This window comes from Lepidochelys kempii, chromosome 6 (assembly GCF_965140265.1).
Source record: "Lepidochelys kempii isolate rLepKem1 chromosome 6, rLepKem1.hap2, whole genome shotgun sequence".
In the NCBI taxonomy this organism is placed as follows: domain Eukaryota; kingdom Metazoa; phylum Chordata; order Testudines; family Cheloniidae; genus Lepidochelys; species Lepidochelys kempii.
The window spans coordinates 14,922,304-14,991,251 of record NC_133261.1 but is presented as its reverse complement, the minus strand read 5'-3'; the positions used below and the strand labels follow the sequence as shown (position 1 = coordinate 14,991,251).

The 68,948-nt window shown below is 54.8% G+C and overlaps 3 protein-coding genes across 7 annotated transcripts; 2 read left to right on the top strand and 1 right to left on the bottom strand.

Annotated features, from left to right (window-relative positions):
• Positions 1–14,781: 14,781 nt before the first annotated feature.
• Positions 14,782–22,310, top strand: GPR152 (G protein-coupled receptor 152). Its single transcript, XM_073350588.1, has 2 exons — positions 14,782–14,864; positions 18,828–22,310. The coding sequence occupies exon 2, from the start codon at positions 18,875–18,877 to the stop codon at positions 19,829–19,831; it is 957 nt and encodes a 318-aa protein (XP_073206689.1). The 5' UTR covers positions 14,782–14,864; positions 18,828–18,874; the 3' UTR covers positions 19,832–22,310.
• Positions 22,311–22,946: 636 nt separating this feature from the next.
• Positions 22,947–52,088, top strand: LOC140912448 (coronin-1B). 2 transcript variants are annotated; one of them, XM_073346859.1, is made up of 11 exons: positions 22,947–23,138; positions 25,171–25,373; positions 25,899–26,021; positions 26,272–26,401; positions 28,844–29,025; positions 29,519–29,638; positions 30,140–30,244; positions 30,475–30,620; positions 30,790–30,847; positions 31,193–31,471; positions 51,098–52,088. In XM_073346859.1, exons 2-11 carry the CDS (start codon positions 25,173–25,175, stop codon positions 51,668–51,670), a joined length of 1,917 nt encoding a protein of 638 aa, XP_073202960.1. In that variant the 5' UTR covers positions 22,947–23,138; positions 25,171–25,172; the 3' UTR covers positions 51,671–52,088. The 2 variants fall into 2 exon arrangements, with proteins under 2 accessions (XP_073202960.1, XP_073202961.1); XM_073346860.1 differs by lacking the exon at positions 51,098–52,088 and adding an exon at positions 32,187–33,169 and having other exon boundaries at positions 22,951–23,138.
• A 681-nt stretch (positions 52,089–52,769) lies between these two features.
• On the bottom strand, positions 52,770–60,398 carry RPS6KB2 (ribosomal protein S6 kinase B2). Of its 4 annotated transcripts, none has more exons than XM_073346854.1 (15): positions 59,915–60,396; positions 58,999–59,033; positions 58,615–58,735; positions 57,869–57,937; positions 57,630–57,777; positions 57,318–57,375; positions 56,289–56,389; positions 56,109–56,199; positions 55,865–55,955; positions 55,450–55,557; positions 54,995–55,057; positions 54,578–54,655; positions 53,983–54,090; positions 53,775–53,887; positions 52,770–53,339 (listed from the first exon to the last, which is right to left on the bottom strand). In XM_073346854.1, exons 1-15 carry the CDS (start codon positions 59,984–59,986, stop codon positions 53,168–53,170), a joined length of 1,428 nt encoding a protein of 475 aa, XP_073202955.1. In that variant the 5' UTR covers positions 59,987–60,396; the 3' UTR covers positions 52,770–53,167. The 4 variants fall into 4 exon arrangements, with proteins under 4 accessions (XP_073202955.1, XP_073202956.1, XP_073202957.1 ...); XM_073346855.1 differs by lacking the exon at positions 59,915–60,396 and adding an exon at positions 59,456–59,869; XM_073346858.1 differs by having other exon boundaries at positions 53,253–53,339; positions 53,748–53,887; positions 59,915–60,398.
• Positions 60,399–68,948: the final 8,550 nt, after the last annotated feature.

Here is a 68,948-nt window from a genome sequence, read left to right as displayed (position 1 = left end):
TCTCATGAGTCCTCTGTGCTCCCACATGCCCAACCGAAGGGCAGTCATGCACCTGAAACCATTAACCACCACCCCCACCAACCAGTGCCGGGCAGGCACAAGTCTGCTTGTAAGGTTTCAGAGGGCTTTTGTTGTTCCTCAGGAGCTTCCCTGTACAACCTTCCTGCCCCTTCAGAAACCCTTTCCCTGCTTCCCCTCCCTGGGGTTCGTGAGGGGTGGCCCCGGATGCTTTCTAGAGTGGGGGCCACTCTCTGCTCCAGGCTGGCAGCTGCTAGCTGGGACAGTGTCTTCAGTTCATAGGGTTTAACTCCCCTGCCCAGGCCCGAGCTCAAGCTACTTTCCTCTGCTACGTGGCAGTTATAGTTGGTGTCGGCCTCTCCCACACCTGAAAGCACACTGCTTTCTCCTGCTGAGCTGGCGCTGGCTGTGCCCTCCCCACCCCGCCCGGTGGTTTTTTGGTCTTTACCATTTCCTTCTGAGATCAGAACATTGCATTTTTGCAGCAGGTTATTGCATTAACAGCTTTCGTCAGCGTTCAGCCATCCTTTCCCACCGGCCATTCTCTTTGAACACAATCCGGCACCCCCGCTTTTAAGGTACCCACCAAACCATCTCACTCCAAACAAGAGCAGTGGAAACTACCTCAAAGTAGGGGGACCATGAGTACCCGAACTGTGGCCCCGCCCCCTCCTGCTGGGCACTATCCCTTCTCCCCAAGCCCTGTCCTTGTGCCACCCCATCTTCCCAAGCCCCCAGCCTCCACTTGCTCCTCTCCGCCCCCTTCCACTCCCCATCACCCCCCCTTATGGTTGGTAACAAGTGATGGGTCCATAGCCTCTTGACACCCATGATTCCAAATGCACTTTAGCAAAAGGCACAGGAGTTTTCTATTGTCCCAGTGCCAGGAGATCTATCTTTCCTCCCTGCAGCTTGTCACAGTCCCTGACCATCTTTTCTCTGACCAGAGAATTCTGGGCCCCACTGTCTCCACCCTCGGCGTTCTTTACCATTCACCTTTCATAAACTCCAGTGGTGGAGACCTCACAAAATTAATCAGGCATCCCTCAAGCACCTCTGTGTTAATGACAGCTGTACTAACCTGGGCTGAACAGGACATAGTGTAACACAGAGACCTGGTTGTGGTTCAAAAGCAGTGTCAGCGACTCTTGGCACACCTGATACGCTCGCTACACCTAACGCACAGTTGTCACGCTATAGAGCCAAAAGGTGGCATGTACGATATCAATGGAAAAACAAACAGCTCACTGGTCATTAATATCCTTGGGTGATATATGCCTGGGTCTGTAGAAAGAGTTATAAATATAGGCCAGAATTATGTTCTTAAAATGTGTTTAGCAAGCAATGCATAAGCCCAGTCTGCCCTGGACAAAGAAATGGGTATTTGTTTGTCTAACCAACCTCATCCTCAGGCAGAGTCAACGAAGGCACCTTTACATAAAAGGTAAACAAAGCCATCAACCTAGTGAGTGGGGGAGATAGCATCTTAGCTGTAAAGACAGAGGGTCCGGACCTCAAATGAATCAACTGATTGTTTACAATATTACTGTATTATGAAAAGGTATCAACAAAGGTCTTTTATGAAAGCTAATGACACACTAGTGATTAATATCATTGTGAGATGTTGGTATTAACACTCTATGGGGAATTATGGATGCTCACGGATATCATGCTTTAAAATCTGAGACCTGATAAAAGGAGAAACATGTTTTCTCCCAGACAGTGGGGAAGGCAGCTGGCTACCTGTCACCAAGAAAATTAAGCAATATATGACCAAAAGCAATGAAAGCCCAATTTACATATGAGCCAGCAGGGGGATGGGGAAACCATAGAAAGAGAAGAACAGCATGAGGACATCCTGAGCCTGGGGAGAAAACAATGAGTTTAGGAAGATCTAAGGAGACAGAAGAAGCCAACATTGCATCCACCACTGGACAGACACAAGGGGCCAGAGCTCTTGCAAGCTGAGAAAGATGGGCCCTTCAACCAAAGGGGTTGACATCCCTGGGAATTGAACATAGGTGAGAAACCTGCTTAGGCAAAGATCTTTCATCTAGTAAGACAAGGGACACCAGCCCCTTGTACTTCTGTGGAAGGTCCTGACAGAGAGAGAGAGAGAGAGAGAGAGAGAGTCAGCCGTGGCTGGACAGAAAAAGACTGGTAAGAATACACCATGAACCAAAGCTGTAGCTCGTTAAGTCTTAGCCACTGGAAAGTGTATTTTACTTTTATTTGCTTGTAGCCACTTTGTCTTTATCCCTTGTATCTTAACTCATGGAAACCCTCTGTCTCTTTGTTAATTAACTTGCTTTACTTGTAATTTGAACAAATCCTGAGCTGTGTTCGAATTGAAGTGATTGCTAACGCCAGTTAAAGAACTAAGCTGAGTTTTTGTCTCACTAAAGGAGCACTGGACCTTCTTACTCCTCGGAGTGTTCCAGGAGAGGGCTGGACATTTCAGGGCAGATGGTTTGGGGGAAATTCGGGACTGGGAGGTGTTGGGGTCGCCCTGCAAGTAGTAACCAAGACTGGTGGAGACCAGGGTGGGGCTGTTGTGTTGTAAACAGGCTGCCGGAGCCAGAGCGCTGAACAGGGTGGCACAGCATAGACACTCAGGGAACTGCATGCTGGCAGCCGAGCATTTAAGCAGAGCAGGGTTACAGGGCATGCAGTGACAACTTCTCGCTGGCCTGGGTTGAACCCACAAATATGACAAAGGGCTTAGTTTCTTTTCACTTAGAGCAAGTGTGTCTTATGCGTTCAGTCACCCCCATAGGTAACACATTCCCTCATACAGCGGGTCTGCGAGTGAGATTCCCAATGTGAGTGCCTGGGCTCCCAACCATGCTTCTTTTTCCCAGAGTTAAACTAGGCTCCCACCTTTCCACTGGGCTACTGCCCCTCCCTTTGCAGTTTGCACTCTCCAGATGCTCTAGCTTGCACATAATCATCAGTGAGATTGGCTGCTTTTTGGGTAGAATCCAGCAACTTATCCCAAATGGCTTGCCTGATCTCTTCAGAACAACATGCTCAGGGACTGTTCCTGGGTGAAGAGATCAAACAGTTGGTCCTAATTCTGTGCCCCTGTCCCCTTGGCCCGTTTTCTCATCAAATCACGCAATTTATACACACATTCCCTATAACTCATCTTGTCATTCATTCTGAGGCCTCAGCATTTCATCTAAATGCTTGAGGAGTAATTCACATCCTTTGCAATGCACTCTTTTTAAATTTATCATATTTCAAAGCCTGGTCAATTGGCATTTCATTAAATACATCCAATGCTTTACCCGAGAACTTAGTAATCAACGTTGTGTTGTTCTTCTGCTCTGGAACTTTATGAACCTCACAGAGTCTTTTGAAAGTGGTAAGGAATTCCTTAATAGGGTCTACTCCTCTGTATGCAGGGCACAGCTTATCCCAGCTGGGTGTCCCTTGGGGAGAGAGAATACCTGTGGGTTGGGGGATCTGTCCACGCCTTTCCTTCTCTTTCAGCTCCATGGCTTATTGGTGGGCAGCCACTTCCAGTACCAGGGCCCACCAATGTGCTTCTTTGGCTCTTCACTCCACTTCCCATTTTGGGTATTCACACTTGCTTTCTCATTGTTCAAATTCCCATTCTGGTGTCCTCATGCTGCTTCTCAGCATCTCTTGTCAGAGCTTCTTCCTCCTTCTCCAGACCAGCTAGCTCTAACTTTGCAGTTGTTTCACTGTCACTCATTTGAAACTTCCTTTGTTCTATTTCCACACCCGAAATAAACAGAAAATAATCAAACTGTAACTGTTCTTTGATTTGTACTTGGGCATCACTGTTTTACAAAAAAATGGCCAAACAGACCAATGATCCATCTAGACCAATATCCTGTCTGCCAACAGTGGCCAATGCCAGGTGCCCTGGAGGGAATGAACAGAACAGGGCAATTATCCAGTGAGCCATCTGCTGTCATCCAGTCCCAGCTTTTGGCAGTCAGAGGCTAGGGACACTCAGAGCACTGGGTTGCACTTCTGCCCATCCTGGCTTATAGCCATTGATGGACCTATTCTCCATGAACTTCTCTAGTTCTTTTTTGAACCCCATTATAGTTTTGGCTTTCACAACATCCCCTGGCAATGAGTTCCACAGGTTGACTGTGCACTGTGTGAAGAAATTCTTCCTTTTGTTTGTTTTAAACCTGCAGCCTAGTAATTTCAGAGGGGGAAATTGCTGAAATTCATTGGTATATTATGGGAAAGTATAAATAGCACATTCTTATTTACTTTCTCCACACCAGTCATAATTTTATAGACCTTTATCATCTCCCCTGTTAGTCATCTCTTTTCCAAGCTTCACAGTCCCAGTCTTTTCCATCTCTCCTCATACGGAAGCTGTTCTAGACCCCTTATCATTTTTGTTGCCCTTCTCTGTACATTTCCCAATTCTAACATCGTTTTTGGGATGGAGTGACCAGACCTGCACGCAGTATTCAAGGTGTGGGAACACCATGGATTTTACCAGTGCTTGAAGTGCAAACCCCAGTCAGATAGCAAGCTGTGTGTGTAAATCTTGTTTGACTACACAAGTGTGACACTTGGGGGTTCAATCCAGATCAGTAAGGGGTTTTGTCACCCCCTGCCCTGTAACTCTGGGTGCCTCTGTGTTGTGCAGCTTTGAATCAGTGCCCTGACACAAGCAATGGGTATAACCAGGGCCTCCTGCACATCCTCTCTAAGGGGACATCCTCTTCCCCACAGCCCCACAGCATTCTCACTACGGGGTTCAGGGGGTCCTGGAGCAAGGAGGGGGCAGGATCTCTCTCAGGCCCCACCTCCCCAGACTGTGTTTAATGAGCTGCAGGAGTGGATTTACCATGAAACAACCCATGCGGTGGCATGGGGCCCCCAACAATAGGGGGCTCCCAAAATGCAGGACAAATCTTATCTGACAACCTGCCCTAGCGGTGCAGCAGGGCTCAGGCAGGCAGGCTGCCTGCATGCCATGGCCGGTGGCCCCACGCCGCTCCTGGAAGTGGCTGGATCCTGGCATGTCTCTGCACGCCCCAGGCAGCACACGGAGACCCGCTGCCCCCCTCCCCCAAGGGGTGTGCAGAGACGTGCCAGCAGCAGGGCTAAGGCAGCTCTCTGCCTGCTCTGCCTCCCTCCCTCCATGCCGCGCTGCTTCCGGAAGCAGCTGGCACATCCCTGTGGCCCCTGGGGTTGGGGGGTGTCTTCATGTGCTGCCCCGCCCCGAGTGCCAACTCCGCAGCTCCCATTGGCTGGGAACTGTGGCCAATGGGAGATGCAGGGGTGGCGCCTGAGGGCAGCGGCATGCGGAGACCCCCCGGCACCTCCCCGCCCGCACCTAGGAGCCGCTGCCAGAGGGGAGTGAGTGCCGGTCACTTTGGGAGCCATGCCGCCCGAGGTAAGCACCGCCCACCTACACCCCTCCTGCACCCCAAACCCCTGTCCTGGCCCCGAGCCTGCACTCCGCACCCAAACTTCCTCCCAGAACTCAACTCCTCACCCCTTCTGCACCCAAACCCCCTGCCCCAGCCCAGAGCTCGCACCCCTCAGCAACAGACCTCCCTGGGTGATGGGGCCAACCCTGCAAGAACCTCTCAGCTGGGGTCTAACTGTGCCCTGGGGATTACGGCAGAAGATTGGGCTTCAGGAGGCCTGGGTTCAAGCCCAGCTCAGCCAAAAACTCCCTGTGGGACCTTGGGTAGGTCCCTGTATCTCTCTAGGCCTCAGTTCTCCAGCTGCACAGAGGGAGCCAGGGCTGCTGTGGGTATGGCAAGTAGCTCACTAGATCAGTGGTTCTCAACCTATTTACCATCATGGACCACATATACAGCTCTCTAGGTGTTATGTGGACCACTTCCACACAACATATATACTATCTGTATGGCCTGGAGGATGTCACATGGGCTGTGGCTGTGTGTGAGTTGAGAACCACTGCACTAGATACTACTATCAGCCTGGCCCTTCCAGTAGGGTAGGGCTTAGCATATTGCAGTTGGGGTCTAGCGAGCCTCCCTCACCTTGCTGTCTGCTCTGGTCTCATCATGCCCACGGTTTCCTGGCTGGAGGCCCCAGAGGGTTCTGGATCTGTGCCCATGGGGTCCCTTACTCTGCAGATGCCCGATAAGGAGCTGCTGCCTTACTATCTCGGGTGGCAGCTACCCTCTCTCCTGAGCTTAGCATATTCCCCTCCGAGCCACAGTAATAAGGGGAAACCAGTAACAGATAAAGCCAGGGTGTTGTGGGGCTCCTTCCTCTTGCACATCTGATAAACCCTGCTAGTACTTGTTCTAGGTGGCTGCTAAGCTGTTCACAGCCCCGGTTATCTGGACTTAACAGATCTTGGCTTTTTCTGTTGAGTTGAATTTTTGACTGGGGTAGGAGATGCCAGATGGTCTGGCTAGGGAGAGGGGCTATGACCAGAGTCCCAGGGGAGCCAACTGAATTAGGGTGAACTGCAAAGAATGGGGCAGACAATCCCCAAAGCTGGTGGATATTCCAATACTTAGATTTACCAAACCAGCACAAAACAGCTTCTATAATACCTCACTGGTTACCCAGAAGCCAACAACACAGTTCCCTTAAAGTAACCCAGCCTCAGGCCTCCACCTAGAGACCCAAAGTCAGGTATGATGAGGATTTCTGAAAATCTTATTCATCATATAAAAATGTTCTACCAATCCCAAAGGATCAGACACATTACTTCCCAGGTTAATGTATATTCCAGCTCTTACCCAAATACCTGCTACAGCCAATTCTTATTAACTAAACTAAAATTTATTAAAAAAGAAAAGAGAGTATGGTTAAAAGATCAGTATACATACAGACATGAGTACAGTTCTTGAGATTCCAATTCATAGCAGAGATGGTGAGCTTTGTAGTTGCAAAGAGTTCTTTCAGAATTAGTCCATAGGTTATAGTCCAGTGTTTATATTCAAGGTGGTCCAGTCAGGACTGGGATCTCAGTCCTTGGGATTGGTACAACTTTTTTATATGATGAATAAGATTTTCAGTAATCCTCATCATATTTGACTTAGTTCTGTCTCATTATCTTTCCTTTTTTAATAGTTCCTAACATTCTGTTAGCTTTTTCTATTGCTGCTAAGTGGCTTAATGGCAGGAGTATTTAAATACACCCAGAACTGAGAATCATTGTGTTACCCCTCTTCCTCAGCAACAGTGAGCTTTTCTGGCAATGAGACCATGTGTCATCTCCCAGCCTGTCTGCTCTACCAGCAAACTTGTTGAGAGGCTGCCAGTCCAAACCTTGCCTTGCTGGTAACAATCAGTGCAACAGCTATAAAACTATAGAACTATAAAATCATGGATAGGTTAGCTGGGGACTATAAAATCATGGAGCAGGTCCTCAAAGAAACCATTTTGAAGCACTTGGAGGAGAGGAAGGTGATCAGGAACAGTCAACATGGATTAACCAAGGGCAAGTCATGCCTGACCAACCTGATTGCCTTCTGTGATGAGACAACTGGCTCTGTGGATGAGGGGAAAGCGTTGGATGTGATATATCTTGACTTTAGCAAAGCTTTTGACACGGTCTCCCACAGTATTCTTGCCAGCAAGTTAAAGAGTATGGACTGGATGAATGGACTATAAGGTGGATAGAAAGCTGGCTAGATTGTCGGACTCAACAGGTAGTGATCAACCGCTCAATATCTAGTTGGCAGCCAGTATCAAACAGAGTGCCCGAAGGGTCGGTCCGGGGGCCAGTTTTGTTCAACATCTTCATTAATGATCTGGATATGGGATGAATTGCACCCTCAGTAAGTTCGCGGATGACACTAAGCTGTGGGGAGAGGTAGGTACCTAGGTGTCCACAGTGACCTAGAAAAATTGGAAGATTGGGCCAAAAGAAATCTAATTAAGTTCAACAAGGACAAGTGCAGAGTCCTGCACTTAGGAAGGAAGAATCCCATGCACCGCTACAGGCTGGGGACAAACTGGCTAAGCAGCAGTTCTGCAGAAAAGGACCTGGGGATTACAGTGGATGAGAAGCTGGATATGAGTCAGCAGTGTGTCCTTGTTGCCAAGAAGGCTAATGGCATATTGGGCTGCATTAGTATGAGCTTTGCCAGCAGATCGAGGGAAGTGATTATTCCCCCCTATTCAGCACTGATGAGGCCACATCTGGAGTACTGCATCCAGTTCTGGGCCCCCCACTAAAGAAATGATGTGGACAAATTGGAGAGAGTCCAGCGGAGGGCAACGAAAATGATTAGGAGGCTGGGGCACATGACTTATGAGGAGAGGCTGCAGGAACTGGGCTTGTTTAGTCTGCGGAAGAGAAGAGTGAGGGGGGATTTGATAGCTGCCTTCAACTACCTGAAAGGGGGTTCCAAAGAGGATGGAGCTCAGCTGTTCTCAGTGGTAGCAGATGACAGAACAAGGAGCAATGGTCTCAAGTTGCAGTGGGGGACGTCTAGGTTGGATATTAGGAAAAAACTTTTTCATTCGGAGGGTGGTGAAGCACTGGAATGCGTTACCTAGGGAGGTGGTGGAATCTCCTTCCTTAGAGGTTTTTAAGGTCAGGCTTGACCAAGCCCTGGCTGGGATGATTTAATTGGGGATCGGTCCTGCTTTGAGCAGGGTGTTGGACTAGATGACTTCCTGAGGTCTCTTCCAACCCTAATCTTCTATGATTCTGTGACTCACATCTACATTGGTACAATAGCCCTGAGATGGTTTATGGGAAAACAAAGATTAAGTTAAAGAACAGAGGGTTAAGTCAGGGGTTCCCACTCTGTGGGATGCGACACAGTCCCGGGAGGTCTGCCGGCAAGGGTGGAGATGGGGGATGGGGCATGTAGGGGCATTTCTCCCCCTCCAAACACCCTGGCCCTTCAGCACAACTCCAGGGCACACAGCTCCATCCACCTGCCCTGCCTGACAGAGGCTGCCTAAAGACCATGTGGGGGGGAGTTTGAGGGGGACTGCCTAGAAGAAAGGGATTTTTTGGGGTGGGAAGCTGGAGTCGGAGGAGCAGCAGAGGTGCAGCTGGAAGGTTTCCTCCTCCCTTCCTCAGCATCTGGCTTGCAGGTAGCAGGGATGGGGAGTGGCTATTTTGCAGTGGGGAGAATCGGGGATCCCCCTACTCATGCACCAAGCTGTCCCCTCCATCTCGGTTGCCAGCGTCAGGGTGTGGGTGTGATGTTTTGCAGTGGGTGGGGGGAGGGATCAGGTATCCCCTTCCCCAGGGCACTGACCTGTCTTCTTCCCCCCTCCCATCTCTGCTGTCCGTGCTAGGAGCCACCCACCCCCTCCATTGCAGGGTTCCCTCCCCAGCCATCCATCTCTTGCCAGGATGGGGCATCCTTAGCCTGTTCTCCTTCCTGGTGCAACAACATGTTTTAGTGAAGCTGGATTTTCAGCACCAGCAGCTATCAAAAAGGTGACCAAGCAATGCTGAAAATTGAAGAGGCAATCAGGTTGAGCCTCACTAACCCACGTCCCTGGCTGAAAAAACCTATGCGAGGAGAGACTGGCACGTCCATCCTATTAAGAAGACTCCTGGTCCGTGAGTTATTTTTTACTTTTATTGACAATATTTGATTCTTTTCTAATTAGCAGAGAGAAGGGCTGGGTCTTTACTTACACACTAAAAAAAATTGAGCACACCTTCTAGTGTGCAGAGTTGGACAACGCTTTTGTTTTAAAAATCAACAAATAATTACACAATGTGTTTTGTTAACCATGTTGTTAACATTGTTTGGTTGCTTATTGTTCAGTTTGGTACAAACTTGTGTTTGTCCTGTTTGAACACCACATTCTGCACTCAACTGTTTTTTTTAAAGTGTAGTTGACTAAACTGGTTTCAAAGATCTTGACGCATTTCTCAGAGGCATATTACTAGGGACTTCTCTCATTACAAGTGCTTGCGTTCAAATGAAGAGGAAACAGGTACATGGTTTAGTTACAGCAGGGATCAGCATCCTTTGGCATGCATCCCTTCAGGGAAATCCGCTGGCGGGCCGGGACGGTTTGTTTACCTGCAGCGTCCACAGGTTTGGCCCATCACAGCTCCCACTGGCTGCAGTTCACCGTTCCAGGCCAATGGGGGCTACGGGAAGCGGCATGGTCCGAGGGATGTGTTGTCGCTGCTTCCCGTAGCCCCCATTGGCCTGGAACGGCGAACCGAGGCCAGTGGGAGCTGCGATCAGCCAAACCTGCAGACGCAGCAGGTAAACAAATCGTCCCAGCCCACCAGCGGATTTCCCTGATGGGCTGCGTGCCAAAGGTTGCCGATCCCTGAATTACAGTGTGAAAGTAATAATTAACACTCATAATTTCACTTGAGAAGTGCTAATAAGTGAGCTGCAGGGAGAGAGGGCCCATGCCTGATAATGGTGTGGGGGGGGGGAGCATGAGAGCAGCCAGTTTCAGCAGTGTCACTGAGCATGCTCAGTCTGCATGAGCCTGCTCAGTACAAGCCAAGCAGCAAACCAAGGAGGGGAAACGTGACCCCACATGCCCCCCACACATGTCACCATGCCTATTGCAGTTGTACCGGTGGGCATCAGGGGAAAAAGTTTGGGAGCCCTGCTTTAAGTGATACTACACAAGAGGAAAAGACAGGGCATGGGTACAAAAAAACTAAACCAAACCCGCTTCCTAGGGTCCAAACCTTTGTTTTAGCCAGTCACAATCTTTGTCTAAGGAGTTTTCTTACTCACACCAGGTTGCCAGCATCTCTAGCCCCACAAGCTAGCAGCTCCAGCTTTCACAGGCTCTAAAGGCGCTTTACCCTACGTCCCCAAAGTGATGGATAACTAGGAGGTCTCTCCCCTTCTTTTTCTAGTCCAGTAGACATTTTACAAGTATTCTTTGGAGGATTTTCTCCCCTGCTGTGTGTGTCTTCCTTTGGATTTCCCATCCCCCTGCTGTCTCATATGTAATTGGGGCTTCCATTGTTTAGGGTCCAGAGTGCCCTGTGTCTATTAAGGACAGGGAGACAGCTGCCTTCCCTGCCTGCCTGGGGGGAAATCTGTTTCTCCCTTTGTTTGGTCACAGACTTTAAAGCTTAATGTCCGTGAGTATCCATGATTCAGCATGCAGGGATATTACAGACTGTGACCCAAGGTGCCCAGGGTAGCCCAAACTGAAAATGCCAGGGTCAGGGCAGACAGCCAAAACTGATGGTTAACAGTGATGTTAGATTCACCAACCAGTCACAAACTGCTCCTGATCCCCCACACTGGTTATCAAGAAGCTGAAAAAAAGAAATCACACAGCCCCCTTTATTGCATTCCAGTTCTTTGGCTCCCAACCAGCACATAGATCTGGTAAAGCGAGAAGTTACTTAAAACTTTATTCATTATACAAAATGTTCTTCTGATCCCGAAAGGGCAAGCTGCATTACCAGATCAATACTAGTTTGGATCTTACCCAAAATACCATGCTGCCAGCCAATCCTTTAGTGTCTAAAACTAAAGGTTTTATTATAAAAGAAAAGAACGAGAAGAGAGTTGTTAAATGGTCAAAGAAATCAGATACATACATATGACTTCAGAGTCCATGTATCAGGTTCTTAGCAGCATTGGTGAGTTTGCTGACTTGTAAAGTCCCTCTGGAACACATCCAAAGCTTGGATGGGTCTATCAGTCCTTTGTCCAAAACTTCAGTTTGTAGAGAAGTGGCTCCAGAGGTGAGACGCAGGATTGAAAACAAAATGGATGTGATGCAGCTGCCTTTTTATATCCTTTGTTATGTGGCTTGTACATCCTTTGTCCCAAACACAAGCTCACAGCATATAGGCATGGAAAAGTATTTGCAGTTCCCTGTCCACAGGCATGTCCCTACATGTCCTGCTGACTCATAGGCTTGATGGGCCATCAAGCAGGTTGGATAGTCCTGATGCAAATCTGTCTGGGAGTGTCACCCAGATATACACCACAAGTTTGAGATATCAATATAGCACACATATTTGCCCGCACGATACAAAGATGATACATACATACAAACAAGCTTATCATATTTAACAAATTGTACCTTTTCCTCTGATCACTTACATCGCCTATCCGGTATAAGATTCATTGCAATTTTGTGATACTGGCATTGATAATATTATAAATGGTTACCCACATTCCATAGAGTGTCACACAGACATCTCACAGTTATATTAAACACCAGGGTGTCCCCGGCTTTCCTAAAAGACCTTACTCACTACACTTTTATAAGTACAGTGATATTGTAGGCAACCAGTTGATTCAATTGCTTATTCTTTGAGGTTTAGATCCCCGCTGGGGTGTCTTGACCCTGATTGTCACTTACCCTTTTATGTCATGATAACTGGAGACAATAGAAGCCACCACCCAAGGCAATCAGCCACCAGAAAGAGCCTGAACTGAGTTAAGCTGTGTGGTTGAAAGGGTTTCCCTGGCTGGGATTGACAGCAAACGCAGGGGCTAGGGCAGGAGTGAGCAAACTACGGCCTGCGGGCTGGATCTAGCCGCTCAGGCCTTTGGATCTGGTCCGCGGGATTGCCACTCCTGTGGTGCCGCAGGCCCCGCGCTGCTCCCAGAAGTGGCCAGCACCACGTCCATGAGGCCCCTGGGGGAAGGGGGGCAGCAGACTCCAAACGCTGCCCTGGCCTGTGGGTACCTACCCCCGCAGCTCCCATTGGCCAGGAATGGGGAACCGCGGCCATTGGGAGCTTCGGGGGAGGTACCCACAGGAGAGAGCAGCACGCAGAGCCTGCTGTCCTCCTTCCCCCAGGGGCTACAGGGACATGGCGCTGTCCACTTCCCAGAGTGGCACGGGCCCGGGGACAGGGCAGGCAGGCAGGGAGCCTGCCCTGGCCCTGGTGCACGCCACTGCCACCCTGGAGCCGCTCCAGGTAAGTGGCACCTGGCCAGAGCCTGAACCCCTCCTGCACCCCAACCCCCTGTCCTGAGCCCCCTGCCTGCATCCCAACCCCCTGCCGCACCCCACACCACTCCTGCACCCCAACCCCCTGCCCTGAGCCCCCTACCACACCCCTCATCCCTCCTGCACCCCAAGCCCCTGCCCTGAGCCCCCTCCCACACTCTGCACCCCTCCCTGCACCACTGCCCTGAGCCCCCTCCCACACTGTGCAGCCCCTCCTGTACCCCAACACCTTTTCCTGAGCCCCCTCCCACACTGTGCAGCCCCTCCTGTACCCCAACACCTTTTCCTGAGCCCCCTCATACACTCCACACCCCTCCTCTGCCCCAACCCCTTGCCCTGAGCCCCTTCCTACACACTGCACTCCCTCCCACACCCCAACCTCCTGCCCCAGCCCTACATTCATGGCCCTGCAAGGAGTTGTGAGCGTAGCCATGACGGGCTGAGCTCCTTGGGGCACAGGACCAGCTGGAGAGGCAGGCTTCAGGATTTCTGAGCAAGGAAACGATCAGCGGCTGATTGTTCCTGTTGGTGCAGGGGCACAGGACTGTGTGGGAGTATTCAGTAGATAAACAGGACTGCACCACGGAAATGCAGTTGGAAATAACCCTGCAAGGCCCCAAATACTGGGGGGTGGAGCAAACTCTAGGACAAACCTGGTCTCATTGCACTGCTGTCCCCCCGCCTGCAGCTGCGGTGTCTAACAGGCACTAATCGAGGGTCCTGTGGGCTGAGCTGCCCTTTGATTGCTCAATTCACAAACCCACCTGTTCCCCACTGGGATCTGATTCTCAGAAATGCTCCCTCTTCCTTTAACCCAAACCCACATTTTCCTCCCCCAAAAACCCCAACTCGGCCGGCCTCTCTCCATCACTGGTTGCTGAGCAACATGTTTTTTCTCCTCCTTTTCTCCCTTTGCTCTTGGCCCACAGTTCAGATCACTGTGCTCCCCGGGCCAGGGCCAGATCCTTTGTTTAACCCCACACTGATCACCTGGAGTCGACCCCTGGCAGCTGATGAAAACCTTCCGCCCTGATTTTGCCCTAGGCTTTGTAGCCGGACAGCATTTGCAGCTGCGGTTTCCCACTCTCGCTGGTCCGCAGTTTTGTCTAACCACATGCCTGCTACATGACACAGACAGAGCTGGGCAGCAAATCTTAACTCACCTCCCTCAGGACCCCCAAAGGAGAGGAGAGGAGGGGGCAGCAGACCGGCAGCACTTCCAGGATCCATCTGAGATCAGTCCCCACCCCCGTGCTGGGTCCAGCCATCCTGTGAGACACAACCACTGCCCCAAAGAGCTTATAGTCTAAACAGACCAGCCAGAAACAGGGCGGGAGAGGAAACTGAGGTGCAGGGCAGGGAAGTGACTTGATCATATTTACCCAGTAGGCCTTGGGAAGAGCAGGTCTCCTGGCTCCCAGTCCAGTGCTCTATCCACTAGGCCACGCTGCCTCTTAACTCATGTTATTCCCCAACTCTCCCAGCCAAGGCACTTGGTCCCAACAGCCTGTCCCTGCTGACACGCACTCCTAACCCCGTGAATTCCCCACCCCGGGCTGGCAGGTGCCCTGTCCTGTCCACAGGGGCCATCCTTGGGCTTTCACTTGACGGAGTCTGCAGCCATGGATGAAGCTAGCTGAGCAGGTGAGGACAGGCTCTAAGGCCGGATGTCATCTCTTCCCAATCCAATTGGTCCCAAGGGGTCTGTGGCTTGGGGCTGGGGCCTGGAGTCGGGCTGCAGCAAGCGCTAGCTGGACTGCCCCCGGTTGAATGATATCTGCCTCCCCACCCCACTGGCTTGCATCATACCCCCACCCCTCCCCTGCTGCTTCCTCCCTTGCCACCAGTATAAATCAGCTTCCTGCTCCTACTGGCTCTCATCCGTCTCCAGAGACGGGGCAGCGATTGGACACCAGGCGGGGGCTCGCTTCATCCTAACCCCTGCCTGAATCTCACTGCAGACACTTCGGGTAGGTCCTACTTTATCCCCCCTTCCCGTGGGTGACCTCCCAGCCTTTGGTGGCAGCTTGCAGGGGGGCATTGAGACTAACGCTTCATGAATGGCACTAATTAGCTGGCACCAGACCCTGCCTGGCTGGCTCTGCAGCCTGGTCCTGCTCTGACAGGCTGGCCATGACCAGAGACTGTGTGACTGATGCCCAGGTGGCCCTGCCCATGGTCTCCATCTCTAGGCTGGACGGTGCATCTTGGCATCGGTGGGCACTTGGCTCCGTGCCAGCATCAGGGGGGAAAATATCTTCTCCCAGCCTCAGAGTCAGGACTTGGGGAGAGCCCTGGCCCAGGAGACAAGTTCTTCTGGGTCTCAGCCCTTTGGTGCCAGTCTGGGCAGAGGGGCACTGGGGGCAGAGCCCAAGCCCCAGTGCCATGAGCTGCGTGTCATGGCAATGTCCATGCCCACCAGGCTGTGGCTGTGTGCCGTGGTGGTCAGAGGGAGCCATCCCTTCCCTCCCTGGCTCTAGGCAGAGTCTCTCTTTCTCCCTGCCACTCCATCCCTACCCCCTCCAGTCCTGTCCGTTTCCCCAGGGGCAGTTATGGGGCCTGATTCCCCATGGAGTGACCCTGGAACAGGGCAGGCAGGCAGCACAGGGGGACAATGACTGGTGTGGGTGCAGGGATGGATAGCAGCCACCCTCCTGGGCAAACCGTCTGCTGAGCTGGCCCCCTTTCCCAGAGGAGGGGAGCAGTAGGGTCTGGGTTCCTGATTGCCCCCCTGCAGGGGTATCGGGGAGGTGCTAAGGGGTCATTAACCCCAGTAACTTCCATGGGGCGGCTCTGATAGGGCATAGGGTGAGGCCTCCAGGGCATGTTCTGTGAGCTGGGGGTGGGGGGGCAGATGGCAAGAAGCGGTCCCCAGGCCTGGCACAGATGGGCCCTCCACCCAGATGCAGTGAGGAATGAGCGGGCGCTGGGTAGCCGGGGCTGGTGCCCTCAGCAGCAGCTGCAATGCCAATCAGATCTGCCCCACCCTCTCTCTGGGAGAAGCAGGATGGGCTGAGAGTGGGTGCGGGGAGAGCGGACCCAGCCGCAGACCGAGGGAAAGGGACAGCGAGATGTGGGAGAGGAATCCCCATCCCGACCCCTCCTGCTCTGGCTCAGGAAGGTGGCCCCGCCCCGAGATGGGGAACCCCTGCAAGCCACCCTTTGGCACCCTCCCCATCCAGAAGCTTGTGCCTCCTGCTGCTGCAGGCCTCCCACTGCGGGCACAGGAGACCTCACTCAGCACAGGGGCAGGGCAGCCCCTGCTGTCCAGAGGGGGAAACTGATGCACAGTGCTCATCCCGCACATAAGCAGCAGAGCTGGGGAGAGGACCCAGGAGTCCTGACCACACCCTCCCCCCACTCCTAACACCACTGTTTGCTCACTGTTAGTGGCGAGGTCTCTCTGTTCTCCATACCCTGGGCACCCCCTCACTGGGCCAATCCCTGGTCTATGCTGGTCTATGCTGCCCCCAGTGGGAGGGAGGGAGGGGTCAGAACCATTCTGTACTGTCCAGCTTTGAGGTAATTAGAGCAGCCCTGAGGCTCCACAGCCTGGCACACCTAGGGCAGGTCTCAGATCAGGGCCCCGCTGTGCCAGGGGCTGCACAGGGTGAGAGACACTCCCTGCCCCAAAGAGCTCATGGCTTAACTAGACAAAGGACGGCTCATCATTCCCTATGGTTGCCTGTGAGAGAGGCAGGCATTGAAGCCAGATCTCCTGGGTCCCAGTGTCTCAGCCACAAGCCCAGCTTCCCCATCACGCTGTCTGGAATGGCTTATGAGACTGTGAGTGCCAACCTCAGGGCAGGCTGTCAAACACAGAGCAGACACCCCAAACTGGTGGAGTGTCTATCATTAGATTTCACCAGCCAAGTTCCAGATGTAGTCTCCTGGATCACTATACCAGTCTTACCTCGGAGTCACAGACAGTCCCTCAGACTCTCCACTCTATCTTGCCACTCGGACAAACTGGGCTTAGTGATAAATGGTCACTAACACCAAAAATCACAGGTTGCTCCCAGTCCCAAGAGACTGGTCACTTACCCCAGATCAATTGGTACCGTAGGTCTTACACCAAAGACAACGCCCTATAGTAAACTATCTAAAGGTTTATCAACTAGGAAAGAAATAAGGGAGTTATTTACAGGCTCAAGCAAAGCAGATGTAAGCAGAGTCTGAATGAGCTCTCCCCTGACATCTAGTGGTGAACTGTGGAAAAAGAGTTCAGAAGCAGATCTCGTTTGCATGGGCACACCCACCCTGCCTTGGTGCTCAGCATGATGGGATTGCTTGTGCAAATGATCATTTGTGGCTAGTGTTGGATCCGCAGTCTCCTTGTTATTGGGGCAGGAGTAATAAAGGGTTGTTATCCTTGTTGTGTGAACCTAGGACAGCAGAACTGTACCTGGCCTACCCCGATGGAGGTTGGCCATCCCTGGTCTAATACTTAAACCTAGGTATCAGTGATTTCAGCTCTGCAGCCTGTAGTAACACTCTCTAAATCAGCTCTTTTATCATACCATGGAGAGAAAGAAGGACAAATGATTTCTACACCCCATAACCAGAATCCAGCATGTACAATCTCGCTGCCGCCGAGAGCTAGAGAGATCCAGAGGGGTCTCCCCCCACTGCTGGGATACAGGGCCTCCGAGGGGTTCAGATTAGAAAGATCAGTCACTGCCTTGGGGAGAAATACCTCGATCAGCTGCCAGGCCGGCAGACATGAGTCTGTCTAAACATGGAAGGAGGCACTGAGGAGAAACTGAGTCTCCAAACTAGGCTCTGCACACAGTGAGGCCCAGGGTTCCATATGTGCAGTGGCAGGGAGTTCGACAGGACCCATTCACAGTGCCATCATCCTATGGGAGCATGGCTGCTTTGAGTGAGCATCTCCCTGGGATCCCCGGGGGGACATATCCCGTGGGTAATGCATTTACAGCTATCTGTGTGGCTGTACAGCCAGGCAGCTATGCTCCAGTTGGAACCTTTTCACATCAGCCCCCAGCCAAAATAAGACAGGCTGCAACGTCCCTAGGCTAGGACAACCTCTGCTGGCCAGGGAGCAATTTGGGCCAACATGGCTATTTGAGTACCACAAAGAGAGGGCTGTGGGTTGGCAAAGCAGCCCAGTGGATCAGGACTCAAGAGGGCAGGGCTCCATTGCCATCTCTGCCACCAAATCAGTGGGTGATCTCGGGTAAGTCATTTCCCACCTCTCTGTGCCTCAGTTTCCCCTCTCCAACTGTGTCTGTCTGCATTGTTTAGATTGAGAGGTTTTTAAGGGCAGGGACTGGCCATCTGCACAGTGCCTGGTTCAGTGGGGTGCAGATCTCAGCTGGAGTGCTAGCACGATGCTATTGACAAGCATTCCTAATCCCGACTGCTACTCTGTAGGGACCCCAAAGGGACTGGCAAACCAGCTAATCCCACAGGCATCAGAGCAACAAGGGTGGCACTGTTGGACAGAAACCCCTGTGGTGCCAAAGCTATACAGGATCCATGACAGGAGCAGCTGGCTTTAATGAAGCAGCCAGGAATAGGACCCAGGAGTCCTGACCTCCCCCACCCCCAACACTCCCTTCTCAGAACATGTGCCAGCCTCTCCCTGACAGTGAGTTGGGGAAAATTCCCCCTGGAGACAAGGGTGTGATTACTGTTCCTAGCACTTGGAGAGCCTGTGAGAGACAGGCCCTCCTGCAAAGAGCTGTCAAGGTATATAGACTCAGAGTGATGAAGGGAAACTGAGGCACCAGGGGGAAGTTATTTGCTTAAGGTCACCCAGGCCAGTGGCAGAACTAGGTCTCCACCTGGTGCTCTAGCCACTGGACCATGCTTCCCCTGCAGGAGAGGAAGCTGGCAGTGCCCATGTCCTAGGGGCAATGGCTGGGTGAGAGGCCCTGCCCTGATTCCTTCCATGTCCCTTCCATTGGCAGGCTGGCCCGCCTGGTGCTGCCCATGCTGAGACTGCTTGGAGGGGTGGATGGAGCCATTTAACACCTCGCACGCCAATGGGACGGAACCCTTTATACCGGCATCATGGCAGGCAGCCTTCCTGATCGGCACGCTGGGCATCGGGCTGCCAGCCAACACCTTCATCATCTGGCTGACAGGGTGGCGGCTGCAGCGCCGGGGCCTGTCCGTCTTCATCCTAAGCCTTGCCACCTCTGACTTCCTCTTCCTCTCCGTCACGGTCACGCAGATCATGGAGACCCTGCAGGGCGACAGCTGGGTGCTGGGCGCCCCCATGTGCCGCCTGCGCCACTTCCTCTATGACTTGAGCTACCACTGCAGCCTCTTCCTGCTGGCCGCCCTCAGCGTGGACCGCTGCCTGCTGGTGCTGCTGCCCCTCTGGTACCACTGCCACCGCCCCCTGTGTCTCTCCAGCTACATCTGCCTTGGTGCCTGGCTGGTGGCCGCCCTGCTCAGCATCAAGGGCTTTATCTTCGCCGACGTCGTCCTGTGGCCGGACGGCGTGCTCGCCTGCAGCAACATCCGAGGCAAATACGAATGGCCCCTGCGCCTCCTGGAGGTGCTGCTAGAGGGACTCTTCCCCTTCACCATCATGGTGATCACCCATGCTGCCACCTTGGCCCGCACCTTCCGGCGCCACACTCGGCCCCCCAGCCAGTTCTACCGCATCGTGGCCGCCACCCTGTCGGCCTATGTGCTGCTCAACCTCCCTTTCCAGATCATCCAGCTGCTCTTCCTGGCCTCCTGGGAGCACGAGGAGTTCAACAGTCGCATCTTCCCCTTCATGGTCTACTTCGGCTACCTGATCAACCTCAACAGCAGCATCAATCCTCTCATCTACATCTTCTTCGGCTCCAACGTCTGCATGGGCTGCAGCCGCTACACAACCTCCTCCCTTGCCATGGCCCTCACCAAGGAGCAAGGGAAGAGTCCTGGGGACACACCCAGCAAGTCCTTCTCAGCCTAGCCCTGCCAGCAAGGCTAAGCTCCATGGCCCAGCCCCTGCTCTGGCACAGCTCCAGTCACCAGTTGAGTGGTCACTGGCTCCCCTGACAGGGCCCGGCCACAAGGAGGGGGGTCTGTGCACAATTGTAGGTTTACTATGTAAATGGATACAAGGTGGGGCTTGGTCAGGGACAACCAGCTCCAGGTAGCCACCAGGGGAAGTCACACCAGTGCTAAGGCCCAGTTTGCCCCCATATTTTCCCAACCTAGACAAGCTCCAGCGGAGACAGATCCTCAGCAGATGCAAACCAGGCCCAGCTCCACGTGCAGGTCAATGACCTGGGAACACCAGGCCCTAGGCAAGGCAATGTAAACACTGACGTGGCTGCAGCTGCCAACCCATAGGTGCCAGGAAACACTGCGGGGAAGGGGACTCTGCCCCTTTGGGACTATTTGTGCCTGGCAATCTTGCCTTTAGGTGTGCCTCCCAGATCACTGTGTTTTAATACAGTGGCTGTTCTGCACACTACAGCTAGCTACCCAGCACTGAGGGTACAGGTGCCCCCCTAACTCTGTCCCCTAGGGCCCCTGCAGCCTGACCATTCTGACCTGCAGAAAGCAGGCCCAGTCTCCTCTTCGCACACATGACTATGACACAGAAGCTGCAGTCCAGGTGTATGCGGGGGATGGAATTAGAACCACACACCTGAATGGTCAGAATTAAGGCCATGGGGCTGCCTTGGGGATCCCCACCTTCCCACACCCACCAGGGGGCAGGTACTGCTCCCCCCTACCGCTTCATGGGGGCAGGACACCCCATAGAGGGCCACACCCCACGGCTTTAATTCTGACCCCTTGGGCCTGTGGTTCTTTAATTCTGACCTTCTGAGCTGTGGGGGGCCACACACACACAGCTCCTCCTCAGTTGCCTCCAGCAGGGTGTCCAGTGTGTGGGCCTGGCTGCCCACCAGCACCTCCTGCTAGGGACTCAGAGCCACCTTTTGCCCTCATCAGGAGGGAGTGGGGTAGAAGCGGTGCCCTGGAGATGCGCTGAGCTCATGTCAGCCTAGGGGCTCTCAGGTGAGTGACCGCAGGTAGGGACATGGGGGATCAAGGGGAGAAGGGTTCCCCCTGCTGAGTAATCTCAGCCACACTGACACAGAGGTAGGGGGCTGAAAGCTGCATCACAAGGTGTTGGAGGGGGAAGTGATTTTCTCCTACCCCCAGCCAGGGGCACGCCCACATTTCCAGGGAGCTAAGTGCATAGCAAAAGGGGGATCCATCCGGGGCCTTGGGATCCAGACCCCAGTTAGTGTGTATCTGCCCAGTGACCCCAGTAGGAAGAGAGAGGAGCTGCAAATTCATTCCTGGAGTGAAGAATGAGGAAGCAGGACAAGAACTCCCCTTTCCCACGCAGGCCACTGGCAGAAGTGATTGAACCCGTGACCTAGGGAGCTAAAAACATAAGCCTCTACTGCTTGAACTAATCCCCCTGCTCTGGGAGTGGATGGGTCACTACAAAAAGTAATTTTCCCTCCCTTGGTATTCACCCCTTCTTGTCAACTGTTGAGAATAGGCCACTTCCACCTTAATTGAATTGGCTCGTTAGCACTGACCCCCCCCCCACTTGGTAAGGCAACTCCCATCTTTTCATGTGCTATAATATATATTCTGCTTATTGTATTTTTCACTCCCTGCATCTGATGACGTGGGTTTTAGCCCACGAAAGCTTATGCCCCAATCAGTTTGTCTCTAAGGTGCCACAAGGACTCCTCCTTGTTTCTGCTGATTCAGACTAACGCAGCTACCGCTCAGGAACTTGCCCCTGCTCTGTTAGCTACAGATGGAGCAGGCCCAGCAAGCTGTAGCGAAGGCCCAGGCACCCCAGCAAGAGCAGAGCACCAGGCAGAACGAGCCTGAGTGACAATAGCTCCCCTCAGTCCGATTCCACTCCCCTCCTTGGGGCCGCATTCTGCCCCCACAGGCCACTGGTCACCTCCTACAGTCGCAGTTGCTGATTCTTTACGGGCCCCTCTCAGGGCTCCTTTTACCCAGCGGTGCCAGGTTAGGGTGGGGACCTCATCTGTGTGTGCCTTCTGGGCTGCAAGGAGAGTGTGATCACCCATTGTATTTGCTGTGCTGCCATGTCCAGCACCAGTGGATTTGGTGGCCATGTGGCTTGGGGTGGCCTGTACAGATGCTGCTTGGCTACCTGCTGCACCCCATATGCTAGCAAGCTTTTGCTCTGCTCTAAGGCCGCTGCGCCAGTCCAGCTAGGGACAGGGAAGTGTTAAAGCTGCTGTCACCCCATGAGAGGAACATCCTGGCCCGGGGAGCATGTCTGACAGCCCACTGCGGGTCTGCCCTCTGTTGGCCCAGGCTCCGCGAGGGGTGCTGAGACAGACCTGTGGCCGTACGTCCTGCACACTCAGCGCCCTCCCCAGCCCCACACATGTGTGTTTGTGTGATGTCGCTTGTCCTCTGGTTTTATTAAATGTGTTCCTGGAGAGGGCGTTCTGTGCTTCTTTGGGGACCCCTGCAAAGGGGCATGGAGAGCCATATATCTGGATGGGAGCTGGTGTCCCCTGGAGGGGAAAAGCCCCGTGTCCCATTCCTTGCCCCGCTGAGCCAGCCAGTCTCCCGCCCTGGGGCCAGATCAGGGCCTCCGCTGCCAGAGGGAAAGGCCCCATGTCCCATTCCCTGGTCCCGGGAGCCAGCCAGACCCCGCCACCCGCTGGCCTCTCTCTCCCGCTGGTTTGACCGGGGGAGCCCAGAAGGGGGTGCTCCATCTCCTCAGTCCCCGGGAGGGGGGTCACAGCAGTCAGGCCCAGCCCCGCATGGGTGTCTGAGATGACAGGCGTGCATCCGGTGAAGTGAGCTGTAGCTCACGAAAGCTCATGCTCAAATAAATTGGTTAGTCTCTAAGGTGCCACAAGTCCTCCTGTTCTTTTTGAGATGACAGGATCCATCCTCACCTCCCTCTGGCTCCCCTGAACTGGCCCATCCATGTGACCCATCACTCCCGGTCCTGGCCCATCCCCCCCGTTGGCCCATCCCCATTCCCCGCCCCCCAACCCCCTTTGGCCCATCCCCCCATGTTGGCCCATCCCCATTTCCCCCCTCCCCCCGCTGGCCCATCCCCACCCTGGAGCTGACCCCCCCGCGGCCCGGGGCGGGCCGATCTCGGCGCAGCCAGTCCCAGGCCTGGCCCGGCCCGGCCCACGCAGGTGAAGGGAGCGGCCTCCCCCGCTACTTCCTGCCGGCCCGGCGCGGCGCCTCCATCCGCCCGGCAGCGGCCCCGACCGCCAGCGCCAGCGCCAGCACGGCCGGTGAGTGCGGCCCCCTGGTGGGGGGGCGCCGGGGTTGGGGGGCCCAGCCCCGGGCTGGGGGGGCCTCGCTCACGCTCCGGGCCGGGCCGGGCCGGGCCGCCGGCGTTGGTGTCCGTGCGGCGGGGTGTACGGGGAAGTGGGAAATGAAAATCCTGCGGGGAAATGGTGAAATCGGGGGGCAGGTTACAGTGTGCTTCCCACCCCCCCCCCCGCCCCACCTTCAGTTTCGGCCCTCTGCCCTGAGCAGAGTTCATGGCATTTTGCCCTCCCGTCTCTAAGATGTGCCCCCGCCCCCGCCCGGCTGGCTCTGGGGCGTGTCTGATTCCCAGGGCATCGGTTTCTGCTCCGGGTGGGAATCGGGAGTGATCCCCCCCTGCTCGAGAAGTGCGGGGCCGGGCTTCCCCCAGGCTGAATCCGGAGTGATCCTGCCTGGGGCCTCACCCCTGGGTGGTTCTGGGGCCAAGCTGACCCCTCTTTTTAGGGGGGCTGTTGAACGTGTGTGTGGGGGGTCTGAGCTGCATTTGCCCATCCCCATGGCATCTGACCCCCAATCAAAGAATATCAGGGTTGGAAGGGACCTCAGGAGGTCATCTAGTCCAACCCCCTGCTCAAATCAGGACCAATCCCAACTAAATCATCCCAGCCAGGGCTTTGTCAAGCCTGACCTTAAAAACCTCTAAGGATGGAGATTCCACCAGCTCCCTGGGGAACCCATTCCAGTGCTTCACCACCCTCCTAGTGAAATAGTGTTTCCTAATATCCAACCTAGACCTCCCCCACTGCAACTTGAGATCATTGCTCCTTGTTATGTCATCTGCCACCACTGAGAACAACCGAGCTCCATCCTCTTTAAAACCCCCCTTCAGGTAGTTGAAGGCTGCTATCAAATCCCCCCCTTGCTCATGTAGCCTCTGTGCAATGGGAAATACCACCCCGCCATCCCTGTTGATTTCCTCACCCAGGTCCTGTATCCTACCTTTTGTTCTGCCCCTAGGCACAGGAGGCCTTCAGGCCAGACCCTCTCTTGCCTCAGTTTCCTGATCCATTGGGGCTAATGATCCTGCCCTCACCCACCCACTCTAGAGTGCTGTGAGCCCAATACTCTGAGCAGGGACACCCACCCCCATGGCCCATTGGGCACCCTGGGCATTTAGATGAGAATGCTGTCCAAGAGGGGTGTTTGGTTTGTGTGATCTGAAATGGGGTGGGGGGGACATAGGCTGTGACCCTGGAAACCCCTGGACCATCTTCCTCTGCATCAGCATCTTGCTGAGAAGCCCCCAGCAGAGGGTGATCTAGCCAGGGGGAATGACCCTCTCCCCCCCAAAAACACCTCCTTCACCAAGATTGGAATTTAACCAGGGGGCTGTGAAGGGACCCATGTCTGTTTGTGCTAAGGACAGCGTGTCTGAGCCCTTTGCCCGCAAACCTAAAGATGATGCTTGGCTCATTGAATGGGGGAGCTGGTTGAGGGCTTCACCTTGTAAACAGAGCCCCTGGAAGGCTGGGTTTCAGCCCGAACCCAACAGGCCCCTTTGTCCTGCGAAGCTCGGGCTGATAAGGGAGGAATTCTGGGTTATTTTGTGGGGAGGTCTTGCCCTTTCCCATGAGCCTCATGCTCCTGGCTGTGCCCCAAGTGGTAGGATTGATGTTTCCCCGACATCCTGCAGATCAGAGTCAGGGGGGAGCCAGCCCCTACAGCCCGCACAAGGCTCCAGCAGCAGTTTCTAGGAGACCTTGTCTCCACTTCCCAATCCCGCCATGCTGTGGCACTGAATACTTCGTTCACTTCCTGCCCTAAACTCTTGTATAACATGGCTGTGCAGTTACAGCTGCCATGCTCCAACCCTGAGGCAGTTGCATCCTGGCATTGAGCAAGGGATCCTGTATATAAAGCAGTTGCGCTCCACCGCAGAGACAGCTGCCACTCAGCGTTGGATGAGGGGTCCTGTGCGTATTAAATCAGCTAGCGTGTCCCACCCAAGAAGTCGCTGCATTTCAGGCCTGGCCTCTCTGACTCTTGCCCCCCCAGCCATGTCGTTCCGGAAGGTTGTGCGTCAGAGCAAGTTCCGCCATGTCTTCGGGCAGCCCGTCAAGAACGACCAGTGCTATGATGACATCCGCGTCTCCCGTGTCACCTGGGACAGCAGCTTCTGTACTGTCAACCCCAAGTTCGTGGCTGTGATCGTGGAGGCCAGTGGGGGAGGAGCCTTTATGGTGCTACCAGTGCTCAAGGTGACTGGGGTAGCGGGGGGCAGGAGCTGAGTCCTACCAGCTCATTGCACTGGTGATACTAATGTGCTTTGAGCCTCAGGCGAGATGGGAATGGGGAGAGCTGTGGTTAGCCTTGGGGTAGAGAATGGGTCTGTGTGAGGGTCTATTTCCCCCCCCCCCCCCCCCGGTGCTGCTTCCACCTGGCAATAAGGGGGACAGTGTAGTTGGGAAGGTGATGTCCTGGAATTTTGTAGTTCACAGATGTAATGAGTTTGTTCTCAACTGCATCACATGTGCATCCCTGAAAATATGCCCCTACACACACACACACACACACACACACCCAAAATCAACAGGATTGCAAGTGTATATAGGAGGAGCCCAGGGCTGGGATAGAAGGGAGCTGCGGGTTGGGACGGAGGGGCATTGGCAGAGCTGTGGGGGGAGCCAACAGCTCGAATAGCAGGGGAATGCGGGTCAGGACGGAGGGGCTCCGGCTGTAGATTGGGGAGGAATCTCCTGTGACTCTGCCCCTTCTCCCCCCAGACAGGGCGCATTGATAAGTCATACCCCACGGTGTGTGGGCACACGGGCCCTGTCCTGGACATCGACTGGTGCCCGCACAGTGACCATGTCATCGCCAGCGGCTCTGAGGACTGCACCGTCATGGTGAGAGGGCTGGGTGCAGGGGTGGCCGTATGTGGGGGAAGGGGTTGGGGCAGGGGCAGCCAGCTCTGTCTGGATTTGGTGTAATTAGCAATCTCTCTCCTCCCCATGTGTGTCAGGGCATGCCCATGGTGGCAGGTGGAGCAGATGCCCTGTGTCAGCCAAGAAGGTTCTCTGATGGGGTGAGGGGGCACAGTGGGGTGGGCTCTCTGGGGGGGGCACAGGCCCCCCTCTAACCTATGTGCCCTGACAGGTCTGGCAGATCCCAGAGAATGGACTAACACAGCCCTTGACAGAGCCTGTGGTAGCCCTGGAGGGGCACTCGAAGCGCGTGGGCATCGTCACCTGGCACCCGACCGCCCGCAATGTCCTCCTCAGCGCAGGTACAGCCTCCCCCTCCCCATGATTCTGGGGGGGGGCGGGGGCAGGGCAGGGTCCTGGCAGGGGGGCAGACGGGGCTATATGTGGAGGGCTCTGTACCAGATGACTGGTGAATAGTTAATGTAAAGCCTTGTTTGTTTGTTTGCTTTGGTTTTAAATGGCTCTGAAGCAATAAACCTAACTTCAATCCCAAGCAAATTAGTAAAGGGCAGGATTATCAGATGCATAGATGAGCACGATATGTTGGGGAGAGTCAACACGTTTTTTGTAAATGGAAATGATGCCTCACCAATCTACTAGAATTCTTAGGGGCTGGGGTGTCAACAATCGTGGATAAGGGTGGTCTAGTGGACTTGAACTTTCAGAAAGCCTTTGTCAGAAGTCTCTCACCAAAGGCTCCTAAGCAAACTGAGCAGTCATGGGATAAGAGGGAAGGTCCTCTCATGGATCTGGAACTGGTTAAAAGAGAGGAAGTAAAGGGTAGGAATAAATGGTCAGTTTTCACGGTGAAGAACACTGAGCAGCAGGGCCCTCCATGCATCTGTACTGTGTCCAGTGCTGTTCAGCATGTTCATAAGTGATCTGGAAAAAAAGCAAAGGAGGACGTGTGGCACCTTAGAGATGAACCAATTTATTTGAGCATGAGCTTTCGTGAGCTACAGCATCGGATGCATCCGATGAAGTGAGCTGTAGCTCACAAAAGCTTATGCTCAAATAAATTGGTTCGTCTCTAAGGTGCCACAAGTCCTCCTTTTCTTTTTGCGAATACAGACTAACACGGCTGCTGCTCTGAAACCTAGAAAAAGAGAAACTGAGGTGGCAAAGTGTGCAGATAATACAACATTACTCAAGATAGTTAAGTCTCAGGCAGACTGGGAAGAGTTACAAAGGGATCTCTCAAAACTGGCTGACTGGGCAACAAAATGGCAGATGAAATTCAATGTTGATAAATGCAAAGTAACGCCCATTGGGAAACATATTAACTATACATACAAAATGACAGGGTCTAAATTAGCTGTTACCACTCGAGAGAGATCTTGGGGTCATTGTGGATAGTTCTCTGAAAACATCCACTCAATGTGCAGCAGCAGTCAAAAAAAGCAAACAGATTATCAGGAACCATTAGGAAAGGGATAGATAATAAGACAGAAAATATCATAACGCCTCGATTTAAATCCGTGGTATGTCCACACTACAAATACTGCGTGCAGCTCTGGTCTCCCCATTCCAAAAAAAAATATTAGAAATGGGAAAGATACAGAGAAAGGCAACAAAAATAATGAGGAATCTGGACCAGCTTCCATATAAGGAGAGATCGAAAAGAGATAGCTAAGGGGGGATATGATAGTGGTCTATTAAATCATTAATGGTGTGGAGAATCGGGAAGTGTTACCAACTCCTTCACATAACACAAGAGCCAGTGGTCACCCAGTGAAATTAAGAGGTAGCAGGTTTAAAACAAACATAAGGAAGTGCTTCACACAACGCAGTCAAACCTGTGGAACTCATTGCCAGGAGATGGTGTGAAGGCCAAAAGTATAGGTCCATCAATGGCTATTAGCCAAGACAGTCAGGGACACAACCCCATGCTCAGAGTGTCCCTAAACCTCTGAGTGCCAGAAGCTGGCACTGGATGACAGGGGATGGACGCCTCAATAATTTCCCTGTTCTGTTCAGTCCCTCTGAAGCATCTGGCCATGGCTAGGATACTGGGCTAGATGGACCATTGGTCTGACCCAGTGGCCATTCTTATACTATCTGGAGTGGGGAGGGGCAAGGGGGATTACCCCCTTCTCTACCACCACCACCACCCCCCCGCTGTGATAATGTGGTGATCGTGTGGAACGTGGGCATAGCCGAGGGGTTGGGGGAGTTGTCTCTCGGGGTCGGGGTGTGATGGGCTGACTTACGAGGAGAGGCTGAGGGAACTGGGATTGTTTAGTCTGTAGAAGAGAAGAATGAGGGGGGATTGGATAGCTGCTTTCAACTACCTGAAAGGGGGTTCCAAAGAGCATGGATCTAGACTGTTCTCAGTGGTAGCTGATGACAGAACAAGGAGTAATGGTCTCCAGTTGCAGTGGGGGAAGTTTAGATTGCATATTAGGAAAAACTTTTTCACTAGGAGAGTGGGGAAGCACGGGAATGCATTACCTAGGGAGGTGTTGGAATCTCCTTCCTTTGAGATTTTTAAGATTAGGCTTGACCAAGCCCTGGCTGGGATGATTTAGTTGGTGCTAGTCCTGCTTTGAGCAGGGGGTTGGACTAATGACCTCCTGAGGTCCCTTCCAACCCTGATATTCTATGATTCTGTGACTGGTCCCCCCAGGCTGTGATAACGTGGTGATCATGTGAAACGTGGGCATGGCCAAGGAGCTGGGGGTAGGGAGTGGAGGGTTGAGGGAGCTGTCCCTCGGGGTCAGGGTGTGATGGACCAGTCCCCCCAGGCTGTGATAACGTGGTGATCGTGTGGAACGTGGGCACGGCCGAGGAGCTGTACCACCTGGACAGCATGCACCCCGACCTCATCTACAACGTCAGCTGGAGCCACAACGGGAGCCTCTTCTGCTCCGCCTGCAAGGACAAGAGCGTGCGCATCGTGGATCCCCGCCGAGGGGTGGTCGTGGCGGTACGGACCCCTCTGGGGCCCCCCAGCATGGGCTGCAGATGGTGGGACAGACCCACCCTGGACCCCAGACCCCCAGCTCCAAATGATGGCCCCTGGGTTCTTCCCTATCCTGGCAGCATTGCATGGGTTCCCCTCCCCTCCTGTGCTCTGCAGACCCATTCTGCCCCCTGGCTGAGTGTGGGGCCCAGAGGTGCCCTGGCGTGGGGGCAGGGTGTTAGAAGTCTGATCTGGGGAGTGGGGGGTATTTAAAGGCACCAGCTGCTCCCATCAGTGCTGATGTGGGGGTAAGTTTGTCCCTTCCGCCTGGTGGGTGGGGGGGGTGTGAACCTGACTCCTTTACCCCAGTGGAGTTGAAGTTCCAGGGGGGTGGTGGCGGCCCCAGGACCCTTCTTGCCATGCAGCACTTGGCGTGGGGGTGGGGAAGCTAGTGGTTGGGAGGGGGGCAGTGTGTCAGTCCGTCCCTCACCCTGCTGTCCTTCCCCTACTCCTCCAGGAGAAGGAGCGTGCACACGAGGGAGCGCGGCCCATGCGTGCCATCTTCCTGGCTGATGGCAAGATCTTCACCACAGGCTTCAGCCGCATGAGCGAGCGGCAGCTGGCGCTCTGGGACCCGGTGAGCTGGGGGCTTTGGGGATACAGGGGGCAGGCGTGCCCAGGAGGGTCCCCTGGGATGGGAGGTATGCCAGTTTGCCCCCAACAGGGCTGCATGGCACCGCCCCAGTGCGGAGTAGTGATGTCCTGGCCTCCCTGCAAGGCCCTGGATTGCTGACCCAGGATCTCCCACTACCAGCAAGGCCAGGAGCCAGTCTTGCCCGCCCACATCCACTTGGGGCCAGGGATCCATCGTTGGCAGCTGTACTGGAGGAGAATAACGCTGGAGAGGGGCAGCTGGGCTCCCTGGTGGCTGCTGCCTCTGCTGGCTTCCCCCAGTCTGTCCTCCATGAGGGTGAGATCCCAGAGGTGGATTCTTCTTGACCCCAGACCTACAGACATGCTTCAGGGCTAATATCCTGGCTTTGGCAGGGCGGAGGGTTCTCCGGATGGGCGGGATCTGGGTGCGGGGCCTATCCTCTCCATCACCAACTCCTCTCCTCCCTTCCCCATCCCACTGCAGGAGAACCTGGAAGAGCCCATGGCGCTGCAGGAGCTGGACTCCAGCAATGGAGCCCTGCTGCCCTTCTATGACCCCGATACCAATGTCATCTATGTCTGCGGCAAGGTAGGGGTCCAACCATCAGGGGGAGGTCCTTCCCCTGCTGACCCCAGGCTAATGCTGTTAGGAGCAGCCTGTGGCCACACATAGAAGGGGCTGGTACCAGCTTGTGCTGATCCACACAGGGCGAGGATGGGTGGGGGCAGGTGGCACTGCCAGTGTCCATGGGGATTCTGTGGTGTGATGATGCCCATATGCCACCCCCCATTTCTCTCTGCCTCCCTCTTCCCCCACAGGGGGACTCAAGCATCCGGTACTTTGAGATCACAGAGGAGCCACCCTACATCCACTTCCTGAACACCTTCACCAGCAAGGAGCCCCAGCGCGGCATGGGCTGGATGCCGAAGCGGGGTCTGGACGTCAGCAAGTGTGAGATTGCCAGGTGCGGGCTCCTGAAACGGGGCATGTGGGGTGGGGCTGGCACTGATAGAGGGATTGGGGGTGACTGGCGGGCGGGGGATGGGGGGCAGTGATCCTGGAGATGGGGGTAATCTAGAGGGGATGGGGGGTGACTTATGTTCCGCTAACTCCTATGCTCCCCAACTGTGCAGGTTTTACAAGCTTCATGAGCGCAAGTGTGAGCCCATCATCATGACAGTGCCAAGGAAGGTGAGTGCCTGGCACAGCAGAGGGAGGGAGATTCTGTGTGTGGGGGTCAAACTTTGGGTGGGGGGCATCCCTGTTCTGTGCCCTTCCTTGGTAGCAGGGCTTGATGCAGAGCAGTGGCTGCAGCATGTCCGGTTGGAACGCCGCTGCTGCCCCTCAGAGGAAGGAGCTAACTCCCCCGCAACAAAGCTCCTTTCCAAGCCAGCGTCTTGGAGTTGGGAATCCCCAGCCTCAGCTCTTGCTGGCCATGGGGCTGCCCATAGTAGGGGGGCTGCCTCCTCCCCAGTGGCTGGGAGTTCCACAGGCTGGTGCTGCATGGCTGACCCCATGTGCGTGTCTCCCTTGCAGTCGGACCTGTTCCAGGACGACCTGTACCCAGACACGGCTGGGCCAGATGCAGCCATGGAGGCTGAGGAATGGGTGGCCGGGAAGACAGCAGGCCCTGTGCTGATCTCGCTACGCGAAGCCTACGTGCCCAGCAAGCAGCGGGACCTGAAAGTCAGCAAGAAGAACGTGCTGCATGAGAGCCGCCCAGCTCCCATCTCCAGCACCGGCAGTGCCACGCGCCTCAGTGCCACGGCTGCGCCTGCCGCGGTACCCAGCATCAGCATCAGCACCGCCCCCGGGGTATGTACAGCATCCCACTGCTCTCCTCACCTGGGTTCGAGCCTGCTCAGCCCCACCCTGTGACACAGGTGGGAGGAGGAGCCTGTGCTGCCTGGCCCTGCTCTGTGGTGCTGCGGCTGCACCGCCGACCCGGGGCTGGGGCCGCTCCAGCCGCAATGCTGGGCCTGCGCCTTCAGAGGCGGGTCGGGCCCGGCGGGGCGGCTGGCCGGTGCTTTGGGGGTTGGGGCGCTAGCTTGGGGCAGGGGCCAGCGGCCACGGTGGGGGCTGGGCTCTGGTGGGTGCGGAAGGGGTGGAGCCTCAGGTGGGTAGGGCTGGGGGGCTAGCCTCCCCAAGTCAGTGGTTCACCCACCGTCCATGGGGTGGGGGGCCTGGGCTTTGACCCCATGGTTGATGGTCTGTCTGCAGGGTGGCGGGCGGGTGAGGGCCTGGGCTCTGGCCCTGTGGCTGATGGTCGGTCCGTCTGTCTGCAGGGTGGCAGGCGGGTGGGGGCCTGGGCTCTGGTCGGTCGTTCGGTCTGCAGGGTGGCGGGCGGGTGGGGGCCTGGGCTCTGGCCCTGTGGCTGATGGTCGGTCCGTCTGTCTGCAGGGTGGCAGGCGGGTGGGGGCCTGGGCTCTGGCCCTGTGGCTGATGGTCGGTCGGTCGGTCTGCAGGGTGGCGGGCGGGTGGGGGCCTGGGCTCTGGCCCTGTGGCTGATGGTCGGTCCGTCTGTCTGCAGGGTGGCGGGCGGCTGGAGGAGGTGCTGCAGGAGCTGCAAGCGCTGCGGCTGCAGGTGAAGGAGCAGGGCGAGCGCATCAGCAGGCTGGAGGAACAGCTGAGCCGCATCGAGAACGGGGATGTCTAGGGTGGCTGGCGAGGGGGAGGGGCATGGCACCACCTTCCAAGGGATTGCATAAACCAGGGTTTTGACTCTTCACCTCGGATCTGCCAGTAACCCCCCTCCCGAGGTGAGGGGGGCCCTGGGCCCCACTCCCACCTCTCCCCTTCCTGCTCTGCCGTGGAGAAACTTTTCCCTTTTTTATATGGCTGACCAAAACACCCCACCTCTTAAAGGAGTGGGTGGTTCGTGTGCCCCCCCTCCCCCCTTGCCTTAGGCAGCGTTGCCCTCTCCTGGAAGCTCCTCTCACTCTGGACAGGGTCACTCACCCCAAGAAGCTGATGTGCTGAGGGGTGGCTTCCTGCCTCTGTCTGCCCCTGGTGGGGAATGATGCTGGGTTCAGCTCTGTCCTTTTCTTCCCAGCCCTATGCAGGGGCCCCTCTCTGCCTGCGCAACCCCCTCCTCTCCCAGCACAGGTCCTGGCTTTAGAGGAGCCAAACACTAAGCTCCACCTCCATCCACACCCCTGCTGCTGGCCGAGGTTGGGTGCAGCCTGGCCCCGCCCCCCTCTTCCCATGCCCATGGGAACACAGGGGGCAAGATCGGTGGGTCGCTGTGCTCAGCTTTCCCCTTTAAATCAGACTTGGGTCTGCAGCTGCCACCACCATGCCAGTGCAGTGGGGTTGGAGTAGGGCACATCCCTGGTTTTATGTGACTGTGCCCTCTTTAATAGCCACGGGGGGGCAGTCATAGGAGGGACCATTCAGACCCAGCAAAGTGGCTTCTGCCTAGATGCAAATAAGGAAAAGAGAAAAACCACATGCAGAGCCCTGTGCAGGGCCAGATCTATATTTTCATTCCAAATAAAAGGTCTTTATAATAAACCCTTGGGCTGGGCGTGTCTTACTGTGGGCCCCATGCTCCAGCCACTGCACCGGGGGGCTGGGCACCAAGAGCTGCAGCAGCTAACCAGGGCCCCGCAGGGAAACTGGGGCAGAGCGGGAGATAAGCAGGAGAGCTGGCTCAGGGGCAGACAGTGGGTATATACAAGACAGGAGGGGAGACCTTTGTACCAGCAGTGGGCACCTGATGCCCTGGGAAGGCAGCACCCAAATAGCTGTGCTAAAAAGAAATGGTTTGCTTTGCCCATTTGGGCGTCTGTAACTCACTGCCAGTGGACAGCACTAAAGTGCTTAGCCTGCTGCAAGGGCCTGCTCCACTGGAGAATGAAAACAGGCAGTGCGTTGCCAGGGGGCAGCCCCCCTCCTGCCACAGGCGCAGGTGGTAGCGGGGAGTGCGGGGGAACTAGAGCCTTCCTGCGGGGCTGATTATCCCAGCAGTGCCCACCTGGGGGCGTGGGGCTCCTGGGGGGGCAGCCAAGCAGGGAGGCTGCAGCGGGTGTCTCCTGATTTCATTTGTTGCTCTGGCTGGGCTGTTCCCCAGTCCCTGGGAGCTCTGGCACCATTTCCCCCTTTGGCTCGTGTCTGTTGCAGGGAGAGCTCAGCTCCAGCCCTGGGGCAGATCTAGCCCCCAGGGCAGTGTGCCCCCACCAATGCGGCTGGCAGAGATGCAGTGGCTGGCAACCATGTCATCCCCCTTTCTTCCCCCTCAGGGCCATGAGAACAAGGGGAAGAGATGGTTTCCCACCCACATGTTGAGCTCAGGGTCCTTCCTGTCACAGGCGCAGGCAGGGCCTTGCGGGGGAGACAGGAAACCAGTGGTTGGGGCTAATGAGCTGATACGGCAGCAGGGCTGGGGCAGGCAGGAAAGGAGGCTGCAGTGAGCACAGTGTGGTGCTGGGAGGTGAATTCAGGGCCCAGCTGCTCAGCCCTGAGCAGGGTCTCTAAGCAGTAGCCCATGTCTCCCTTGCAGCCATCTTACTTCCCCAGTGCAGCTACAGTTGTTTAACCCCCTGGGCAAGTCTGTCCTGTCCCTCTCCTGGACCTGTTAGAGGATAACAGCTTTCTACTGCTATCTGCGCCTGTTCTGTGCCCAGGGGAAGAGATGTGTGGTGGTGGTTTGACCGGCCTGAGAGGGGAAAAAGAGGAAATGAGCATCAGCCCCCAGCTGCTGTCTGTGGGCACCATCTGCCTTGCGCTCCCTACCTGTGGGAGCCGTTGAGCCGGAGGGGAGCCTGTGTGTGTGAGCTGATGGGATGGATATGGGATGATTGTGGATAGTTGAGCCCCACTTCCCCCAATTCCTGGAGAAGTTTCCTGTGCTCCACCCCAGCAATTTCCCATAGGCAGCACCTGGACGATCCTGGGCTTCCTCTGTGCCCTGCCTGTCTGCAGCTCCACCTTCTCCACATGGGCCAGGTTGGGCTGACAGAGGGCACAGCAAGTGGGTTGTACCCCATCCCCTACCAGTCACTGGTTCGAATCCAGCCCTGCTCGGGTGGTAGTGGAGTGCCCCTCTACTGGCTTTTGGACTACCTCCTTATGATGAGTTGGGTAGGCCTCAGTTCCCACGCCCTCAGCCACTGCCCAAATGGGCAAAAATGCCAAGGACCAAGCCCCCTTGCCCGAATCTTGGGCGGGGAGAGTTGGCTGCCTGCTCTGGAGGTGAATGAAACCTGTGGCCTATAAACAGTTGAGGGCTCGATGCAAATCAGCTGATTAATTTGCATAAAGTGCCCCCCCGCCCGATGGGGGCTGCACAGTCCTCGGCTGCTGTTGCAGCTGCTCCCCAGTGCAGCGGGCTGGATGGGCTGGCAGGAAACGCCCGCCCACGGCTGCGCGTCTCTGTTGCTCCCCGCCAGTCGCACAGTCCCCCACCCTGCCGGGAGCTGCCAGCTGCCATCATCTCGCAATGGTAAGGACCCTCTCTGGGGGCTGAACCCCCCCCCACCATCCCCAGGGCAGGAGGGGGGGGAACTCCCCCCTCTATCCCGGGGAGATGGGAAGCTAGAAGTTAGATAAGGTTAATGGGCTTCTTCCCCTGGCTCTGCCCTGGGCACCAGGCTGGGCCAGGTATGTTTGGAGGGAAACTAGGCAGGGGGCTGGTTTCAAGCCAGGATGTGAATGGCCTGGGGGGGCGTGGGGGGAGGGTAGAGATGCATGACACACACCACCACCATCACCCCCCCCCCCCAACTGGGAACTCAATAGGGGCAGGGACTGGCCTGGGTCTGTATTGGCAACAGGTGGGGTGGGGCCCGGGTGGGGCCCTCCCCATACAGAAGCATTGGCAAAGGGCACGGTGGCTGCCACCTGATGGCCTCATGCCCCAAAGGGGAGGCCTGGCTGGAGCTGGAACTCTAGGGCAGTGGGATGGAGTATGGGGTATCCTAACCCCTCCCCCACCCCTGCCCAGGCCCTGCTCCCAAGGTCTGACACTCAGCCCAAAATTTGCCCCCCCCCCCTTTCCCACCTAGGTGAAGGGACCATGTACCGGGGGGGGTTGCCTGTGCCTTTACTGTGCCTCAGTTTCCCCTCTGTAAAATGGGAAGGAGATCTGTTATTGGGTCTGTGGAGGAAACAGCTGAGTAATGGCCACTGCTGACCCTGCCATTCCCTGTACCTCACCACAGGCAAAACCATGGGCAGATGGGCAAAGGCTGCTAGGAAAACCGCATCCAGAACAGCACGGGCCGCCCTGCTAACACCAACAGGCTCCCACAAAACCCACTGCTCCCTCCCCTCCCCTCCCCTGATCACTGGTCTGCTCCTCTTCCTCCTTCCCTGGGTCTCTATTCACTGCCCCTCCCCTTGAGAGCTGCTGCCAGCCCTCAGGAGCTGCTCTGGAAGTGGGGGGGGGGGGAGATGCTGTAATCCATAGCCCTGAAACATGAGGGGAAGGTGCCGGTGCTTGTGTGGTGCCCCCCAGCTTTGACTAGAGGCGTGCAGTCTCTGTGCGGAGGGGGGGGTTGTATTGGATGGGGGGGGGGTTAGTTGGAGCAGCTTGGCAGGTTGTGATCTGAGGTACCCTGAGCCCTGCTCCCCCGCTCCAATGTATGTGATCCCAGGACAGAGGCGCCTGTGGTGCATGAAGGCACCAGTCTGCTGCTTTCAAGGCTGAGTTCTGCAGTAGCCGGGCAGCGGGGTGTCTTGCCCTGGGACGTGGCCACGCTGTGGTGCCATAGATGCTTCAGGGGAATGGGCCAGGCGGGGAGATAACAGCCCTAGCATAGCTCAGCAGTGGCCAGGGTGGGCAGCTCCTAGTCGCTGTCGCAAAGAGAAGCTATTGGCCTGAAGCCCAACGAGCGCCGACCTGAGATGGGCGAGCGCCAGGCGGGGGTGCTGGGGCGTTGCTCAGAAGGCAGCTAGGTGGTTGCATGGCAGAGAGGCGGGTAACTTGGCGCTTCTGCTCCTGGTTGGCAGCGGGTGAAGTTTCGTCTCCCCCTGCCCAGGCAGACCACGAGCCAGCACAGGGCACCCAGCTCTCGGCTTGACAGCCTTCGGGCCATTTCCAGTCCATGGTCTGTAAAGACTCCATTTCTCAGCAGCCCAGCACAGTTCTCCTCCTCCCCTCGGCCCCCGCCCCCCCCCCCCCGGTGCTGCAATGAGTTAGTGCTGGTGCCGCCCCTGCCTCTCGGGCTGGCCGCATGCCTACTCCACCTGGCCCAGCAAAGGCCCGAGCCACCTAAGACAGGAGAGAGCCCCAGCCAGACTTGCCTGCCCCAGTGAAGACAGGGCTGCTGTTCAGTGAAAGCAGAAGTGGAGCTGGGCAAAGATCAATTGCCCCCTCTGCCAAAGTTCCTGCTAGCCCAGCCTTAGGCTTCCCCCATGCGCAAGGCAGCTGCCCACGAGAGAGCTGGAGGCAGAGAGGCTTAGACAGCCTGGGGCATAGGGGCAGTGGAAGCTAAAGTGATAAAGCCCCATTAGAGGTAGGCCTTCTAGGCCCGCAAACGTTACAACAGACCCCCTGCAGCCCATTCTGCTCCAAGGGGCAGCCCCACCTCCTCTCCTGGCCCCCCCCCCCCACAGCCCTCAGTGTTAGGGGCTCCTGGGGCAGCTGCCCCTGCCCCCATCCCAAGCAGCTCAGCTTTTGGCCCTGCTCCCTTCCAGCCAGCTGGGATCTCCTGCCCCTCTGGGCACTGGCCAGGGCCCCGTGGGGCTGGCTGAGCCCCCGTGGCTGGCAGTGCGGTGGGCTTAGGGGCCATGGGAGCTCAGCAGAGCAGCTGCTGGGTGAGGTACACCATCCAGTCCCACCGGGCCTCTCAGCCCCTGCACTGTTGGGAGCCCCACAGGCCCAGCACGGGTCAGGAGGGGGAGCGGACCCCACAAACACACACACACCACACCCCACACACACACACCCTTCCCTACTGCTCCATTTCATTGCAAGGAGTTCTCCCAAGGATAAATGACTACAAGTAGCAGGGGGACTACATCAAACCCCCACGCAAGAGGCTCAGACTAAATGTACATCACAAAGCCAGTCAAGGACCAGACGAACAGCCCATGGCAAAACAGCAGAGTCAAGGAGGTGTTAGCAGCAAAGAGGCATCCTTTATGTCAAACCCTAGTGAGGCTAACAGGAACGAGAAAAGCGTTAAGTGTGAAAGTGTAGCTAGGCAGGCGAAAAATTGAGCCACAGCTTGCTAAAGAAGCAAAAAATAACAGCATGCTTTTTTTTGAAGTACGTCAGAAGCAGGAAGCCTGCAAAACAGTCAGGAGATGATAAAGGTGCTAAAGGAGAACTCAAGGAAGACAAGGCCATTGCAGAGAAGCTAAATGAATTCTTTGCATCAGCCTTCGCTTCAGAGGATGTGGGGGATATCGTCCCATCCTACCCTGAAAGCTAGCCTTTTGGGGGGGAAATCTGAAGTACTGTCCCAAATTGATGTGTCAGTAGAAAAGGTTTTGGAACAAATTGATAAATTAAACAGTAATATGTCCCCAGGACTGGATCTTATTCACCCAAGAGTTCTGAAGGAACTCAAATATGAAATTGCACAACTACTAACTGTGGTATTGCTTCAATCAGCCTCTGTACCAGATGACTGGAGGATAATTAATGTAATACCAATTTTTAAAAGGGTTACAGAGGCAATCCTGGCAATTACTGGCCAGTAAGCCTAACTTCAGTATCGGGTAAATTGATTGAATCTATAGTAAAGAACAGAATTATTGGTAGAGTCCCTTCTGTAAAGGGAAATCATGCCTTACCAATCTATTAGAATTCTTTGAGGGTGTCAACAAATATGTGGATGAGGGTGATTCTTGGACTTGGACTTTCAGAAAGTTTTTGACAAGGTCCCTCACCAAAGGCTCCTAAGCAAACCAAGCAGTCATGGGATAAGAGGGAAGGTCTTCTCATGGATCAATAACTGGCTAAAAGACAGGAAACAAAGGGTAGGAATAAATGGTCAGTTTTCAGAATGAAGAGAGGTAAATAGCAGGGCCCCTGGGGATCTGTATTGGAACCAGTGCTGTTCAACATATTCATAAATGATCTGAAAAAGAAAGTGAACAGTGAGGTGGCAAAATCTGCAGATGATACAAAGTTATTTGAGATAGTTAAGTCCAAAGCAGACTGTGCACAGTTACAAAGGGATCTCACAAAACTGGGTAGCAACTGGGCAACAAAATGGCAGATGAACTTCAGTGTTGACAAGTGCAAAGTAATGCACACTGGAAAAAAATAATCCTGACTAGACATACAAAATGATGGGAGTCTAAATTAGCTGTTACCATTCAAAAATGATCTTGGAGTCATTGTGGACAATTATCTGAAAACACCTGCTCAATGCACAGCAGTGGTCAAAAAGACTAACAATGCTAGGAACCAGTAGGAAAAGGATAGATATTAACACTGAAAATATCATAATTACTATATAAATCCAGGGTACACCCACAAATCTCAGAAATGATCTGGTTGAACTGGAAAACATTCAGAGAAGGGCAACAAAAGATGATGGAGGGTCTGGAACAGGTTCCGTATGAGGAAAGACTAAAAAGTCGGGGGCTGTTCTGCTTAGGAAAGCGACGACTAAGAGGGGATATGATAGAGGTCTAGAAAATGAACGATGTGGAGAAAGTGAATAGAAAAATGTTATTTATCCTTTCCTACAATACAAGAACCAGGGGTCACCCAATGAAATTAATAGGCAGTAAGCTTAAAACAAACAAAAGGAAGCACTTCTTCAAACAATGCACAGTCAACCTGTGGAACTCATTGCCAGGGGATGTTGTGAAGGCCAAATGTATAACTAGGTTACAAAAATAATTAGATAAGTTCATGGAGAATAGGTTCATCAATGGCTATTAGCCAAGAGGGTCACAGATGCATTCCCATTCTCTGGGTGTCCCTAAACCTCTGACTGCCAGAAGCTGGGACTGGACGACAGGGGATGGTTCACTCAACAATTGCCCTGTTCTGTTCAGTTCCTCTGATGCATCTGGCCCTGGCCACTGTTGACAGACAGGATACTGGGCTAGATGGACCATAGCCTGACCCACTATGGTAGCTCTTTATGTTCCTATTCCTTGCTCCTCAGAGCCCCCTGGCAACATGGGTGACCCTGTGCCGGCTGGCAGGGCCCTGCCTGGCTGGCTATAGTTCTGGGAAGGGCTGCTCTCTGGGGCAGGGACAAGTGGGGCCCCATCCCTGCAGTGGTCAGCACTCTGGCCTGCTGCTCTAGGGAGTCAGGCTTGGCTCACACTGAGAGGCTGAGTTTGCTGAGCTGGGCCCAGTGCCAGCCCAGGGGGCTAGAGCTCGGAACAAGTGGGGGCTGGGCCCTGCAGCTGCTGCCAGCTGCAAAGCCACCTCTCGCACCACTGCTGTCACCGGCCTGACCGCAGCTTCCTGTTACCCTTGTCAGCCGGGTGAGGCCTGCACCCCCAGGAGCCACCCACACAGGCCATGTAACATGTGATACACACCACCCGCTGTCCACCCACCCCCGACACACGGCAGAGTGGGGAAGCCACACCAGAGCGAGACTCTCAGCCCCTGCAGGGCACTGAGAATGAGCTGAGCAGAAACCGCTCCCCTCCCCCGACACACACATGGCCTGGCAACCGACTGCGAGGGGCACGAGACCCGACAATGCACCATCCAGGCCTGCGCCCATCACCTGAGGGCGGGGGGAGGGTAAGGCACCCCCCACACACACACACGTAAACACACTCACACACACACACACACCCCTGCCTAACTCCCCACCTAGTGCCAACCCGCAGCCACCTGCACCCAACTCTCCTCAGCCCTGCTAATGCCCCCCCAGTGCCAACCAAAGGCCCCTGTGAGCCACGTGCCCCCCCAGTGCCAACCAAAGGCCCCTGTGAGCTGCATGCCCCCCCAGTGCCAACCAAAGGCCCCTGTGAGCTGCATGCCCCCCCAGTGCCAACCAAAGGCCCCTGTGAGCTGCGTGCCCTCCCAGTGCCAACCAAAGGCCCCTGTAAGTCGCGTGGCCCCCCCAGGGCCAACCAAAGGCCCCTGTAAGTCGCGTGGCCCCCCCCGTGCCAACCAAAGGCCCCTGTAAGTCGCGTGGCCCCCCCAGGGCCAACCAAAGGCCCCTGTAAGTCGCGTGGCCCCCCCCGTGCCAACCAAAGGCCCCTGTAAGTCGCGTGGCCCCCTCCAGTGCCAACCAAAGGCCCCTGTAAGCCACATGGCCGCACAGCAGCCTAATTAGCGCTCAGGAAACCCCCAGCCCCAGACCTGCCGTGGCTAGGGGAGGGTTGATCCAAACCTGCAACAGCTGGGGCGCCCCTCCCCAGCCCCAACTCAGCCCCAGCCCAGACCTGCCTTGGCTGGGGCGCCCCTTCCCCGGCTCCACCTCAGCCCCAGACCTGCCGCAGCCGGGGGAGGGGCTCTCCTCGCTTGGCCCAAACCCAACCCCCAGCCTGAACCTGCCACGGCCCAGGGAGGGGCGCCTCTCCCCCACAGCCCAGGTGCTGCTGTGGGACAGAGAGAGCAGGGGGGAGTCCTCTCTCCCTGCCATAGCCCCGGAGCACCTTCCTGCACCCAAAACCCCTCACCCCGGCCCTGCTCCAGAGCCCGCACCCTCCCCTGCAACCTTCTGCCCCAACCCTGAGCCCCCTCCCACACTCAGAACCCCTTGGCCCCCCCCACCCCCACCACATGAATTTGTTATGTGCACCACATCACCTCCATATTGGTGCACATAACGTAAGATGGGTGGGAAAAATTAGAGGGAACACTGCTGGCAACCCACAGCCCCCTGCACCCACCTTGGGCTCCCCACATATACACCCTAATGACCCCCCCCCAGTGCCAACACACAGCCCCCTGCACCCAGTCCTGGTCTGCCTGCACACACCCAGCCTAATGGGTTCGCTGGGAGCCTCCCAGAATCAGGCTCTATCTCCTGGAGGCTACTGAAGCCAAATCAGGAGATTTTTGGCCCCTAAAAGTCCAGCTGCACAACGGGGCTAAGGCAGGCTCCCTGCCTACCCTGGGTCTGCACCTTCCCAGAAGTGGCCAGCACATCTCTGTGGCCCCTTGGGAAGGAGATCAGGGGGGCTGTCCCTGTGCTGACACCGCATCTCCCATTGGCTGGGAACTGCGGCCAATGGGAGCTGCAGGGGCAGTGCCTGCAGGCAGAGGAAGCATGCGGAGCCCCCTGCCCACCCCACAGGGGCCACAGAGACATGCCAGCTGCTTCTGGGAGCAGCTCGGGGCCAGAGCAGGCAGGGAGCCTGCCTTAGTCCTGCTGCGCCACTGACAGGGAGCCTTCTGACAAGGTAAGCGCTGCCTGGCCGGAGCCTGCATCTCTCACCCCCTCTCACACCCCAACCTCCTGCCTCAGCCCTGAGCCCCCTCCCGCACCCAAACTCCCTCCCAGAGCCCACACACCCTCCTGCACACCAACCCCCTGCCCCAGCCTAGAACCTCCTCCTGCATCCAAACTCCCTCCCAGAGCCCGCACCCCTCACTCCCTCCTGCCCCCCAACCTCCTGCCCCAGCCCAGTGAATGTGAGTGAGGGCTGGGGAGAGCGAGGGACAAAGGGAGGGTGGATGGAGTGCCTGGGGCAGGGCGGGTAAGGGGTGGGGAAGGGGTTGTTTGGGTTTGTGTGATTAGACAGTTGGCAACCCTACCCTCCAGTGTCAACCCACAGCCCCCCACACCCAAACCTGACCTCCCCCTCAGCTCTGCCTAACATCCCCCCATGCTATCCACAGCCCCCTGCACCCAACCCTGGGCTTCCCACCTCAGCCCTGCCTAATGCCCACCAGTGCCAACCTGCAGCCCCCTGCACCCAACCCTGAGCTCCCCACATATACACCCTGTCTAACGCCCCCCCCGTGCCGACCCGCAGCCCTGTGCACCCAACTCTGAACTCACCACACCCTAACACCCCACTCCATCCCCAGCACCCACCTTAGGCTCCCCCACCTCAGCCCTGCCTAATGCCCCCCCAGTGCCAATCTGCAGGCCCTGCACCCAACCCTAGGCTCCCCACAAACACCCTGCCCAACACCCCCAGCCCTTGTTAATCTAAGCTGAGATTCCCTCAGTACTTCAATCAAAAACACTGTTTTAAGTAAAATATAAACCAGATTTATTTACTACAGAAAGATAGATTTAAATGATTATAAGTAACAGGCATAGAGATCAAAGTTGAATACATAAGAAATAAAAAAATCTCACAGTCTAAATTCTACAGAGTAAACAAGATTTGAATCAAGCAGTTTCTCACCCCACTGGATGTTTCAGGCAGTTTACAGTTTTTATTACACAGGGGGAATTTGCTTCCCAGCCTGGGACCAATCACCCCCGTTCAAAGACTTTGCTTTCCAAACGAGCTTCCAGGTGTTGCGATGTGGGAGGAGAGAGGCCAAGTGGTGATGTCATTGACCCTCACTTAGACTTTCTCTCCAGGTGCTAGAAAGATCCTTGCTGCGACATTGCGGTTAGGCAGCCCCCATTGCGTACGTGCCCTCTCTGAGGAGGCTCTGGGAGAGTGGATTCTTCTTGGTGTGCCATCAACTCGTACCTGGCTGGTCCTGATGTAAATTTGTCGTCAGTTGCTCCTTTGTTGCCACTGAAAGGCTGGCTCTGTGCGTGTCCCGCTTACCACATATTTCAGTACCAAACATACAGTAATACTTCATAACTTCACATGCCATGATAGTACAGACAATCCAACCGAATAGCAATGTTCAATGGATCAAGACTTTATAAATGATACCGCACAAGGCATACCTTTTTTAAAATATCACAATCACCACTCGGTGGTGAATATGGGGGTCCAGGGTGCTACTTTGAGGTAGTTTCCCCTTCCATACAGTAGAACAGGTTTATTATGGTTTCTCTGCTCTAACAAGCTCCAAGTCTGTTTATAGGTATGAGCTGAAAAGCAGCATTACCACAGAGCTTCTTAACACATGGTTTGATCTTATTTACCACTCTGAGCATGTTCAAAAGCTTTTCCCAAAAATCATGCATATTGCACCTTTTCATCAGGCTTACCATCAGCCCCAAATTCTTTATCACAAGGTTTACCATTAGCATCAAAATTTTTATCAGGAGGTTTAAGAGCAGCACCAAACCCTTTATCACAGATGGGCATTTACAAGTAGCTCTGTCATATCCTGCCCTCTATTTAGACAGTCTGGTTTGTTCAACACCCATTGTGTCTTTCAACTCCTTCCTGAACCTTAGCATGTGTTCAGTTACTGGCTTTTCTTTCTCTTCAGTATGGGTTCTCAATCCATTCATATCTTCGGGGCTTTAGAATCATAGAATATCAGGGTTGGAAGGGACCTCAGGAGGTCATCTAGTCCAACCCCCTGCTCAAAGCAGGACCAATCCCCAACTAAATCATCCAGCCAGGGCTTTGTCACGCCTGACCTTAAAAACTTTTAAGGAAGCAAATTCCACCACCTCCCTAGGTAACGCATTCCAGTGTTTCACCACTCTCCGAGTGAAAAAGTTTTTCCTAATATCCAACCTAAACCTCCCCCACTGCAACTTGAGACCATTACTCCTCATTCTGTCATCTGCTATCACCGAGAACAGTCTAGATCCATCCTCTTTGGAACCCCCTTTCAGGTATTGAAAGCAGCTATCAAATCCCCCCTCATTCTTCTCTTCCGCAGACTAAACAATCCCAGTTCCCTCAGCCTCTCCTCATAAGTCATGTGTTCCAGTCCCCTAATCATTTTTGTTGCCCTCCGCTGGACGTTTTCCAATTTTTCCACATCCTTCTTGTAGTGTGGGGCCCAAAACTGGACACAGTACTGCAGATGAGGCCTCACCAATGTCGAATAGAGGGGAACGACCACGTCCCTCAATCTGCTGGAAATGCCCCTACTTATATATCCCAAAATGCCATTGGCCTTCTTGGCAACAACGTCACACTGTTGATTCATATCCAACTACTTGTCCACTGTAACCCCTACATCCTTTTCTGCAGAACTGCTGCCTAGCCATTCGGTCCCTAGTCTGTAGCGGTGCATGGGATTCTTCCGTCCTAAGTGCAGGGCTCTGCACTTGTCCTTGTTGAACCTCATCATATTTCTTTTGGCCCAATCCTCTAATTTGTCTAGGACCCTCTGTACCCTATCCCTACCCTCCAGCGTATCTACCTCTCCTCCCAGTTTAGTGTCACCTGCAAACTTGCTGAGGGTGCAATCCACACCATCCTCCAGATCATTAATGAAGATACTGTACAAAACCGGCCCCAGGACCGACCCTTGGGGCACTCCACTTGATACCAGCTGCCAACTAGACATGGAGCCCTTGATCACTACCCGCTGAGCCCGACAATCTAGCCAGCTTTCTATCCACCTTATCATCCATTCATCCAGCCCATACTTCTTTAATTTGCTAGCAAGAATACTGTGGGAGACCATGTCAAAAGCTTTATTAAAGTCAAGGAACAACACGTCCACCGCTTTCCCCTCATCCACAGAGCCAGTTATCTCATCATAGAAGGCAATTAGATTAGTCAGGCATGACTTGCCCTTGGTGAATCCATGCTGACTGTTCCTGATCACTTTCCTCTCCTCTAAGTGCTTCAGAACTGATTCCTTGAGGACCTGCTCCATGATTTTTCTAGGGACTGAGGTGAGGCTGACTGCCCTGTAGTTCCCAGGATCCTCCTTCTTCCCTTTTTTAAAGATGGGCACTACATTAGCCTTTTTCCAGTCGTCCAGGACTCCCCCAATCACCAGGAGTTTTCAAAGATAATGGCCAATGGCTCTGCAATCACATCTGCCAACTCCTTTAGCACTCTCGGATGCAACGCATCCGGCCCCATGGACTTGTGCTCGTCCAGCTTTTCTAAATAGTCCCGAACCACTTCTTTCTCCGCAGAGGGCTGGTCACCTCCTCCCCAAGCTGTGCTGCCCAGTGCAGTAGTCTGGGAGCTGACCTTGTTCGTGAAGACAGAGGCAAAAAAAAAGCACTGAGTACTTTAGCTTTTTCCACATCCTCTGTCACTAGGTTGCCTCCCTCATTCAATAAGGGGCCCACACTTGCCTTGACTTTCTTCTTGTTGCTAACATACCTGAAAAAACCCTTCTTGTTACTCTTAACATCTCTTGCTAGCTGCAAGGTTCCTGGACTCAGCTTCTTGGCTGTTACAGGCATGGGAGCTGCATCTCGACTTGATTTTTCACAAGCATATAAAGATGGGTGTCCTAAAAAACTGGGACCTGGATTGGAGTACCTCCATCACCCCTTTCCCTGAGAAATTAGCTATGTGACTGCCAGGTGTGATTTGGCCTTCCTGATTTCACTCCTGCATGCCCGAACAATATTTTTATACCTTCCCTGCTCATTTGTCCAATCTTCCACTTCTTGTAAGCTTCTTTTTTGTGTTCAAGATCAGCAAGGATTTCACTGTTAAGCCAAGCTGGTCGCCTGCCATATTTACTGTTCTTTCTACACTTCGGGATGGTTTGTCCCTGTAACCTCAATAAGGATTCTTTAAAATACAGCCAGCTCTCCTGGACTCCTTTCCCCCTCATGTGATTCTCCCAGGGAATCCTGCCCATCAGTTCCCTGAGGTTGTCAAAGTCTGCTTTTCTGCAGTCCAGGGTCCGTATTCTGCTGCTCTCCTTTCTTTCCTGTGTCAGGATCCTGAACTCGACCATCTCATGGTCACTGCCTCCCAGGTTCCCATCCACTTTGGTACTCCACAGTCTGGTGAGGTAAGGATGTAAGGGGATTCTGCATTTTGGCTGGTCCTGTGTCAGCTGTCTCCCAACCTCAATATGTCCATATGCAAGAAATCCATCTCCTCTTCTGGTTTTTACCCTGTGTTCCCCACTCCTAGCACTGGGAACTTCCCCACCCCCTTTTCTTAGGCATTCATGATTTGTGTCTCTAGGTTACAATTGCTTGCTCATTAGTCAGACACACCTTTTTCCAGCAGCTCTCCGTCAGCTGCTTTTTGTGTCTTACCAGCCTCTCTCCTCTGCCAGCTGAGTGATTTGCATGCTCACAAACATTGCCTGGAAGGTTCCTGGACTCAGCTTCTTGGCTGTTACAGGCATGGGAGCTGCATCTCGACTTGATTTTTCACAAGCATATAAAGATGGGTGTCCTAAAAAACTGGGACCTGGATTGGAGTACCTCCATCACCCCTTTCCCTGAGAAATTAGCTATGTGACTGCTATGCTCTGAAAGGCCAGTTACACAGTCCCCTCTTTGAACCTAAGTTACAGGCAGCATGCCTGGGTGCACAGATGCTGAATCAGCCACTCAGTCCTGGGCATCCTCTCTCAAGTGACCAGTGAGGCAATATCCATGTGCTCCCACTATTCTTTCCCCATTTTCCTTCTCTGGCGTCCCCTCTTGGACACATCTCTCTAAGCTCTCTAGAGCAGAATCTATCCCTTGTATAGCTGCAAAGGGCTCACAGCTAATGGCTGGAACAGTTTTCTCAGTGCCAGGCATTCCACCCCTCTCCCTTCCTGAAGAGGTGCTGCCTTCAGCTGTGGTGCAGGAGCTGGTCTCAATCCCCCCCCCCCAAACCCCCCCCCCCCATGAATCATATTACTTCCCTTTGCTACAGAGGATTCAAAGAGATTTTCTCCCTTTCCTTCAGCAGGTTCTGGGACTATACTCTTTCCCCCTGAGGTCCCAGCAAAATATTCCTTCTTGTTCCAGGCTACAACAATCTGAGCTATATGGAAAAAATCATTGCCAGTAACCATGTCAATGGGGATATCATCCACTACTCCTACCTTTAATGCAGTTTCTAACCCATCAGTTTCAATGTGCCTTATAGCCAAAGGCACAAGAGTCTAGAAACCTCCTACTAATAAAAGCTCTGCCATCTGTCCTGGCCATGTCTTATCATCTCAAATTACATTCGAATTAACCACAGAAATCTCTGCACCTGTATCTTCCCATCCTACATTTTCCCTGCCATTAATTTTGACAACCTTTATGTGTTCCACGCCTGCATCTGCAGAGGCCAGTCCCATAAAATCAGTGTGAAAAGAGCCAGGTGCCCCAGAGGCTCCTGTGTGGAGGACAGCAGCATCAACAAGGGCTCCTTGCTGCCTGCTTCCTCCCCGCACAGGGCACTCATTTCTCAGGTGATCAGTGGAATTACTATGATAGCACCTTTTGGGCTCGTCTAGTTTCACTGAAGGTTTGGGATGGGGATTAGAAGAATTGTTTTGGGGTGGTGAGTGCCCAGCCTCCCACTTTCTTCCCAGGGGCAAAATGAGATTCTCCCATCCCACCAAGGTTTAAACCCTCCACCCCAACCCTTTCTGTGACTTACTCTGAATAGGTTTCAGAGTAGCAGCCATGTTAGTCTGTATCCGCAAAAAGAAAAGGAGGACTTGTGGCACCTTAGAGACTAACAAATTTAATTGAGCATAAGCTTTCTTGGGCTAAAACCCACTTCATCAGGTGCATGCAGTGGAAAATACAGTAGGAAGATTATAAACAGAGAGAAAGAGAGAGAGAGAGAGAACACATGAAAAAATGGGGGTTGCCATACCAACTCTTAACAAGATCATTCAGTTATCACTGCAAAAGTTCTTTTTCTCCTGCTGATAATAGCCCACCTTAATTGATTGGTCTCTTTAAGAGTTGGTATGGCAACCCCCATTTTTTCATGTTCTCTGTATATATCTATCTTCCTACTGTATTTTCCAATGCATGCATCCGATGAAGCAGGCCCCAGCCCATGAAAGCCTATGCCCAACAAACCTGCTAGTCTCGAAAGTGCCACAAGCACTCCTCATTCCTTCTGCTGATACAGACGAACACAGCTATTACTCTGAAACCTGTAGTTATATGGTGAGTTATACTACTCAGACTGGAAGCAAATTTAAAATGAGCACAGAGAAAATCTCTTAACCTTAGTCCATTCCTAGGCTAAAGGGAGCTACAAGAACTGGAAATTGTACAAACCCAACCATCTTACACTCTTCACATCATTATCTATTTGTTTGCAATACAGTAGGAAGATAGAGAACATGACAAATGGGGGTTGCCATACCAACTCTTAACGGGACCAATCAAATAAGGTGGGCTATTATCAGCAGGAGAAAAAAAAACTTTTGTAGTGATAATCAGTGGATCTCGTTAAGAGTTGGTAGGGCAACCCACATTTTTTCATGTTCTCTGTGTGTACATCTTCCTACTGTATTTTCCACTGCATGCATCTGATGAAGTGGGCTTTAGCCCAAGAAAGCTTATGCTCAAATATATTTGTTAGTCTCTAAGGTGCTACAACTCCTCCTTTTCCTTTCACTCTGAATAGATGTCTGGGTCTGCTCAAAGCCATCAGATAGAGATGCCATCTCATCCAGTTTGCACGTTTTTATCCCACAGACACTGTTTGACATCATCTTTATATATGCCTAGGAAATGCTCCTGAGCAACAAGGTCAAACATTTGTTCAAAACTTTCAACAGCTTTCCCCCTCGCCCATTTTCCCATTAGATCTTTCAACCTGTTTATATATTCTCCATTACTCATACCAGCATTTCTCTTAAGATTTCTAAATGTCACTCTGTTTCAGTGGTAATCTGAAATCATTTTGAAAGGTTTTTTGAATTTACGGTAACCTAAAGCATCCTGAATTGGCATTTCATTGGAGTATTAAGAGCTTTACCAGTTAACTTTTCAATCGGGGACGGGGGACAGACTTTCTTGTGATCAGGAATCACATGAGCTGCACACAGGCTCTGAAAAGTAGTAAAATATTCTGTGATATCACCCATCTCCTTATGTGCAGTACATAACTGCTCCCATTTGTGGATTTTGGGAGAGATGGGGATCAGTGGGGTTAGATGATTCTGGTTCTGCTTTTCTAGCAAGTCCAGTTGGAGTTTTCAATCTCTAGCCTTCCTCAGCCTCCTTGTTTTTCAGCTCTAGAGTTCCTTGATGTCCTGTGTCCTCTCTGGCAGCCTGTTTCCCTTTCTCCCCGGTTCTTTCATTTTCAACCGATGCTCAGTTTCTTTCTTTTTCTGCTACCTGTAGTCTGTACAGCTCTAACCTGGCAACTGTGTCACTCACTCATTTTTATGCCTTTCTGCTCCTATTTCCCTTTCCCAAAATATGCAAACACAAAATAATAAACTTGTAATTCTTTCTTGACCGCATTGAGGCAGCCTTAAAGTCTCACTTAAAATCTCTACACCAGTGTCAGAAGTGCAAATCTTGGTCAGAACAAGCTGTGCATTTCATCCTGCTCATTGTGTCACAGAGACAGGATTCCTGGGGTATAACCTGGAACTTTAGGACCACTGTGCCCCCTTAACTCTATAACCTGGGCTGTTTCTCACAAGGCTATGCCAGTGACAAGCAGCAAACCCCTCCACTTACTGTGATCACTCAGCCAACAGCACGTTTTGCTCATCCAGCTAAACTGTATGAATGCTCTCTAAGTCACTCATGAATTGTACAAATCACCCTAGCCTCCAGCTTGCACCCCAGAAATATAGCATCTTACACTGCTCAAGACTTCCTTGGACAGTGCAAGCCCATTAATTAGCTTGCCACTCCAACAAAGGGTAGTGGATATGCATCAGCCGCTGTTAACCTGAGATTCCCCCAGCACTTCAACCAAAAACACACTGTTTTAGGTAAAATCTAAAACAGATTTATTTACTACAGAAAGATTTAAGTGATTATAAGAAGCAGGCACAGAAATCAAAGTTGGTTATGTAAGAAATAAAAAAACCTCGCAGTCTAAATTCTACAGACTAAGCAAGATTCGAATCAAGCAGTTTCTCACCCCACTGGATGTTTCAGGCAGTTTACAGTTTTTATTACACAGGGGGAATTTGCTTGCTAGCCTGGGATCAATTTCCCCCATTCAAAGACTTTGCTTTCAAAATGATCTTCCAGGTTTTGAGAGGGGGGAGGAAAGAGGCCAAGTGGTGATGTCATTGACCCTCACTTAGACTTTCTCTCCAGGTGCTAGAAAGATCCTTGCTGTGACATGGAAGTTAGACAGCACCCATTGCATATGTGCCCTCTCTGAGGCATGTCTGGGAGAATGAATTCTTGACAGGACCAGCCAGACATGTCTTGGTGGCCTGATGTAAATCTGTCTTGTCAGTTTCTCCTTTGTTACCACTGAAGGCTGGCTGTGCACATGTTCCACTTACCACATATTTCAGTACCAAACATATAGCAATACTTCATAACTTCACATGCCATGATAGTACAGACAATCCAACTGAATAGCAATGTTCAATGGAACAATGATACTTCACAAGGTGTACTTTGCATAAAATATACCACAATCATATCCCAGTAGTGAATATGGAGTCCAGGGTGCCGTGTTACAGCAGCACAAACCAATTGTGTTGAGCATGGGGAAGGGGAATCCATGCAGTACCAAGGTTCCAGGCATGCCCACAAGCCTGGCACACCTGCAGGCAGTCATTAATCTCCTCGCCTTCCCCTCCTCCCCCAGCACTCCGCCATCCATGTCCCACAGGGGCTGCTCTCTGCAGGGCCGGTACTGCTGCTGCTTCCGGGAGCCGTGCTGGGCTCAGGCTCCAACCCAGACAGCAACTCCGTGACTGTGGTCCTCCTGGTCTTCCTGCTCCTGCTGCTGCTCCTGGTGCTGGCCCTGGCCTGGCGCAAGTTGAGCCATGATTCAGATGGCAGATATCACCCACGCCACCTGTGCCAGCCACACCGCCTGCTGGCAGCCCTGGCCAGGCGCTGGCATGAGCTGCGAGGGCAGGTGCCCCCTGAGAGGCACTGGCAAGGTGAGGATGAGGACGAGGACGAGGAGACCCTTCAGCAGGATGAGGAGGAAGGTGGAGGAGGGCAGGAGCAGCAGAGTGAGGAGGAGGGCACTGCTGTGCCAGAGGGGACCCCGCCCAGCGACGCCGCCGGGGGAGCCCTGGAAGAGGCAGGGGAAGCAGAGGGCGCCAGCGCTGGGGGCCTGCTCAGTGACCTGCACTCCTTCTCCGGGACCGCAGCCTGGGAGGACAGCACAGCGGAGGGAGGCAGCCGCCAGCATGTCACTGCCCTCTAGAGGAACTGAGGGAAGGACACGGACTACAGGGGGGACTGCAGCCCCCCACTTGCTCACTGGGGAGCAGCTGGAGTTGAACAACTGCTCCCAGCCCACCCCCGCAAAGAAGCTGGGATGAACTGCTCCGCCCACCCCACCCCTCCCTGCAGAGCTCTCCACCCCTTGCCATGGGGCTGCAATGGGGTCCCCTGCACCCCACCTCTCCCCCCCCACCACCCTCACAGCTGGAGAGCCAGCCAAAGCAAGGCCGGGAGCGCCCCCCCAGACTCTGCATTGACTCTAGCACCCCTCCCCTCCCCCCACTGCCTGCACCAGGATATGGGGTGTGACACTGGCATGAGTGTGTGGCTCCACTGCCACTGGGGAGCTGCTGATTGGCCCACAGGCAGCGCTACAGGCACCAATAAAGGGGCGGCATTGCTCACACCCTGGCACACTCTGCAGCTTCATTCACCCCAGCGGGGAACGCAGGGGGTGGGGCTGCATGGGGGCGCGGAACCCGCTGTGAACCACACCCCTGGAAGAAGGGGGAGGGAGAGTAACCCCAGCCTTCGGGCCTTAAGGAGGGCTCTCCAGGCCCCCCTGCCCCACAACATGAGGCTCTCCCACTGGACAATCCCCCGCACTGGCTACGCACCAGCTGGAGTGACCCCCACCCCCAAACACCATGGAGCAGCGGGCAAGGGGGTGGTGGCAAACTACCTCCCCTCCCCCAGCAACAAGAAGGGACGGCCACAGCACAGCCATACCCAGGCTTTAATTGGCACAGACCCAGCTGCAGAGAGGGGCTGCCTGCCCCGCAACCCACACACGGTGACATGGAGTACAGCAGACAAGCCAGCAACCCTCCTACCCAGAGGAGGCAGAGCGTGGTCGCTTCCCTAATACTCAGTACCCCACTGCCCCCCACACCCCATGCCTCTCCAGGCTCTGCTCCCCCACATACCCTGCTCCCCCAGGGTTCTGAGCCTCACCCCCCACACTGCCCCATCCCATCACCCTAACCCCCACCACACTCTGCACGATGCCCTTCTTCACACAGGCCCCCCCAGCCATGCTCTGCTCCCTCCCCAGCACACACTGACCCCCCCCCCCGACAACGCCCCTGCCATGCTCTACCCTGCATCCTCTGCTCTCCTCTAGCACTGACCCCCTCAAACCCAAAACATGATTTGTAGCAATAAAAACAGAGCACCAAGGAAAGGTTAAAAGCCCCGTGGGTGGGACCTGCAGCCCAGGGCGCCGCTCAGGACAAGCCCAGCAGCCCCTGCCCTCCACAGCTGGGGCTGCCCCACCCTCTGGAATTGCAGCCCCGACAAAGCATCTCCTCCTGAGTCCATCCAGGCTGGGGGCTCCCGATACCTCCCAGCCCCACTCAGCTGTCGGGGGCTATGTCCACTCCATGGGTCACCGACAGGCTGGGCACCTCCATGGGGAGCCTCCCACTGGCCCAAGCTGAGTCTCCTGCCCAAGCAGGGGCACCATGCCTGCCTCAAGCTACCTTGCCACCCGGCCCCGGCCCCCCTTCTGCTTCTTGGTGCCTGTTGATGTCTTGATAGGAAGGGGGGCCGTGCCCTCTGGTGGGGGCGGCAGCAGCGGCAGCCCTAGCTCCATGGGCTCCACCGCCAGGCTGGGCTTGAAGGCCTCGAAGGGAGAGAACTTCAACGGGCTGAAAGCAACAAGGAAACTGGGAGTGAGACCCCCACAGAGAGGGAGTGAGCCGGCCCCATCCCAACCCCCACAGGTGGCCAGGCCTGGGAACCCTGCAATCAACAGCCCCACGCCCCAATCCACAGCCCCCATCCCACCCCCTCCTCGGGAACATTGTGATCAACCCCAGGTCTTGGCACTACCTCCCTGCCCACCCAGATCCACAGCTCCAAATGGCAACACCATACAGAGAGAGGTGTATCTACTGCTGGGAAAGCCCAGGAAGGGGATGCTAGAGCCACTGCCCCCTAGAGGGGAAAGACCCCATATCCCACTCCCCATCCCTGAGTCAACCAGTTCCCCTAGGCTGGCGCCAGATCAGAGCCAGCGCCCCCTAGAGGGGAAAGGAGCCTTGCCTGTTGGTCACCTTGTTTGGAAGTGCCCCTAGCCGTACCTGACAGGCGTTCTGGGGCTGCTGTTGAGGCGGCGAGGGGAGCGCACCTTTGGCTGGAAGGAGAAGCCCTCCTTAATGCTCTCCAGCACCGACGGGGCCACATACGTGAAGCCCTGCAGAGAGCATGGAGGTCAGAGCAGCAGGGATGCCACAGTGCAAGCTCCACCCCCTCCCAGCTGAGACAGCACCCCCTGCTGGGAGTCCTTACCAGGAAGGCCTGGTTGGCACTCTCACTAATGGAGGCATCGTCAGGGCTGTCCACGGGCGTCTGACGAGTGAAGCGGGTGTCGAACTGGCTGACATCGTCATCCGATTGCTGCAGGGCAGGAGGGAGGGGGACAAAGAGGGGTCAACCCAGAACGGAAGGGGCAGCCTGGCATCAGCGCCATTTGCCAGTGGGGAGGATGGCAACCAGGCTTGCCACATAAAGGATCTGGCTTCCCCTTTGCCATCCAGGTTTTCCTCCCCGAGGGGGCTGGGAGCTGCAGGGCCCCATGGGGGCTGAGCGCCCTGCACAGCTGTCCTGGACATCTGGGTCCCATTCTCCAACACTGTCTCGGTCCACCTACCCGCAATCCTGGGAAGGCTGGGCTGCAAGGAGCCCTAGGTGTGAGTGCTCTGCACTGCCACCCAGGTGAGGGTGCTGGGAGCTGCGAGGTGAGACATCTATTGCCATATGGGAGAGAGCAAGGCAGGCCTGTGCTGGGCTCAGCCCAGGCTGGGCTGGGCAGGGCAAGCAAGGAGCAATGGGCTGGCTCTCTCCTGCCATTGATGAGTGGCTCAGGGCAAGGGCAGGGCAGTACCAGGCAGGGCCTGAAGGGTGGGTCCAGCTTGCGCGCCAGCAGCTCATCCCAGTTGACATGGCGGAAAAATGGCTGCTTCTGTAGGAACAGACATACAGGCAGGAGGTCAGAAGCCCAGCAGCTGCTCCCCCTCCCCTATTGCCCAGCATCTGCCCAGCTCAGGCCTGTGCCCTCCCCTGGGCTCCCCATGCAGACGCCCTCTGGTGCGGGGAGTCCTAGGCCCAGGAAGGCTATGGCAAGGCTTGGCACAGCCTCCACCCCCTGCCTAGAGCCATGGCACATGGAAGGGAGCCGCCTCCTGCCACTGACTCCGGTGTGCCCATGGGTGCAGGTAGGGGAGAGAATCCCCCTTTCAGAGCGCTGTGTACTGCCCCTTCTCCACCTCCAGAAGGCACCCTCCCACCCCACCCCACCTACCTGCACATCGGCTGCGTCGCCCGTCCCACCCCCAATCCTCTGGCTGGGGTTTCTCTTGAGGAACTGAAAAGAGAGAACGGAGTCAGGCCACCCCTCAGGGAGCACGGCCTGGCAGACATGGGGTGGGGGGCACTGTTTATATACACACACACACACACACACACACACACACTAAAGGGTTCCCCCCTGCCCCCACCCTGATTCCACATCTAGTGGCAGCCATTTTGGTGAAACCCACACAAAAGCTCTGATCCAAGATCATGCCCTTCTGGTTCTGGGGCTGACAGGTCGGCAGCTGTGAGGAGCGGAAGGGAAGGAGATGGCAACAGCGTCAGACAGGGGCAGGTGCCAGTAACCATCTGGGGGCAGTGGCACCTCCTCATACAGGTCAGGAGCGTGAGGGGCAGCATCCTAATTGGGGGGGGGAGGGAGGAGAGGGCACATGCAAGCAGTACCTTCTTGAGTAGATCGCGGGCATCGGGGGTCAGGTAAGGTGGCAGCACCAGCTTCCCCTTGAGGATCTTGTCAATGGTTTTCTTCCGGTTCTCAGACGTAAAGGGCGGCTGCAAAGGAAGCACAGAGGGGGCTGAGCACCACGAAAAAGCGGGGGTCATGCTGGGAGAGGGGCATGACTCAGCATACCTCAGTGGGGCACAAGGGCCACTGAACCTAGTGCAGAACAAAGGTCTGGGCTGGGGTGGAGGGTGCAGAGTGAGGGACCGCGCTGGGGTGAGGGAAGGTGCCCTTTGGTGCAAAGGCTCATGGGACAGAGCAACAGCCAGGCCCAGCACTGTACCTGGAGAAAGGGAAAACCCTCAGCCTGCGGCTCCGGCCCCCCACCCCCATGTTAACAGCACAAGCAGAACTTGCCGATCCAGTGAGCATGTCGTACATCAAGGCCCCAAGGCTCCACCAGTCCACGGCCCGGTTGTGTCCACTCCGCATCAGGATCTCTGGAGCCCTAGGGGTGGCACAGACACCCTGAGCTGCTGGGCCAGCCACTCACCACCCCAAGGCCCCTAGGAGAGCAGTGCGAGGGGAAGGGCAGTGTCTCTGGGGCCGGGTCACACGAGGGAGCAGTGTGAGGGGAGGTGGGTGTCTCTGGGGCACCTACATGTACTCAATGGTCCCACAGAAGGTGTGGGTGACGGCTCCCTCATGGATCGACTCCTTGCACAGTCCGAAGTCCGTCAGCTTGATGTGCCCTGAGAGAGACGAGACCCCGTGGGTCAGACCTCCGGAGCCAGAGCTCTCTGGGCCCCACATCCAACCCCGCCGCCCCCGGGCTCCATACCTTGGCTATTCAACATGATGTTCTCTGGCTTCAGGTCCCGGTAGATGATGCCGTTGCAGTGCAGGTGGCCCAGGGCCAGCGTGATCTCGCTCAGGTAGAAGCTGCGGCACAAGCAGGAATGAAGCAGTCAGTACCACCTGAACACCCGCAGCTCGCGGGGGCGCTGCTCCCTGATGTGCCAGCCATGCAGCTCCCCCAGCAGAAGCAGCAGCTGACATGCCCAGTCAAACCAGGGGGATGGCTCCCACCATGCAGAAGAACTGGGCACTGCCCAGGGGAGCCAGTCAGGTCCTGGGAAATACTGTGGGCACCCCCATGGCACAAGAACCTCTTCACCACTCACAGACCAGTACAGCCCCCCTCTCCCAGGCTGGCTGGGCCCCAGCTGGCATTTCCTCTCTGCCTTCCTGTGCCCTCTCTCCTGCTTAGCTCTGCACCTGTGCATCCCATACCCGCCTCTCCTTGCTGGGACCCCCATGCTCCCCCCAGCCCATCTCTACCTCCTCCCAGCCTTTGCTTGTCTCCCGCTGGAGGAGGTTGGCTGCCATTTGAACCAGTAGCGACTGCCACTTTGTAACCAAGGATTGTGGCATTGACCATGGTGTCAGCAGGTCACAGTGAGCCTCAGGCTGCCCCTGGCAGTGTGCACAACGTGGGACGCTGAGCTGTGCCAGTTACTACGTATTGCAACCTGCTCCCATTCTCTGCTGCACACAAGCCCCTGCCTGCCTCAGGTTCTGGCGCCAGCAGGTTGGCTCTGCCTTGGTGCTCTGGCACGGGAGCACCGTCTGGCTTTAAACACAGCTCTGCACTCGGCACCAACTCAGTGATCCCTCTGAAGAGCCGCAGTCTGTGGTGTGTTTACACAATGGGAGCAGGTCGTTTCCACACAGACTTTGGTCAACACAGCAAGGGCGGGACGGGCACTGGGCTGGAGTTTAGGAGTCTACAAAAACAATCACAACACAGCCAGAGCACTGGCGGGGTGAGGGGGTGGGTTCTGTGCTCCCAGCTACTCCAGTCACTGACCATGCTGTGTCCTCCAGGAAAATGCCCTCACGCTCCAGCTGCATGAAGAGCTCTCCACCTGTAGACCCAAAACAAAGAGGTACCTGAGCTCCCCACACAGGTCCTGGCTCCTGCCCCACATCCCCCCACACCCAGAGAGGTCATGAGAGTAGAGAGGGGCCAGCTCTGGCCAGATTGCAGGCCGACAGCACTATACAGTCTCCAACAATACTGTGCTCACATAGGTCACTCACATGAAGCCTGCTCTCTCCCCTAGCCCTTGCTAGGGCCAAACCCTCCCAAGCCACCCCTGACCTCAGCCCTGCCCCATACCACTCAAGCACTCAAGGATGAGGTAGAGCTTGCCACCCGTCTGGAAGGCGTAGATCAGGTCCACGATGAAGGGGTGTTTGATGGCCTCCAGGATGTTCCTCTCAGCCTTGGTGTGAGCTGTGTCCTTGGCGTTGCAGGCGATCTTGGCCTGGGGGGAGACAGACAGAGAGAGGGGCATTAGGGTGCCAACAGGGGACATCTCCAAGCTCAGAAGCAGGAAGGGCTGGCCAGCTAGTTACCTTCTTCAGGACTTTCATGGCAAAGATCTTCCCAGCGTTGGTCCCCTGCACCTTCCGCACCTGGAACACCTGTGAGGGAAGAGAGGGGACTTTAGGGAGGGCGGTTGTACAGCTAGATCCCCACTGCCGTGCCAACGACAGGCAGGCAGCTTCCTCCAGCAACTCAGGGGACCATCTGGGAAGAGATGCCCCGATGGAAACAACATGACAGTATTCAGAAATGCAGCCACAGGGCCTTATGGGAGTTGTAGCTCAGCTGTCTCATGCAGCCCCTCTGTAAGCCAAGCTCCCCAATCACACTTACTTTCCCATGATGCACTGGGGCCATGCGAGAGCCACTTGGTGCCGCCTGTCCTTCGCAATAATTGAGTTCATGATGCATCCTGGGAGAGGTAGTCCAGCTAAGGAGCCAGGGCCAGGAGGCATTTGAAGTACATTACCCATGTGGCACCACAATGGTGTGTCAGAATTGAAATTTCTGATCAGTTCTCTCCACCAGACAAGTTACCCCCAAAACAGAGCCCTAGAGCAGGCCCTGGCAAGGGTCCCAGCACCCAATCCTTCCCTCCCACCCTTCTCGTTTTCCTCCATAGGGGTTTCTGCTAGCAGGGGTCCAGGAGAGAAACAGGGGTGAGTCAGTCCCACAGTGGCATCCCCCAGTACAGAGGGGTGTGTGCATAGGGAGGCACACACCCTTGCCCCCCACAGCTGGCCCCATCAGTCCGATTCCCCTGGCCCTTCCCTACCTTGCCGTAGCCACCCTTGCCCAGGACACGCAGCAGCTCGAAGCAGTGTGGCCCAATGCGCTCAGGGCCATTGTTGACGCTGCTCTCTGAGATCTCGATCTCCTCATAGTGCCCCACCGGCCTGAGGGAGATGGGCAGAGATGTGAGCAGGGAGCACATGCTGGAGACGCCGTAGGGAACAGGGAGGAAGAGCCACCCAGGGAGAGGACATACTGGACCAGTGATCAGCTGGGGGAAAGCCCCTGGGAATAGGGCAGGTTCTGGCTCCTGAGTGCCCACTCCCTCAGCTCAGGAAGGCTGGTTCGATTCATCAGCTCCCCAAAGAAAGAATGACATTTGTCGAAAGCCCCTGCCCCCACCCAGCCCCTTCCCTGGGCTACTTACTCCAGGCCATTCCCCCGCAGCTCCAAATCCATCTCCTAGGACAGAGGAGGGGAAATCAGACAAGCACACACTGACAATCCCCACAAGAACAAGGGGTCACAGGGATTAGGGGCAGTCTGCCAAGGGGCACAGGGGCTAGGGGCACCAGAACTAGGATCAGGCACTTGGAGTGTAAGGGGGCACCAGGGCTAGGAGCAGGCAGCCAGGGGTTGGGCATGGGGCAGAGGGGTGAGGTGTGTACCAGGGCTAGGAGCAGACTGCCTAAGAGTGCCAATGGGGTGTGGGGCACCAGTTTTCATGTCTGGCTGCTGGGAGGAGCCAGGCTTAAGGTCAGGCTGTGGAACAGCAAGGGGACAGGGAGACAACAGCCTCCCCAGGGGCAGGGTAAGGCGCTAGTTTCGCTGGGGTGTTATTAGTCACGGGTAACAAGGACGCTCCGTGATTGGAGTGCAGTCACCTTCTAAGGACATTGCTCATCATGCTGCCCAGAGTCACAGACTGTGGGGAGGTGGGACAAGACGCAGGGGGCCGAATCACTCACGCCCCTTCCTTGTGGAGCGTGGAAGAAAATCACATGCTACCTGGACACTGGAAGCAAGAGCAGAGGGAAGTGCTAAGGGGGGAGCGGGGGATAGGGGAGCACAAAAGCCCAGCGGGTGGGGAGGGGGGACTTCATATGGGGAACAGGTAGCAGGGTTGAGAAGCAGATTAGGGTGTCCTAGGGGGATATGGGGGTGTCCTGGGGGGAGCTGAGGAGCAGGTTGGGGGACCAGAGGTTCAGGCAGGGGATACATGGGTGCCCTGGAGGGCAAGTGGGGGCCCCTGGGAGACCAAGTTGGGGGGCCCAGCAGGGAAAAGATGGGGGCCCTGGGTGGGGGGGTCCCGGGCCGAGGCTCTGTCCACCCCCCGCTCTCACCGCCCCCAGCTCGGGCTCCTCCCCGTCGCTCCCCTCCTCGGTCTCCAGGTCGATGTCGAACACCCCGGCCATGGCGCCGGCGACAGCAGCGACGGCCCCGGGTTCCCCCGGCCGGGCCCCGCCCCCTCCTGCCCGGTGGCGCGTCACAGGCCTGCGCCCGCCACCGTCCCGGACCCCGAGCGCCGCGTGATGACGTCACCCAGGCTTCTGGGCCCCGGTTCGCGGAGGGGCTCGGGAAGGGAACGAGGAGCCTTGGGCAGCGCGGCGGCGAACGGGCTGCAGCGCGGGTCATCGGGCGCGCGAGACACGTCCAGAGGCCGCGAACCGGCGGAGCAAGAGGCGGGTTGACTCCGATGCGCTATTGTCAGCGGCAGGAAAAAACCTTTGGTCGGGAAGGGACCCAGCCGCGGGGGCCTCTGGGAAACGTGGCCCCGGGGTCGGAGCAGATGTATCCGTGCCCCTCCCGGGCCCCCCCCGCTCCCCTCCCCTGTGAGCCCCTTCCCGCGGGGGCCCCTCTTGCCTCCCCCCGGGGCCTTCCCCCCGGCCCCGCCACGCCCCCTCCCTGGGCGGGGCTCGCCTTGTTTTCCAGGCACGCCCCGGCCGGGAGTCACACGCCTGTCTGGCCCCACGGCACCCTGCTCCGCACATGCCGGGGGTCCTGTAACACGGGCTGGATTAACTCTCCTGTGGGGCCCCTGGGGGTTTGGGGTGCGGGAGGGGGCTCGGCTGGGTCAGGTGGTTGGGGGGCAGGTGGGGTCCGGGAGGGAGTTTGGGTGCGGGAGGGGGCTCGGCTGGGGCAGGTGGTTGGGGGGCAGGTGGGGTCCGGGAGGGAGTTTGGGTGCGGGAGGGGGCTCGGCTGGGGCAGGTGGTTGGGGACAGGTGGGGTCCGAGTGGGAGTTTGGGTGCGGGAGGGGGCTCGGCTGGGGCAGGTGGTTGGGGGGCAGGTGGGGTCCGGGAGGGAGTTTGGGTGCGGGAGGGGGCTCGGCTGGGGCAGGTGGTTGGGGGGCAGGTGGGGTCCGGGAGGGAGTTTGGGTGCGGGAGGGGGCTCGGCTGGGGCAGGTGGTTGGGGACAGGTGGGGTCCGGGAGGGAGTTTGGGTGTGGGAGGGGGCTCGGCTGGGGCAGGTGGTTGGGGGGCAGGTGGGGTCCGGGAGGGAGTTTGGGTGCGGGAGGGGGCTCGGCTGGAGCAGGTGGTTGGGGGGCAGGTGGGGTCCGGGAGGGAGTTTGGGTGCGGGAGGGGGCTCGGCTGGAGCAGGTGGTTGGGGGGCAGGTGGGGTCCGGGAGGGAGTTTGGGTGCGGGAGGGGGCTCGGCTGGGGCAGGTGGTTGGGGGGCAGGTGGGGTCCGGGAGGGAGTTTGGGTGCGGGAGGGGGCTCGGCTGGGGCAGGTGGTTGGGGACAGGTGGGGTCCGAGTGGGAGTTTGGGTGTGGGAGGGGGCTCGGCTGGGGCAGGTGGTTGGGGGCAGGTGGGGTCCGAGTGGGAGTTTGGGTGTGGGAGGGGGCTCGGGTAGAGAGTTGAGGTCTCGGGTGCAGGCTCTGGCTAGGAGGCGCTTACCTTGGGCTGCTCCTGGTCGGTGGTGCAGCATGGCTAAGGCAAGATCCCTGTCTCCCATGGCTCCACGCTGCTCTGCTCCCCAAGGTGGCCGGCATGTGCGCTCTGCATGGTGCCAATGGGAGCTGGGGCAGCGTGCAGAGATTCCCTCATTGCCGCTCCCCTCGGGGTGTTCTAAGACTCGGGTACCGGTGTCAGGCCCATGGCACGGAGACTTGCCACGGGCGGGATGAAAAGAAGCCATGGACTGCATCCGGCCCTGCAGGGCCCCCGCCTTAGCCCGAGGCCGTGGGCTGCAGCATCTAAAGCCCCTGCATTAATCTGGCCCTGCCTGTAACAACAACAGACAGCCTGGGTGCCAATGCCGTGAGGCCTGCCGATCTAGCCCGGCAAAATCCAGGGCCAGGGCCATCCTTAGGCATACGCAGAATACACAGCTGCGTAGGGCACCATGTAATTTGTGGGGCACCAAATTTCGTGGTGCCCTAAGCAGCTGTATGCAGCTCTGGCTCCAGTGGCCAGCCCCATCCCCCAGTCAGCCCCCCTGCTCCGCCCCCACCCTGCCCCCATTCGACCCCTTTCCCCAAGCCCCTGCCCCACCCCGCTCCACCTCTTGCCGCCCCTGGTCTGCCCCCACCGCGCTCCCATTCCACCCTTCCCCCAAACCCCCTCCCCCGAATGACGCAGCCCACGGGATTAGCGGGGGTACTGGAGCTGGCAGAAGGGGTCGGTCCTGCCCCTGCACACACCAGCGGCAGCAGCGGGAAGCAGAGCGACCTGGCGCCAGCCTGCTCCACTCTGCCAGCTCCCAGCCACATTGCTCCGCTTCCCGCCACTGGTGAGTGCAGGGGTGGGCCTGACCCCTTCCTCCAAGCCCCCTCCCTCAAGCGACAGGGCTGGGAGCTGGGGGAGCAGAGCGGGCTGGGGCTGAGTCGCTTTGCTTTCTGCTGCCACCAGTGAGTGTGGGGGGGCCCCGACTCCTGCTGCCGGTGCCAGGCCCCCTGCTTATCCCCCACGCTGCTCTGGGCCCCCCACAGCTCCTGCCCCCATGGCCCTGCAGCCCTTGAGCACAGTCACACACACCCCCCTCATGGAGGGGCTGGTCCCCCAGTGGAGCAGCCACTTCCCCCGCGGGGGGCGGGGGTAGTTGCTCGGGCTACGTAGGGCACTGCCATAGGTAGGGATGGCCCTGGCCAGGGCCCAGTGGTGTCTAAGCGAGGGGTAACTGTGATGTTCCCCATGGTACAGTCTGGGTCTGAACAGCTCTGCTCTCTCAACTCTCCAACCTGGGATGCTTTGCTGTGAGAACAACCACTCCCGGTCTGCTCACGCACAGCCTCAAGCATGTAAAATCACTCCCTGATGATATGAGAGCTTCTAGCCAGCCGCTCCTGAATTATATTACAGAGAGACACCAGTAAATTCCCAGTCTCAGATTTGTCCCCAGAAATGTGCATCTTGTACTGCCCAGCTCTTTCCTTCTGGGCAGTACAAGCTCACAGAAAGTCTGTTACTTCATTCATAGAAAATGATATGCACAAACCCTCTTATCTCAAATGGAGTTTCCCAAACTGTTCAAACACACGCTGGTTTAGATAAAACAATGAAGCAAGTTTATTAACTACAGGAAGATAGATTAGTGATGACAAGTGATGAGGCATAAAAGTAAGAACTGGTTACAAAGCAATAAAAGGTAAAACACAAACTAATATGTAACTTAACAAGCAAAGTGAATTTAAAGCAAAAGATTTCTCTCACCGTATGCTTACAGCAGTCTGGCTGGATTCCTTCAGCGAGGACCCTCCCCCAGTTCAATGATGCTTCTTTTGTCTTTTAAGCATTATTGATAGAGATGAGGGGAGAGAGGTGATTTGAAGCCTCTGTTCCTTTTTTTTATATCTTTTCCTCCTCTTTGAGAATCATCTCCAGCTGGGGTTCAGGCGACAGCCAGTCTGTTTGTCAAGATGTAAATTTTTCACTCACACCTTTCTTCCTACCGAAGAATGGCTGATTTAACTAGGTGATAGTCCATTTGATTGTGTGTACTATCATTATATGTGAAGTTATGAAGTTTTGCTATGTGTGTGGTACTGAAATGTGTTATGAGGTTGGGGAAAGCCCACAGCCAGCCTTTCAATGGCAACAAAGGAGCTGCTAGTAAGACAGATTTACATTAGAACCAGCCCGTCAGTTGTTGATGACTCCTCAGAGAAGGCATGTATGCAATGGGGGCTGCTTAGCACCTAAGTCACAGCCAGGATCTTTCTAGCCCCTGGAGAGAAAGTATAAGTGAGGATTGCTGACATCACTGCTTGGCCACTCTGCTCCCCCATAGAATCATAGGACTGGAAGGGATCTTGAGAGGTCATCTAGTCCAGTCCCCTGCACTTATTGCAGGACTAAGTATTATCTAGATCAGTGGTTCTCAAACTAGGGCTGCTGCTTGTTCGGGGAAAGCCCCTGGTGGGCCAGGCTGGTTTGTTTACCTGCTGCATCTGCCGGTTTGGCCGAACGGAGCTCCCACTGGCCGCGGTTTGCCATTCTAGGCCAATGGGGGCTGCAGGAAGTGGCGCAGGCCGAGGGATGTGCTGGCCACCCTTCCTGCAGCCCCCATTGGCCTGGAGCAGCAAACCGCGGCCAGTGGGAGCCACGAACAGCTGAACGTGCGGACATGGCAGGTAAACAAACCATCCCGTCCCGTCAGGGGCTTTCCCTGAACAAGTGGCGGCCCTAGTTTGAGAACCACTGATCTAGACCATCCCTGACAGATGTTTGTCCAACCTGCTCTTAAAAAGCCAACGGGAGGGCTAGAACTTTTTAAAATTGGGAAAAAACTTTTCCTTTGTCTGTCTCTCTGTTCCCTCGGGAGAGGAGACACAGAGCAGCAGTGCTGTAAGAAGCTTGCCCCAGGTATGAAAAAAATCATCAGATCATACCTAGAACTACTCATTTGAAACCCCAGATATGTAAGTAAATCAGGAAATATCTAGGAAGACATGATTAGGTTTATCTCTTATTTCTGTAAGGCTTGTGGATTCCTCTGTGCTAACCTCCAAATGCTTTTGTTTTGCTGGTAACCATTAAGCTGGACCTCAAGAAAACCATTCTTGATGCTTAATTATTATATTTGCTCTTTTTAAATCTAGCAATATCCTAAGTTCCAGATGTATTTTCCTTCTTTTTGTTTTTAATAAAATATACCTTTTTTAAGAACAGAATTGTGTTTTTGTGTCCTAAGAGGTTTGTGCAGATGTTGTGTAATTAGCTTGTGGCAACTGCTGATTTCCTTTGTCTTCTTTCTCAGCTCATCCCCGGAGGGGGCGGGTAAAAGAGCTTGAAGGTACCCCCCAGGGAGGAATTCCCAAGTGTGCCTTCCTGGGTTCAAAGGGGTTTTTTTGCATTTGGGTGGTGGCAGCATATACCCAGGTCAGATAGAAGCTGTAACCCTGCGGGTTTAATACAAGCCTGGAGTGGCCAGTATTAATTTTTAGAATCCTTGCGAGCCCCCACCCCCTGCACTCGAAGTGCCAGAGTGGGGAATCTGGATATCCCACAACCTCCCTAGTCAATTTAGTCCAGTGCTTAAGTACCCTGAGAAGTTAGGAAGTTTTTCCTAATGTCCAATCTAAACCACCCTTGATGCAATATAAGCCCATTGATTCTTGTCCTGTCCTCAGAGGTTAAGGCAAGGTTAAAACAACCTTTTATTTACTTGAAAACTGTTATCATGTCCCCTCTCAGTCTTCTCTTCTCCAGACTAAACCCAATTTTTTTCAATCTTTCCTCATAAATCCTGTTTTCTAGACCTTTAATCATTTTTGTTGCTCGTCTGGACTTTCTCCAATTTGTCCACATCCCTCCTGAAATGCGGTGCTCAAATGTTTGCTTTTTTTGCTTCAGTGTTATACTGTTGACTCATATTTACGTTGTGATCCAATATGACTCCAGATCCCTTTCTGCAGTACTCTTTCCTAGGGAGTCATTTCCCATTTGGTATGTGTGCAAATGATTGTTCCTTCCTAAGTGGAGTTCTTTGCATTTGTCCTTATTGAATTTCATCCTATTTACTTCAGACCATTCCTCCAGTTTCTCCAGATCATTCTGAATTTTAATCCTATCCTCCAAAGCACTTGCAACCCCTCCCAGCTTGGTATCATCCACAAACATTATAAATGTATTCTCTATGCCATTATCTAAACCAGGGGTGGGCAAACTTTTTGGCTGAGGGCCACATCGGGGTGCGAAACTGTATGGAGGGCCAGGTAGGGAAGGCTGGGCCCCCCAAACAGCCTGGCCCCTGCCCCCTATTCACCCCCTCCCCCTTCCCTCCCCCTGACTGCCCCCCTCAGAACCTCCAACCCATCCATCCCCCTCTGCTCGTTGTCCCCTCACTGCCCCCTCCCAGGACCCCCTGCCCCAAACTGTCCCCCCGGGACCCCACCGCCATCCAACCCCCCTGCTACCTGTCCCCTGACTGCCCCACCGTGACCCCTATCCACACCCCTGCCCTCTGACAGGCCCCCCCAGAACTCCCACCCCCTATCCAACCCTCCCTGCTCACTGTCCCTGGACTGCCCTGACCCCCATCCACACCCCCGCCCCGACAGGCCCTCCGGGACTCCCACGCCCTATCCAACCCCCCCTGTTTCCCATCCCCTGACCGCCCACCCCGCCAAACCTCTGCCCCATCCAACCGTCCCCTGCCCCCCAGGACCTCCTACCCCTTATCCAACCTCACCCCCTGCCGCTGCTGCTGCCCCCTTACCATGCCGCTCAGAGCAGCCGGAGCTTGCAGCCCTGCTGCCCGCATGGTGAGCTGAGGCTGCGGGGGAACATCAGGGGAGGGGCTGGGGGCTAACCTCTCTGGCCAGGAGCTCAAGGGCCGGGTAGGACAGTCCCGCAGGCCGTAGTTGACCCACCTCTGATCTAAACCATCTCAACACCTGGAAGACTGTCTGGAAGACACAGACTTTGAGAGGAAATGCAGCCTGTATACAAAGAACTGTAAGCTGCCTATAACCTCTCTTAGGGTGAGAAACTGCTTGATTCAAATCTTGCTTAGTCTGTAGAATTCAGAGTGAGTTTATTTTTATTTCCTATGTAACTAACTTTAATGTCTATGCCTACTACATATAATCACTTAAAATCTCTTTCTATAGTTGTTAAATCTGTTTCCTATTTTACTTAAAACTGTGTTTTTGGTCGAAGTGCTCAGAGAATCTCAGCTCAGGTTAATAAGGGCTGTTGCATGTCCACTACCCTTTGTTGGAGTGGCGAACTAATTAATGAGCTTGCACTGTCCAAGGGAGTTTTGAGCATTGTAAGACGGTATATTTCTGGGGTGCAAGACTCAGGGCTGGGGTGATTTGCTGGTGCCTCTCTTAATTGATGAGTAGCTTGGAGAGCCTTCATGCAATTTAACTGGGTGTGGGGGGGCCACATGCTGATGGCTGAGTGATCACAGTGCCTAGAGGGTTTTTCTGTTTGTCACAGGCATAGCATTGTGAGAGACAGCCCAGGCTGGAGAGTGAGACGGGCACACCAGTGCCAGGTTGTACTCCAGGGGTCCCATCACAGTGGCACAGTAAGGAGGGTGAAAAGCACAGCTTCTTGTTCTGATCGAGATTTGCACTTCATACATTGGTGTCGATATTTTAAGTGAGGCTTTAAGTGGGTTGCCTGAACACAGTCAAGAAAGAGTTACAAGTTTGTTATTTTCTGTTTGCTTATTTTGGGAAAGAGAAATAGCAGCAGAAAGGCATAAAAATGAGTGAGAGTGATGAAGTTGCAAAGTTAGAGCTGTACAGGCTGCAGGTAGCAGAAAAACAAAAAAGAGCACCAATGAATCTTGGAGCTAAAGCAGGTGGATACAGAGAGAGAGGCAGGCAGAAAGGAAGCAGTGCACGAACGAGTACTAGAACTGCAAGCCAAAGAAGCTGAGGAAATGGAAAAAGAGCAGAGGCACCAATTGGACTTGCTAGAAAAGGAGAATCGGAGCCATCCCACCCTAATGATTCCCATTTCTCCAAAAATCCACAAATGGGACCAGTTATGTCCTATATATAAAGAGACAGGTGATGTCACAGAATAGTTTACTACTTTTGAGAGTCTGTGTGAAGCTCATGTGATTCCTGATGACAAGAAAATCCCACCCTGATTGCAAAATTAACTCGTGAAGCTCTGAATATACCCAATGAAATGCCAATTCAGGATACTTTAGATTACTGTAAATTCAAAGAAACAGGTTTGAAATGATTTCAGATAGGGTGACATTTAGAAACTTAAGAGAAATGCTGGTATGAGTCATGGGGAATCTAATGGGAAAATGGGTGAGGGGGAAAGGTGTTGAAAGTTTTGAACAAATGTTTGGCCTTGTTGCTCAGGAGCATTTCCTAGGCATATATAAAGATGATGTCGAACAGCGTCTATGGGATAAACACATGCAAACTGTGGATGAGATGGCGTCTCTATCTTATGGCCCTGAGCAGACCCAGGCATCTACTCAGAGTAAGTCACAGAAAGGGGGGTTTAAACCTGGTGGGAAGGGAGGGTCCTGTTTTACCTCTGGGAAGCACAAGGATGGCTGGGCACTCACTTCCTCAGAACCATTCCTCTATTCCACATTCCAAACCTCCTGTGAAAACAGAAGAGACCAAAAGATGCTGTCACTGTAATTCTATCGATCACCTGCTGGGAGGAAGAAGGCAACAAGTAGCCCATGTTAATGCTGCTGTCCTCAGCACAGGAGCCTCTGAGGCGCCTGACACTTGTAATATTGGTTCTGTGGGATTAGCCTCTGCAGAAGCAGGCATGGAACACATAAAGGTTGTCCAAATTAATGGCAGGGAATATCTGGGATGGGAAGATACAGGTGCAGAGGTTTCTGTGATTAAGCAGAGTGTAATTCAAGAAGGTGACGCATTGCCAGGACTAATGGCAGAGCTTTTATTAGTAGGAGGTTTCAGTATTCTTGTGCCTTTCGCCAGAATGTGCATAGAAACTGATGGGTTAGAAAGTGAATTAAAGGTGGGGGTAGCAGACGATATCCCCACAGACATGCTTATGGGAAATGATTTTTTCCCTGTAGCTCAGGCTGTTAAGGTGTCTGCCTGCAGCAGGAAGGAATATTATGCTGGGGCCCCAGAGGGAAAGGGTAAAGTCCCAAAAACTGCTGAAGGAAAGGGAGAAAGTCTCTTTGATTTTTCTGCAGCAAAGGGAAGAGCTGCTGGGAAAAGGTGCATCTGACCAAAGAGTAGACACTCTGAACCCAGAGAGGACAGATCACAACCATCTAGGAAAAGGAGGCTGGGAAGGTCCTAATGCTGGGAGTGGAGAACACAGGGTAACCTCAAGAGTGGAGATGGATTTCTTGTATATAGACAGTCCTGGCATTGGGAGACAGCTCCACACAGGGCCAGCCAATGTGCAGACTCTCCCGACAGCCATACCTCACCAGACGCTGGGGTACTAAAGCCCAAAAGATACGA

Excerpts from the sequence above, each read along its gene's own strand:
- GPR152 (XM_073350588.1), top strand. The coding sequence starts at position 18,875 with ATGGAGCCATTTAACACCTCGCACGCCAATGGGACGGAACCCTTTATA.
- RPS6KB2 (XM_073346854.1), bottom strand. The coding sequence starts at position 59,986 with ATGGCCGGGGTGTTCGACATCGACCTGGAGACCGAGGAGGGGAGCGAC. Across the intron at positions 57,778-57,868 it reads CCATGAAAGTCCTGAAGAAG|GCCAAGATCGCCTGCAACGC; the intron begins GTAACTAGCTGG and ends GTCTCCCCCCAG. Across the intron at positions 54,091-54,577 it reads CACCCTTCAGGCCCTGCCTG|CAATCGGATGACGATGTCAG; the intron begins GTACTGCCCTGC and ends CCTGCCCTGCAG.
- LOC140912448 (XM_073346859.1), top strand. The coding sequence starts at position 25,173 with ATGTCGTTCCGGAAGGTTGTGCGTCAGAGCAAGTTCCGCCATGTCTTC. Across the intron at positions 26,022-26,271 it reads CTGAGGACTGCACCGTCATG|GTCTGGCAGATCCCAGAGAA; the intron begins GTGAGAGGGCTG and ends GTGCCCTGACAG. Across the intron at positions 30,245-30,474 it reads TCATCTATGTCTGCGGCAAG|GGGGACTCAAGCATCCGGTA; the intron begins GTAGGGGTCCAA and ends CTTCCCCCACAG.